Here is a 71,815-nt window from a genome sequence, read left to right as displayed (position 1 = left end):
TTCGTGTTGCCCGATCACTCATGGGTTCTCTCCCATGGGCAACCTGGACCTGGTCCTCGCCAGGCCATCCTGGTAGATCTCTGGCGGGTATGGGCACGTTGTCCTCGCCCTTGTGTCTAGTCGTTTGATTGTTTTCACGTACGTCGATCTTGTAGCCCACTCTTGGCCAGACCCCAGGCGTATGGCTATCCCATTAATGGTAGCCATGCTTGGATTCATCGCTAGGCTCTCAGCCATATGGGTTTTCCCCTTGTCTTTCCTTTCCACATCTTTTCTCATTAAATGGTCTTTTGACTTGTCGCCCTCTTGTTGGATGTCCAAAGCTTGCATGTCGCATTAGCTCATGTTTGCCTTCCTAGCAGGCTCTCTTTGGCTATAGGCTGGTTGTAAGTTAATCGGCTTCTGCACACCAGATTGCCATGAAGTGGATGCTTTATCCCCCACGTTGGTTTTGCCTCTGGCATCTTCAAGCCGTACTTGATCTCCTTTGGTATGTGGACCCTTTTTTCCATGAGTTTTGATGATGTCTGCATGACTCCCACTTGCACATCGGTTACTGTTGTCCGTCTTCCTCCTAGCTTCAGCTTCTGCCTTCTCACCATCCATCGAACTTTGCTTCATCTTGCTTCCACCGGGGTATGTCTTGGTTTTGGGTTGGCCCTGTGTTTGTCTATCGCCTGGACTCCCTGGAATTTCCTCCCACTTTGTGTTCTATTCATTCGGCCTGGTGTCCTTCGTTTTGTTTTACGTTGCACTGTGACCCATGGGCCAAACTCTGAGCAGTGTTCTTCCGTGGTGGCTTCCTTGGTAGCTTGCCTTTCTTCAATCTTGTCCCCATCTTCCATTCCTAGACCCGGGCCGTTGCTGTTGGCTGAGTTCGTACTATTTGTTGCATCACGGCATCGATCCGTCTTGTGACCAATCCTACCACAATGGTAGCATAAGGTCGGGATTCCTTCATAAACTACAGTTTGCTCAACCTCCTCTTCTTTAAGACCAAGGTATACCACCGTCTTCAGTCTTCAGGGGTTTAGAGAGGTCTACTTCGATGCATACTCGGGCAAACCTGCTCCGGGTGTGATCTCAGGTGGACTCATCCACCCGTAGAGGTTTCCCAAAGTACGCCGCAACCGGAACGAGCGCTTCAAGCTCCCAATACTCCTGTGGGAGATTATGGAGTTGGATCCATACCGGTACTGAGTTGAAGTCGAAAGTTGTTTTGCCACAGTGTCAGTTTTAGCACCTTTCTTAGGACTGTCCATGGGCCGTTCCATAGGGCGTATTCCATGTCCTCCTCATTGAAACGGAAGGCATAGAAACCTTCCTCCATGTCAGAAACGGAGAACCCGTCAATACCTTGCCATAGTCTGGCGAGTAAGTACTTCAGCCTTTCTAGGGGGATCCCTCTACCTAGGAACTTTCCAAATAAAGTCTTCTTCTATTTCTCTCTGCACCTTTGTAACACTTCAGCATCAATAATAACACAGTCAGTTGCTTGCTTCTTTAGCTTCTCTAGTATCTCCGTCTGAATCTTCCAACTTGCTTCCTTTGGCTTACTTCTGCCCGCTGCTACTGACGCCCATGACCTTGCTGGCTTCCCTTCTTCTCCTATTGCAGTCTTGGAAGCAGTGGCTCTTCTAAGAGTGACGTCCCCTCCCCCGGCTGGGGCGGGGGGTTCCTTCCCTTGTCGCTGGAGCTTTTTTTCTCCATTCAAATACTAGATAAGATGTCTCTTTAGTTGCTAAATCTGGAAATGGTCTATTCGCTTTTTAAGGAGGCTTAATTTGGTCAAATCCACCAGTAGGAAAACGAATCGTACCGGCAAATCCGACGCGTAGAAGACTGACATGTGTCCAATTGCTTCTCATACTTTCCTTTCCTTTCCTTCCATCCTCCTCATTCTACCTGACCCCCTTTCCTCTCTAATAAAACGTATTTCCTTCATATAGAAGTTATCTTTTTTATTTTATTCTTTTGCTTACCAAATAAGTATTCATATGTTGCAACTGATGTTTAAAATCCATATGTTTTAAGATACAGCATCGAAATTAATGCAAATAGAAGTCTTGGATATCTTCCATCTTTTTCTTCTTATTAAAGATTGGAAGAATTAAAGTGGATGTTAAGATGTTGTATGTGAGACTTGTGAGTTCATCCAGGGAAAAAATATTTTATATGTTCCATAAACCAAAATGTGAATCTTTTTATATTATATTTTATATATGTAGATGTAGTATTTCAGATACATAAAGCTAAATGGCTCTATAGCAATAATATCAGCTTTCAAGCAATAGATTGTTAAAAATAGGGTGTTTTAGCAAATCATACTTTATATTTTACTTATTTTGTGATTCATATTTTGTCTTTAACGATTTTGTAATCTAACTCCTTATTTTTTTCTATAATTCTCATTTAACATTCTAACATTATTTTAATTCATTGATGTCGATCAAATTACTAAAATATCATCACTACTATTTTTTCTCCTCTCTGTCTCTCCTTAAAGAAGGTATAGATAATTTAAGTATTATAAATTATTTTATATATTATAATAGAATATTTTTTTTGCCGGTGGTATGGTTTAATTTAATAGGGTGTTAAATGAGAATTATAAAAAAAAAGTAGGTATCAGCTTACAAAAATATAAAAGACGGAGTATAAATTACAAAATAGATAAAATGTAAGGTGTGTTTTATAAATTTTATTTTAAAAAAAAAAGAAAAGAAAAAGAGAATTTGTATGTATAACTTTTCTCCCGGCAAACAAGGAAGCATATATAATTGTAGTAAATAAAACACTACTAATTCATGGAAACCACATTAGACTAATTCCATACTAACAAGAGGAGAAGGATCGATAAAAAATAAAAATAAAAATAATAAAATAATAAATAATAAATAATAAAATTAAAAAAAGAGAAGAAGGATCGAGGAGGCCACGTCAACTTAATACGCGGATAGACGATGTCGACGGTCCCTTGCCATGTAAACCACTCACACGCTGATCTCCGTAACCGAAATAAAAAAGGAAAAGAGAAAGGAAACTTCCATTTGAACAATAAACCCCACCACCGTCCACATCACCAGGAAGAGATAGAGTAGATGCTCTCTCATTTGATGCATCTCACACGCTATTCCTCCGTGCACTGCAATTCCCAGCATACCGCGCCTTGTACTCAATCCCCACTTTCCTCCTCGTATCCCTCCGTTACGTTTCCCCCCAACCTAGTTTCCCCCACCAAAGCCTATTTATACCGTTGTGGAGATAGTTCGTCTTAACTACCATTCCACAAATGCATTCCATTCCTGCTCCTCCTTCTTCTTCTTCTTCTCCTCTTCTCTCCGCATTCCAGAGAACCAAATCCCCATGTCTCCACGTATCTCGGCGGAGGACACGGACGGTCGGGTGTGCGTCGAAGGGGGATGCGAACGGCTCAAATTACGGTGGAAGGATGGTGGATGAGAATATGGTCGTGCTCAGAAAACGAATCCATGAGACAAGGATGGCGGAGAGGAGCGTCGAACTGCCCTCCAATTGGATGGAGTGGGAGAAGGAGTACTACGACGGGAACTACGGGTCGGATGTCTGTGAGATTGTCGGCCTCCTGCAAGCCTTTCTGATGAACACAAGGCCTAGTATGGCCATTGGATTGGTGATGCTCCTTGTGATGAGTGTTCCTACTTCTGTGATCTTGATCTTGGTGCATTTGTTCATGAGATAGATTCATTTTTCTTTCTTGATGTAATTTTTTTTTTTTTCATTTATGTTTCATTTATCTATCTGGATTCATCCAACAGCTAGCCCTGCAATGTTCCTTAATCTTTTCTTTATTTGAAGGATGAAACAATAACAAGGTTGTGTATCACGACTGATTAAGTACAAGCGTCTCATCTTTTTGGAAAGTAGGAGTGTACTACTAATTCTCTTTATCACAACTGATTAAGTACAAGCGTCTCATCTTTTTGGAAAGGAGTGTACTACTAATTCTCTTTATCACAACTGATTAAGTACAAGTGTTTCATTATATTTTTTTCATTTAGACATCATGTGTACTTTACTTGTGTATTTTATGTTGGTCATTGCATTTAAAACAACAACAAAAATCAACTCTTAATTAGTTTAACCCAATATGGTACCAGAAATGATAGATAAGATGGTTGTGTGGGATATTTGGATTAATTAATGTAGACTGATGCAATTATTTTTTTGGAAAACATATTAGTATATTAATTACCCTCAAGATGGAGCAAGAGTAGGATAATTTTAATAAAGAAAAATAATTATGAACATAGATCAAAATTTCTTTTGATTTTGTCTTGTGCTAAAGCTTATGGTACTTATAATAATCTAGGAAGTGTAAATAATAAATGCAGAGATCATGGTTACAAGTTGTGATTAAGACTTGGAGGTGAGGAAGAAGGCATACACTTATGAAAGGAAGAAAAAAAAAAGCTTTCTTTTTGAGTTACACTATTAAATATCTTTTTATTCCTATGCTATTATATGATTTAAAAAGAAGTTTGCTTGTTTGTTTAATGCTGATTAATTTCAAGGTTGACATGCTTTTCATGTTAAAGGTGGTTTGACTGTAGGCAAGATTATTATTCTTTTATACTATTGGTCTTGTAGGCAAGCATTTGACCATATTGCAATTAAGCAACTTGTATGGGATTAAATTCACAAAGTAGAGGAATAAAAAAAAGGCAATTCTAAGAGCTTTTTTTTTAATATCTTTTCTGTACAAGAGTCAAAAAAGTTGAAAGTAATGTTAGTAATGACTGACCAAAAGAATATTGCCATTCTAAGTTTCATCTTTGTGTTTAGTTCATCCATTAAATATTACCAAGTCAAACTTTATGAATGAACCATTCAGGCTAACTATTAGCCATTTGATTGCATACTATTGAAAAAGTTCAGACTAACTTTAGATTAGAAAGCCTCCAGTATTATCTTATGCAATTTTTTGATTGAAAAGCTCTTGGAATTCTCAATGTATGAATGAACCATTCAAGCCAAAAGACTCTCTGTAGACTAGAGATAGAAGAAGATGGAAAAGAGGTCAGTTGGATTACTTATCTGCAAATAATTTTGCAAATTGATAATAAAGTAAATATCTACTGACCAAACCCTGTGATTGTTTATTGAGATCTTATATATGCTGGTATTCTTCGTTGATGATAAAGATGATTTAGGCTTAAAGAATACATTAGAAATATCTTATTTTTTACTAAATACCGATGCCGCTAGGATTCAAACTCAGAGTACCAACATACAACATGATTTCTATCCGATTAGAAACAAATACACTAGATTTGCATGGTTGAACAGATAATTTTGAATCTTTGATGACAAAATAGTTTCATTTTAAAGAGAAAGAGGTGCAACTACCACATCAACTAGATAAAAATATTATTTTATGTAAAATTAAAGATTTTATTTTGCTACTGATATATAAGATTATTAATTTTTATTACAATTTCCCTATCTATCATGACATCATGATTGGTGATCCATGTACATTGAAAGGGTCTCAAGATCTATAAACTCACCATGAGCTTTTGAAGGAGGATAGTGAAGAAAATGAGTATTTATTTATCTATATTTTTGGACTAAACCAAGCATAAAGTCAAGAAGAAACTCACTTCCTTCTTTTTCTATGAGTTTTTTTTTTCAATTTAAAACATTTTTGTCTATGCTTTCCACAACTTCCAACTTCCAACTTCCGATGGCAATTTCGCAATAAAATGGAGGAAGGAAGTGCTAATAATTGGGATCATATGTCCGCAACTCCCAAACTTGCTTGCGGACAGACATCTTCCATCCAAAAGCTCCGACACCTCCGGAGGCCATTCGGCATTCCTCTCTTCTTCTCCTTCTCCTCCTCTCTCGCTCCGCCCTTCTCTCTCTCTCTCTCTCTCTCTTAGGGTTTCGATCTCTAGGGTTTTCTATTCACCTCTCCTCCCACGTCCGATCGATCACTTCGTCGAAGAAGGAAAGGAAGGGGGATCCCGGCCTGGCGATCTATGGCGGGGATACGGTGGCCGCCCGAGGACTCCGACATGTATCCAGCGAGGCCTGTTGCTGCCGGAGATCTGATATCGGATGACGACCGGTCGGTGGCGGCGGACTCTTGGTCGATAAAGAGCGACTACGGGAGCACGCTCGACGATGACCAGCGCCACGTCGATGCCGCTGAGGTCCTCTCCGGGTGCCACTTCCCGGCCACATCCGATTACAGGTCCCTCTCTCCCTCCCTTTATTTCCTTTCTGATTTGGTTCCAGATTTGGGGCGGGATAGGTTTGTGATCTGATCATGAACTTTGTTAGATCGAAGGGATTGCAGAAATTTTGAAATTGGATGGGAATGGATTACAATGTGCGGTAAATTTTGATGTAATTTTTGTGTTCATTTATGCATATGGCTACATGCAATTGGTTTGTTTAACCGTCAGGAATTCAGGAAGTAACCAATTGTTTGGCTAGTCTCGTTGATTTTTCATTGTACTTCGTTTACGGGTAAAGCCAGATATGTTTCCTCAGCATCTGATAAAAGTTCTTCAGTGAAAGATTGACTCTTGAACTTTACAGTTTAATAGTAGTGTTACTTATTTTTGGTGGAGAATTTTGTAAAGTTTCTTCCCCATTCACATTTTTAAGGAAAAAAAACCATTTTATAACTTCCAGATAAATCTCTTTTTGATTTAAATTAGTTTATCATGGATCTAAACTTATTTGTTGCAGTTTGATGTACGTGGTGTCATTGTTTTTTTTTTCCCTTTAACAGTTCTTATTCTTGGTGTATACATGTTGTCATGAAGCAGTTCGGACAAGGATGCTCCAGATGCTAGTGAGGTGGAAACATCAATGTTGGGCTTACAAAACTACTGGGATGCTACTTATGCAGAGGATCTTGCAAATTTTCATGAACATGGCCGTGCAGGTGAAGTTTGGTGAGTTACTTTGAAATATTTGAAAAGCATTGGTTGTACCTTTTAATGCTTGTAAATTGTAACACTGTTTTTTTTACATTCTGTGTCCTTTCTGTTTTTGTGCTCATGTTTTTATTTTGTATCAATGTTGCCTATACATTTTGTCCACTTGATCATCTCTCTGTTCTTTTTCTATAAAAAGTGACCGACCATTCTTAATAATCAAATTGGACTTTTGTTGTAGGTTAAAGAAATTTGGCCATGAATCTTCTTATAGGTAACACATTCCAATTGAAATCGTGAAAGATAAACTTAATTGGTTGAGAATGTGAAACAGCAGAAACACAATGTTGTAAATTATTGCAGTCAAGTTTTGTTCAACCCATAATATAATCTATCCAAGCTTATACTAATGGACATACATATGACATGTGAATAATGATATCAGTATGCAAGATTCCAAAACCTATGATTTACATTTGATGTTTCGTTTTGCCTACACTATGTGGGTTTTCAGGAGAACTAAGATTTATGATAAGCAGATGTTGTGATTCCATGAATACATCATCTCTTCCTAACTTGAGATGCTAGTAGAAGCATTGGGTTCACTGTTCAAGGATACATCTTCATATTTTCTAAAATGAATTTATGATATTACTATGAGCAACTGCCTTGCTGTCAGTGGTATGTAAAGAACTACTGTTTTGCCTCATCTGCTGCTGTAAATGTTCTTTTAATTACACTTACTCACTCTCATTCGTAGGGCTTTTACAACTTAAAGCATTTAGAATAAGGCTTCTAAATATATTACTACTTACAAGGCATCACCAAATGGCTCAAAATGTGTTAAACATTTTCTAAAGTTAACACAAAAGAAAATCCGGAGAGATGTCCTCCCTCAAGACCTTTAAATTCCCATGATAGCAATGAGATGCATCCCGTTTGGCTAGTTGGAGAACCTGTTGATTCGCATACATTACTAGTGGTACAATAGAATGTGGGAAAAAATGTAAAGTGACGAAGTATGCTTACATTTTCCTTCCATAGATGCGTCACTTCCAAGTACCAATGTTTTGTCTGCTATTTGTGCCTAGGCTGTTTATCGCAATGCATCTGATTCTGAAAATCACTATTTCTCAGCAAAAAATTCTGTGGTAGTTACAGCCCTCCACCTGTATTGGGAGAAAACCTTATTGCTTATACTAATTTGTGAAAGAACAACTTAGGCTTTATTGTGTTCTCTCTAGGGAAATTATGTGAATTGGATTCTTCAGCATCCACCTTTTGAAACTTTAAATTTAGGTTTTCTTAGTCATTTTGTCTAGGCCAGCAAGTCAGAAGCTAGGTGCGTGAAGTAAATAGTATCTTCAAATTTACTTTGCATTTAGATGTATTCACTTGCTTAAAAGTTTATTAAGTTCAGTAAGTCATTCTTTCTTTATCTGAGTATGTAATCGCATCCTTTGTTTCATAAATATGTAAGCTTATTTCAGTATGCATATTGCAGGCAATTCAGTCTAGAACTTTGCCTTTTCTTAACCTTGTGACTTATTAAACTTTGCACATGCATTCATAAATGAGTTTTATCTAATTGCACATTTTTATGTTGTTATCTTGGCAACACAAAAATGCATATTTAAAAAATAAGTATTATTAGCTACTTTTTGATTCATACTTACTTGTTATTGTTATTGTTCTTTGATTGACAATATGATTAATCAAATTTCTTTTTTTTTTTCTTTTTTTCCTTTTTCTTGAAGGGTGAGGCTATGCTTCACTCACTCTTTCAATGTCTAAAATTCCTAGCCTTGTATATATGTGGTATAGTAGGATTCTCATTTCATTTAATTTTAAATGCTACTTGACACATAATTTTTCAACTTTGAGTCAACTGAAGAGACCTAAAACTCTTGTTCTGTATATATATATATATATATATATATATATATCCCACCACTACTATTATGAGCTTGTATAATTTTTGTTTGCTCCGTTAAGGGACATTTAGATGATTCTTATTGCAGTATATATTGCTTTGCTTGCTAAATTAAGTCATTGGTATTAGAATAAGAAGCTAAAAACCACTGTACTCTAAAAGATTAAGTTTTTAGTACAGTTAGTGACTTAACATGATGTCACAACAGAAGCCTTCAGTTTGAATTCTACTGGACTTATCTATCATTTAAAATATAAAATCTCTATCCATTTATATAAATTCCACTTCTTAAGCTCATCCAAATGTTTCAGCCTAGAAGTGGGAGTTTTTGAAATATAGAAAAATCAAAATTACCACTCTTTTATAGTTTAAACTTTTAGAGTAGTTAGTGAATTAACAATGAAATCTAAGATGCTTGATCTAATCTTAACAATGCTTGCAAAACTCATTTATGTGAGTAGCTATATTTATTCAAAAAATGTTGTTCAGTAATAAAATATGGTTTGAGTCAAACCATCCTCCTTGCAGGTTTGGTGTTGAAGTCATGGATGTTCTTGTGGGCTGGATTAAAAATCTGTGTACCAACATATGTGAAGGTCAGCATGTGACCAACACCGAAAGCCATACATCTGAATCGAGTTACATCCACAAAGACCTATCCAGCTGGAGTGTGCTTGATGTTGGCACTGGGAATGGTCTGCTGCTGCAGGAGCTTGCAAAGCAAGGGTAATTTCCTCAATATTTGCTCATGTTAGTTAGATCTTTTTAGTTCATTGGAGAATACATTAAAGCAGTATCTGGTTTGATATGTTCTGTCTTTATTTCTTAACCTCATATTTGGGTTTAGAAACTATCAAATGTCAATCAGGTACCTCTGTACTTAATCTTGTTTGTTGGTGGATCTGATGTTGAATAATAAGATGCGCCATAACATGCAGTACCATACTTTTCCTTTGGATAAGCTTGGATTCAATGTCTTTGATTAGCTTATTCTATGCTCCTTTTTGTTAGTTTAATTAAATACCACAGTTTCTTTTATAACACATATTGCCAATGGAATTATTTACAAATCAGTTTATCTTTAAATCTAGAGATAATCATGTGAATACTAATACTAATTATGTGCAATGTATGTGGCTTTACCATGAATAAGCATTGGGTTCCATTTGAAAAGATTTTCTTCAACAAATTAATTTCTGGCATAAGGCACTCTGGAAATCTAGAAATTGCCATCCCTTGTTATCTTCTCTCATTTCTAAAGCTTTTATCTATCATACCCCCCCATGTTGTTGGCATTCTACATTTGGTATTGGCACAATCGCATGCTAATCATTGTGCCATGTGGAGCCCTTTTTTTAAAATTTTTTTTCTATTTTTATCAATCATTTTGAAATCAACTAATCAATTGATTAGTTAGAAGGTTTAGATAAAATTAATGATAATTAGACTAAAGATGATAATGATGATGATGATACCAAGACCCAGTCTGGTGGCGTGATAATGAAGATGAGACATATGTCCCTATTACATAACTTTTCAGAGAGGTATTGTTTTTATAAAGGATTTGAGTCGTAGCAGAACATCAAAAAAGGTACACCCATAGGATGATATGAATTTATTATAATTAGCATCATATCAATTACATCCATCAGAACTAAAACATCTTTATTATACTCTATATCTACAATCTGCATATGTTTATGATGTGTCTGTGCCTATGTTGGTGCTGTTTATTCTTGTGCATGTTTAATATATATATCATAATCATAGGAGAATTATAAAGTTTCTATTTGTACGAAGACTATGTGAGATATTACAATGAGTAATACTATTAATGAATAAGTTTTAAAAAATATCGATAGTATTTGCAATATTCTCCTGTTATTTTTGTGTCGGCAAATGAAGTCTTTAATTATCCTCGTTATCTTACTTTAAATTAGATATTAATTAATTATTAAACTATTATCAATAAATATTATTTATTCAATTATATTATGGAATGTTCAATCATTAATATTAGGTTTAATAATTGTCTTTAATTATAGTATATGTTGAATAATATTTATATCTAACTGTTGTTTTATCTTTAATAAAATAGGTCATTTATAAAAATAATCTAAAGATAAAGCATTATAATGTAGGTTTTAAACTTTTAATACATATATTTAAACTAAAAATTAAATATTAATATATCGAAAACTCAAAAATATTTTTAGATATCCTAAAAAATTTATCAAAAAGATTATAAATGTATGCCAATAGCACATAAGGGTATGCTAAGGCGTGTTGCTCGGCACGCCCCGTGCCAACCAACATGTGTCATGGCACGGCCATCCTTACTACATTGTGCCAAATGGCATGAAGAGTTTTCACATAGCAAGCTTGATACCCTCCCTGCAAACCCTGTTCTTGCTGCACATCAATCTTTGTGTTATTATATATTTTTGCATGCATATAAAGTGATTTCATCAAATTCAGCAACTTTTGCTTCCCTTTGAGTACGGTATATACATTTATCTTTGGTAGCTTCTTTATTTTAAATAACTTACTAAATGTGTTCTGTATTAGTGTTAGACAAAGTTTAGTATAAGTGTACTGTTTTACTTTATTTTTCTTAGTGTTATTTGGCAATCAACTTTTGTGGTTATGCTTGCTGACTTGCTGAGAACTGTATTTATATTTCATTGTCCTTATCCTAAAAGGAGATAAATTGATTGTTATACATTGCTGGATCATATCAGTGTGAAATGTAAATTGCAGTTTGATGGCATAGAGCTCTCTTGTCTGAAGAGTTTAACCTTCTTAAAGGGCATTAAAATCTATCATGAGAACAAAGGAAATGGCAAAACATCATATATTGACCTTGCATACTGAGAACCTGATTACTGATGACATGGTCATATTCAGGACCAGAAATGATATATAGTTTCAGGACTGAAAAATCCTTATATAAATTGATTGTGAGGACTGTTTACATCATACTGGCTACCAAAACCCTTATAAAAAGATTCTAGTTCAGATAGCATGGTTCAAATAGAATAATTTGTCATCTTTTAAGTATAAACCTAATAAGATTCACGTCTATATAATAGTAATCTGAATTGGTGACCTTAATTGTTCTATGATTTTAGGTCTGTCCCCTTTTGAGTTATGTGGTACAATCATAAAGCCTTTCATGACCATCTCAAACTTGAAACTTGTACCTGGTCCTTCAATTCATGGAGAAAATTGTCGACCTAGATAGTTATATGTGATCTCAGCTTCAGTCACTAGTTATCCATGTGCTTCTGATCTCATTATTTACAACAACACATCACTGCTGACTTATTTTTAATCTTCAATAGTTGTACTTGTTGGATTGTTCCACTGTGATTGCTTATGTTCCTTGGGATATAACTGAGGAATCAACTTTCAGGTTTTCTGATCTGACTGGAACTGATTATAGTGAAGGAGCAATTGAGCTTGCTCAAAGCCTTGCTGTTCGTAATGGATTACCATTTATCAAATTTTTGGTATGTCATCTTCCTTGTGAGAACATGCTGCTTACTTGTAATTCTTTTGCCCTAAAAAATGCTCTTTATGTTGTGATGTATGTTTTAAGGGCATGTTACTCAATATTGCTGTATCATCTGGCTGAATGCATATTAATTTCCTTGTGGCTCTTATAAGCAGTATAATCTGCAGTAATTATGTCGTATAAAATTGGAGATCCTAAAATCTTAAGAACTCATTTGTTCCTGCTTATCTTGCTACTTTCATGTGATCATTTCCTACAACTACATGATCACATTTGAACTTACACCATACTTAATGCTACATGCTGATGAACTATTTCTGGATCTTTTGATCAACTTTAGTGCTGGTCTAGACTAGTAATTTTTCTATTAATGACATGGATTTGTGCAATGGAATATATGGTTTTTTTACAACACATACAATGTTGCCTTTATATCTCTGCATTGACTATGACCTTGCTTAACCATTTGTGACTTCTGTTTTAATGGTTTTGGTCTTTGGGTTTTCTTTTATTTCTGGAAAACATGCGAGTGGCTTCTCATGAACATATCTATCTGCACATCTTTCTTTTGTTGTAACCTATTAATGTCATCTTCCTTAGATTTTCAATATATTAGAAATCCTGGTCCTCGAGCTGGTATATAACTGAGGTAATATGAAGATCCTTGCTGATGCATTATTAAACACCGGCCAGGAGGATTTACAACTATATAAATTTCATTTTTATGAATTCTGATTCTCATTTATGGGAAAAACCAATTAGGAAGATGATGTTTTGTCCCAATCTTGGTTTGACAGGATCCACCTTAATGTTACTGTCTTTTCATCTTCACCTTTTTTTTTCTGCTCAGATGTCTTACCATTCAATAATCTTAATAATGCAACAGTTTACACGCTAATGCTTTCTTGTAAACTCTAAAAATGTTGAGCGGTGCTTTGACATCAATACATCAAGTCTTAAAAGTGCTATGTTTATCACTATTGCTTGTTATAATCTTTTGGCCTTGGCTTTCAATGTGATGCCACAATACGATGTTACTTATCTTGCAAGATTGAAGGAAAAATCTCCTCTTGGTTCTTTATCATCATTGTTTTTATTAATTTATATGTTTATCACTTCACTACAGATTCTGATTCTCATGAGATGCTGTCAAAATTCATAAAATTTACTAATCCTTTCATTTGATGCTTCTCGGCATTCCCGCATCCTCATTACCTGTCAGTCTGATGGCTCTTTTTTTGCTAGGTATTATATGTTAAACTCCATAAAATTTCTTCTTAGTTGTTTACATTGGTGGCAGGTTGATGATATTTTGGAGACAAAACTGGAAAGGCAGTTTCAACTTGTTAATGACAAAGGTACTGTCGATGCCATTGGGCTGCAACAGGATGGCACTATTAAAAGGTAACAGTACTTTGTTGCAGGCACTTAGCTACTGCGAGTTTGCTATAGTTTAACTCTCATTTTTCTTTCCACTTACCCTTTGGTGTGTCCTAAGATTCAACCGATTCCTTAAGTAGATTCATTCTGAATTGCTTCAATTAAAATGACCAAATATATAACCAGTTTCTTAATGAAGTAACCCACCCATCCATGAATGGTTCTTATGGATATTCTAGTGTAAGATATTCTTGGTATTAATTAACAATACAGTGCGTCTTGTCTCTTGAGTCTTTTGACTGGTCTCCCAGTGGCCAGAGAAACCCGGTTCCTAGTTCGGAAGCCAGAACTTTGGTTCCCCTCACTGATGGTTGATGTCATAAATTTGGATTCCATAAGTTCCTTCATCTCCTGAAATCTAATAGTTCAGGGCTTTAAAAAGTATAAAATTTTCCAATGTTAACGTTTGTATAGCTTATCTGATTAATTTTGCCCGTGTAAATCAGGATGATGTACTGGGAATCTATGGCTCACTTGGTCTCTCCAGGTGGCATACTGGTCAGTAATTCACATTACGTTGTGAATTTATTGTCTGAGCTAAATCTTCTCCTCCTTCCCTTCATCTTAATTGTAATGTCATACGACAGGTTATTACTGCATGCAACAGTACAAAGGATGAAATAGTGCAAGAAGTGGAGAACTTCTGTCAAAGAAGGCATGATTCTCAAGGATCAGATGGAGAGGCAAGCAGCGAGAATGCTGTCTTCCAGTATCTTGATCACGTCCAGACTTATCCTACCGTGATGTTCGGCGGGGCAGAAGGTTCCCGCGTGGCCACTGTTGCATTTATCCGTAAATGAGACACATTCATTTATTTTCGGCCCTTCCCTAATTTGTATATGGAATTAATTATACCAACAATGATTCCTTACTGCTTGGATTTCTTTTTCACTTATGTGAAAAAGGAAGTAGGTCAATAATTATGGCTCATTTCATATGGCTTTCTGGATGTCATCTTGTGCTTAAAAGGAATCTACTCTCAAGAAATTTTGGAATGCTTTCTTATCCATTCTTCTGTTCCATTTTAAAAGCATGGCAAATAATCCATCGTTTCAGGGGCATTTCGCTGCGAAAGAAAGAGAAGAAGATTAGAGATGAAAATTTGATATCATCCTATAGATGATATGATGGACCCTCCTTTGTTTCATGAGGATGACAACAATCCATCAAGTCCATTGATCAAAGTTAGAAGCAATAGCTTAAGATATATCTTTTCCATTGTTAAAAGGAAAAGAAGTAATCTCAACCTCTTGCTTTTTTAATGATACTTTACATGGGCTGTAGTTAATCCTATGTATTTGCTAGACTGATCTTGGTCGGATAGTATTTAAGCCATTTTATATGAAAAGGAAAAGGAGATCATAAGATAATAATTTGCCTATCATTTATACCTTATCAGTATTTAACATTTTTAAATGCATTACGAAAAATACCAAAAAATAAAAGACTCATTGGTGGTAATCAAGGAATACCGTAAAAGCCCCCTTAATTTCTCTCACCTTCTCTGGCTTAGTCGATGACGTACGTCAGAGATTTTAAACTATTGTATATTGTACTATCCAAAATCGGTACAATGAAATTGGATCCAATCCAGATCCGAACGGATCTTATAATCATCAAACCAAATCCTACCATGTAATAAATGGATCGGAGATTTTGTAATCGGATCCAAACTAAATGGCGGATCCGATTACACCCCTACATCATAACCAACCAATATCATCCCTCATTGGGTTAGTGACTTAATGTATACGTGGAGGGTTCATTCTAATGCTGTTTGCTTAGGAGCATGATATATCCCACTATACTCCTCTATAAATAGCCCAAAAGATCCAACTGTCCAAGCTATAAATAGCCCGTCTAAGGAGTACTTCTTTACACAGTTAAGAGGGATGGGAGGGAAAGGAGGTGGTGGTGGAGGAGGCAAAGGAGGGGGCGGTGGAGGAAAAGGTGGCGTCAGCGGAGGAGGAGGAAAAGGTGGTGGTGGTGGTGGAGGGAAAGGTGGCGGCGGTGTTGGCGGAGGGCACTCGGCTAAAGGCGGCGGAGGCGGTGGTGGAATAATGAAAGCTCCTGGGGGTGGTGGTGAACGTTTTATATCAAGAACTGGCTTTGAGAGCAACCCTCGAGAATATTTCCAGGGTTTGCACCAGGGTGAGGGTGGCAAGAGTGACCCTTGAAGTGGTCACTTAGCAGGTTATCTTTGATGTACAAAACATCAGAATTTTTTGTTTTTGTTTTTGTTTTCTTTTGGCTTCGAAGTAACTAGACTGGCTTATTAGTGTGTTTAGAGTTTAGAGTTTCTTTTTCTTACTTCCTTTTTATGTACTCCCTCCTCTCGCCGGCGGCGTGTAGGTGTTGTTCGCCGGGGCCGGAGAAGATGAGGGGTGTACGTACGTAACAACACGTGTATGGTGTACGTGTCTGGATCTTTTGGCTGTGTGTGCATGTCATATATATATATATATATATATATATAGCTGTTCCCTCTATTTGCCATGTGTATTACTAATATTTGAGCTCAAATTTCAAAAGGAACAAAAAAAAAATATGTTTGAGTTTATCCCTTCTACAGTACAGGCGGAAAATAAGAGAAAAAAAGAAAAAGAAAAGAAAACGAGGCGGCGTTAAGAAAATTTGCTATTATGGAAGTCACTATGAATCGTTAGGATGAGGGCAAAAATAGTATAGGAGAAATTATATTTTATCTTATATGATTTTTATGATTTAGGTCTAGATTTACTTTACATTCTTATTATTTATTTGTGTCACTTTACTCCTTAATTCCTATTTTAGAGTGTGATATAAGGACATTTATTATCTGACTTCTATTAAACACATTAATAAGTCTACAAGTAGTCTTCAACAAGAGAGAGAAGACCTCCGTAAGGTTTGCTCAGGTCTCATCCCATTTGCCCATGAATATATGAGTACTAGATATATTTAACACATAAAACATGTTTCCTCAAAAATCTTCGTTCAATGGGAACCACCACCTTCGGGTTGGTGGAAAATAAACATCGATAGCTCTTTTGAGAGTAATGAGGAAATTAGAGGTGTAGGCTTTGTGGTTCGACACTCTAACTGTGCTCCTCTTTTTACAGGTGCTCACGATTGATTATATCTACAGTAGCAATTAGGGAGGCACTTCTATTTCTAAGGGACAAAGGCTTTTAAAGAGTCATCATCGAATCAGACTCTCTCCTTCTGGTCAATATTTTGACTGATGCAACTAAGCCTACATGGTCAGTAGAGGCTGTCTGACAACAAATTCGTAACTTGCAATTATCAAAATTATAAAATTAATCACATTTTTAGAGAGGCTAATCGTCATGCTGATTGGCTTGCTAATTTTGGTTGAACTAATGGTTATGGTTGTATCTGGGATGAGAGTTTTCCTTTTAATCTTCTACAGTTGTTATCCTTTTAATCTTCTACGGTTGTTGGGCTCTGACTCTAACAAAGCTTTTTGTAAAAGTTAATAAAATCTTTCTTTTAAAAAAAATAAAAGTATTTGATATAATTTAATCCCTAGTTTAATTTATTAAATTATAATTATTAGAATCTAGAGGTCGGATAGCTAAATTATTGGATCGACTAGTGAGTCACTTGATGGACCTAATCCGGTTCTAATAACTGTGTTAAACAAACTACATACTAGCTCATGCTAACCCCATCTTTGAAATTTATCTCAAATTTAGGGCATTTTCTTTTCAAGCTTTGGATTAAACTCATTCTAATTACTACTATAAATCAAAATGCAAGTATATAGGGTTTGACATCGTCGGATTCACTTTAGGAATAATTTTTTTTTTAGAATATAACTATTTATTTCAGAACAACAGCGGAACACTATAATAACCTCATTATAGAATATAAATATTATTTATCAAAATTACATTATATCACACACTAATTTAATTATTAATTTACACTTAATATATATCCCATCAACCTAATTTATATCAAATCAAAAGGTATTGATAGTAATTTTATAAAAAATAAGAAATATTTTTTTTTCATATTTTCTTCCACTTTACATTACATCGAAAATAATTATTACACTTTTATTTCAAAATACAAGTAAACATAAGAATAACTATTTCGAAGATAAAGATCTTATTTTAAAATAGCAAACAGTAAACATCTATTCTCGAATTAATCATATTTCTAAAGTAAACGAGACTGTAAGTTAATCACTTCTCACTCGTCCCAGTAACCTTGGTAGGTAAGTGAAGCCATCAGAGCAGTTGAAAGGTCAGTTTTATACATTCATATGAAAATATTATCTTGTCAACAAGTCATTAACTTTGGACAGAATTTTAATTTAAACGGGTTTGGCCTCGGATTATTCAGCTTTCTTAATTTATTCATTTAGGCTGTGGTGATTGGTGAAAATCCTTTGGCTACATGAACAACGCTCTCTCCATCTTCTACAACTTTTGACCTTTAAAGAGGGGCAAGAACAAATTCTCTTCTCAGGGAGTCCAGGTCGAGAAGACATAAATGATGCTTGCACTACAATGAAGATATTCTATCCAAAGCATACTTTAACTTGATATCATGTCATGGGCCCATCGATTTGCATGATCTTGAATATAAATGCCAATTGTTCCCTAGCACACGGAATTGGCTGGTTGAATAAGATTGAAATAGATATTGGATACGGGCAAAATTAATGTGGATTCTGGATCATTCTCTCGCTGCAGCCAAAATGTTCTATATTATATTTGGATACGTCGCTACTAGTTGCTATCTATCTTTACTACTTATTGACCAATGCTACCAACTCGTCTAGGATTTCTGGGTTATCTTCTCTCCTCTAGTTACTAGAGGCCTAGCTACCAACTTGCTCTTCTAGGATTTCGGGGTTATCTTCTCCCCTCTAGTTGAGGGCCCTTTTGCCGTCGCTCGTCTCTCTCCTCTAGATGTTTTCCTATGAGTGCTTGTATTTATTATTATATTTTTTTATTGTTCAGTATATGTTCAATCAAGTTTAAGACTTATATTAAGAGTTGTCGCGTGTCTTCTCCTTCTTTCTTTGTGTATTAAGTTATAACCGTTTACCTAATCTAAAAAATAAGTATTGTCTTATAAATTTAGTGTTTACCTACATAAAATCTAATAAAAGCATTTAGACAATTTTTTTTGAGATATTATTTATTTTAATTAGAAGATTATAATTAAGAAGAGATGGGAGAGTGTACCAAAGAACGCAGCCATAGCTTCATTTAGCCATGCATATTATTCGAGGTGGAAAATTTGTAACCTAAAACATGACTTAATCAATAACCAAGATCTTTCTCCATTATATCACACTCTATTCACTACTACTTCTTATTGTCATATGTAGGGCTTCATGTGTAGTTTAATTTTGTGTCATCTTAAACAAGCTCAAGATATGCATTAATTCGAAAGACCTCCTGCTCTAACACCTTGAGAATTCACCCATAATTTAGAATTAAGATTTAAAGCTAATAAAGATCAGTATGGATCTAATCTATTACACCTTAGCATCTGCTATACGATAGAATTGTCCCTTATTCTTTTGATAGTAAGATTACATATAGATATAGTGGTTCACATAACCATTGATTTATTCTCTTACTCTATCATTCATGACTCTTCTTTTTCAAACTCTAGAGAATTCAAAAGTTAATTTGTCATACTTCTAATGCATAAGAAAAATGTGGAAAGTCACAAGAAATCTAAACTCGTGGTTGATATTCTACACTGTGATCAATTGATCAATTAATGGGCAGCTTAAAAAGTTTAAATTTTTTTACATACTCGCATTGAAATTTTTTAAAATATCATAATAGCAACTACGTCTTCAACTATTTTAAGAATATCATGCAATTAAATATAACTAATCAACATTAAACCATTGCATATATTTACAAGAAAAACAGATCTTCTTTTTTTTGGTAAGAAAAATTCAGTGATGAATATCTTTTAATATAATCTTTCAAGAGAGAACGGTATTTAGTAGCGTAAATATTTCTGTTAACTTTAACAACCATATGATAGGTACATTTTATGAAAATTTTATTAAAAAAAACTAACTATAGAGGCAATTATACATGAAAGAATCAAAAGATTTTAACGACAATTATGATACTTGAAAGAATGTAGCGATAATTATAATATTTTATAATTCTTCTCAAAATAAAAAATTATGATATTTTACAAGTTTACAGTGGCAATTATATATGTAAAAAAAAAATTAACCCACCAATTGCTTCTTCGCCAAAAAGAAAATAAAAAAATATACTTGTGGAAATAACGCGAGAAAGAAAACAACATTGTGTGATAATCTCGATCGAAATGTCTATCTTTAATTCTTCGCCAAATGATGGCATCAAAAGTCGGTTAAAATTTCATTCAAGCATATGTACTTTAAAAATAAAATTAAAAATCACCAAGAAAAAAGTAAAAAGAAAAAGAAAAAAGATATATATATATATATAGTGATCATCACAAACACTCATGGAACTTCCTCGATGGTATCCAACGCCGGCCTCCACGACCGCTGCCATGTCAGCCTCTCGGTCTGCTTCACAGGCACCGCATTAATCATCGGCTCCTCGTCGCACGTTGCTTCCGACGTCGGAAACAAGCAGGATTCTCCGAGCATCGGCAAGATCCTCACGGGACTCTTCGCCGGAGCGCGCCTTCTCCTCTTCGCCGCTCCCGACGCCCTGTGCGCGAGGATCGCCATCTCCTCGTCGGTGAGCACCGAGTAGAGCATGTCCATCGGAAGGAGGAAGTAGAGGTGGTGTCTCTGGAGCTCCTCGTTGGCTGTCAGGCCGGGGACGCGGCAGCCCACGTTGAGGTGGTTGGCGTCGCAGACGAATTGGCCGGGGTTTCCAACCATGAGCTCCGCGGCGCGCACCGGGTCGGCGCCGTAGTCTTCCTCTACGCCATCGTTGGTGATGACTTTGATCGATCCAGTGGACGATGATCCCGTGTTTCCCATGACAGAGAAAGTGGGAGACAGAGACAGAGAGAGAGAAGGATGGAGATATGCTTTGGTTTGGAAGAAGATTAGGAAGGTTTTAAGGCATTTTAAGGTCATATGCATTAAAAAAACAAACAGAAGTACTTATAAAAAGAGAGAGAGAGAGATAGAGAAAATTAAACAATAGTAGCGAGAGAGAGAGAGAGAGATATATATATATATATATATATATATATATATATATATATATATATATATAAAAGAAGAAGAGTATTAAACTCCTTAATTTCTTTTGTTGGGCTGTCACCAAAACACTCTTCAATTTGCTTGTTTGATATATGGAAATTAATCAAGATTAGAAGCCAGAAAACAAAAGTTGGCAACGCTTGTCGTCTCTCCATGTAGAATATATGACCCATCAACAAACTTGACCCATACGGCAGCCGGATGACCTGCAACCTCGGCGCATCAACTTCCTACAAACGCAGCACTTGGCGGAATTTCACTGGAAAGAAAGATGTTTCACGTCTAATACACTTTTCAAATACTCACTCTAAAAAATGTATCAAATGTGAGAAAAAATAATATATATAAAATTCTTTTTCTAAATTTCGATACTCATGACTTATATCTGAAACCATTTCCGAGCACACATAATTTCAAATTTAAGTTTGAAGTGAATTAAACGTGTAAAAAAAAGAAAAATTAAGAACAAATTTAAAATAGCTAGTCATAAACCCTGGGTGCCCCCACCCTCCTTTTCCCAATAGGATGATGCTATTGCGTTATTAAATGCAGTTGGTTGGTACTTCTTGTTGCATATGTTCTTTTATATATATATATATATATATATAAATATATGTTAGTGGATGAGCAATTTTATAGTAGCTCTTGATCACTTTGCCAAGGAAGAGGAGGGGCTTTATTTGGCCAGTGATGTATGTGCAGAGGCCAGCTTGCTTTCACCTTATCATCTGGCTTTGGCCCCCCAACCACAACTGCTGTCTGACATGAATTGCTCACTGGTGGACATATACAAATCTTGCAAGCTGTTGATGGGACCCAGATCAATGGATCAATTTGCTACTTTACACACACAAAAGAAGAAGAAGAAGAAGAAGAAGAAGAATTCTCAATTTGAAGTCAATTAAGAAAGATCTTATTCAGAATGTTTTGCTAGACTGAATAATTCTGTTAACAGTAGTTGATCAGCATTAGATGCATCTCTGTTAAGAAAGATTTTCTTTTTCTTTTATTTTTTTGGGTTTGAAAATGATTTTGAAAGTTATTTATAGATCTCTTGCTTCTTGGATTAGAAAATAGCAGTAATAGAGGTTGCTAATGATTGTGAAGGACAAACATAGTGCAAGAAATCTATCTATTAAGCTTGACCAAACGCTTATTCACATCACTAAGTACTTGTATAACTAAATGCCAATTCATTTTATAATAATGCACAGAATTGTGTGGATTGTGATGTTGTTGTAGCTTTGAATTAAATCTTTGAGCCATTCATTATTATTGGAGGTTGTGAGGTATAAGTGAAGTGACCTCACTCAATCATTTAGGAGATTTTAAATGGGAACTTACTTAATTAGCTACTTATTAATTCAATCCAATGATTTGGATTAGTAGGGTTGGAAATTGGGCAGCAGAGCTTATGATTACAGAAGAGATATTAAATTGTTCAAGCGTCCTATTCCCTACCTAAAGATTGATGAGAAAGATTTCCTGAGGAGATAACGGTTGGTGAATAATAGATATCAGAACAGAGGAACAAGAATATGTGTCTCGGAAACAACCAAACTCACCGACTAGAACAATAAAGACGAATGCTGTGATTAAATTATAGTTTCTTTATATTAATTTGTTCTCTTTTTAGAGGATTTATTGAGATCTTGGCTCTGTCTTGCTTAATTTTCAACAAAATTCTTGTTAATGTTTGTATCCAATAGTTCTTTTTTTCCCTAGTTTTAGAGTTTATATTGCAACTCTTTTATATCTTCTTTGTTACTTTTCATCTCTTTTTAAATTTGATAGATGTTGAGACATGTGAGAGTAGTGTGAAATGGTTGACATAAATTATGGGGCACACACTTATTAATAGCTTAATCTTTTGTGTTGAAGAAGAGTTTTAGTAGTTGAATCATACCATTCTTTTCCCATTAATTAAGGTATTTGCTGTGACAAATTTGATAATGCAAGTGTACATGCAAGCTCTTTAGTTGCATTTGGATAGTAAGAGTTATACTAGTTTATTATCCAAATAGCAATTTAGTTTAACACTACCTACTTCTTTTAATCCAATAATTTATATTAACCAATGAAATTTACTTACTATTTTGCATTTAACAAGACACATCACTTCAATCAACTATTATTCAAGCTATTGTTTCAATCATTCTCTCTCTTTATCATCCAAAAGTGTAATTGAGTCGTTTATTAGAATATCTTCTAAATTTATTATTTTTTTATATCACATCAACCATAATTATTATTATATCATTATATTCGTTTACATCCAAATACTATATTGGTTTAAGCTGGTTTTAAGCAGCTTATTTAAGTTTAAGAAATTATCATAGCTAAACTAACTTGGGACTTTTTCCAACGTCCAAACGTCACCTTAAGATGTAGGCAATACATGGTTGTAATACAATTAAGTTAGTGTAGTACAATGACAGCACACAATACCTAATCTGCAAGATGACTTCTGGGAAACTCTATCTGGGAGTAAATTTCATCACTTATAATTCTCGAACGACGAGGATAACAAAAGTCCCCTGCTATCCATATCCTTTGATATAATTAAATAGAACCCTCATAGTTCTGGAGGCAGAGAAACTAGTCCGTTATCAAATAGTTGATATAATGGAAGTTCCAAATTTATTGTCTAGAGAGCAATTGAACCAAGCAAATGTTGATCCAACCAATTACTGTAAACAGGCTTAGAAAATTTATTTCCAGGATCTCTCAATGTAACAATAGCATGTACAAGGTTTCACTATTTCTTCAAGATCATGATAAAAAAAAAAGGGAATTTGCAACTGAAACAATACGAGAAGATTCAATTCTATACATTTTGCCTATTTTGTGATTCACACTCTGTCTTTGGAGGATTTATAACGCTACCTCTCATTTTTTTTTCTAGAATATTCATTTAACACCATAAGGTTACTTTAACTAATTGGCATTAATCATGTTATATAGTTTATGTGACTCTAGTTCAAAAATTACTAAAATATCCTTAAAAGTTTCTGACCTAATTTAAATCCCCACAAAATCGTTCTTCCCCAAACTAAATCCTAACCCCATAAAATCTAAATCATCTTATCTATATCTAAACCCTACCTCAGAAACTAAACTCTAATCCCACAAAATTTAAATCCTCTTATCTATAACTAAACTCTGCCTCACAAACTAAACCCTAACCCCCACAAAATCTAAATCCTCTTAGAGCATCTCTAACGTTAGCTCCACATTTGAAGTCCAAAGGCTTCAAATATAGAGCCAAAAATGGAGCAAGAGCCCGGTGCACTCTAACGCACCGGACTCCATATATATTAAAATAATAATATAATATGTATTATTATATTATTTAAATTATTTAATAGGTCATCATAGCGTTATTATTTTTTAATAAAAATATATGGTTAGAAAACTTTCATCAAGATCTTTAAAATAAGACTAATATTCAATAGTTTCAGAAGTAATTTTAAATTACTAATTTTTTAATTAAACGCATCTAATTATATTACACGAAATAAGTATTGCATGTCATTAACTAAAAATATCAAAATTACATTACATAAAATAAGCAGAAATTAACCAAACATAATAAAAGCAATAGATGTTTAATATTCGGTAAGCCATCTCCGTAGCCACCTTCTTTCTTGACCAAATTATCTAATGTATTTTAATTTTTAATATTTACATTGGGAATAATTTTGAGTAATTATATTTTAGGACCCATAATTTATTACACTCATTTTTATAAATAATAAAAAATTTAAAATTTAAATTAACTCAAAAATAATTTAATATTAGACTCATTTTAAAGGTCTCGATGAGACCTTTCCAATGATATTATTTTTGTAAATACCGATTAGTGAAACTAATTATATATTCAGTTTAACTAACTAAATTATTTAATAAAGGATACAAATAGAATTAAAATTATTAAATATAATAATTATCGGCCAATTTTGGTATTTTTAAAAGGTTGAAATGACAAATGGAGCCGGGCTCCATTTTCATGGTGGGGCTCCAAATTTGGAGCCCCACTATTTCTAACTCCAAATTGGAGTTAGTTTTAGAGTCCTATTGGAGTTCAACCGGGCTTCAAATTTGAAATTTGGAGCCCGATTGGAGTTGCTCTAATATAACTAAACCCTACCTCATAAAATTATAGCAAAACCCACAAGAATCTCCGAAAATCATTTTCACGTACAAGCCTTAGAAGCTTCCCCCAACTTTACCTATTTTTCTCTATCTCTCTAGCTCAAACATTTATTTTCTCCTTCTTTCCTAAATTTTCTTCATCTCCCTCCCCATCTTTGAGGTTGCAAGCAACAAAATGGGCTTAGTGTTTGGGGAGCTCTAAGATCTCCATGGCTTTGAAGTTTAGAAGCCCTAAGATTGGCTTGGCATTTAAGTGACTTCTTTATGGTTTGAAAAAAAAAACAATAAGTATGGATGTTTAAGTTATAAATAAAATTAGAGATAAGTACAAGAACAATTTAAAAATATTATAAATTGCATAGTTGATTATAACAATATTCTCTTTCTAGTATCATTTAATTTGATTACGATTAAGTTAAGTTAATTCAGAGTGTTAAATGAACGTTATAGAGAAAATGAGGAATTGCATTATAAAATTTTAAAAAATGTAGTGCGAATCATAAAATACGCAATATATAGGATGTGATTTATAAAAATCCCAAAATAAAGAAAAGAAAAGAAAAAAAAGATAGATTGTTACATTCGTGAGAACTATCAATATATGCTGTCAGGCAGGCAGATATTGCAGAGAATCCTCTTATCCTCAATGCCGCATTTGTGCTGCAGCAGGCTTTCCAATTACAACTCAAGAATAACAAAGGAAAAAAAGTTTGGAATGTAATTGTCATAATCTAGTGCTAATTGGACAAATGGATTAATGGCAACAGGCGTAGATATTGGACCTCCTCTTTTCATCCGAAAAGGAGAATGTCTTCTGTGAGATGAGACTGGAAGTGGAGATTGAGAAAAGCACACACCAAGGAAGAAGAAAATGAAGAGCTTTGCAGGAGACTAACATAGGGTTTATGGCATAAAAGATACAAATACAAATGCATGAAGGTAAAATCAATGCTCAGAATGTTTATTCCATTAAAAACGTCCTGCAAAGCAGGTGGTGCTTCCTCTTCCGTCGGAATCTACAGAAATAAACACTAAAGGAGTTACATCAAACTTCCGGACCTCAAAAAATTTGTCGTGATGATGCAGGGATGAAACACTGCATATTTTACATTCTTCTAAATGAATCAAACACTAGCTCAGGAAGCAGATTCCTTAGCAATCTTCTCAGCCTTCGCAATGACTTCCTCGATTCCTCCAACCATGTAGAAGGACTGCTCAGAAAGATCATCATACTTTCCATCCAGAACTCCCTGTCAATAGAAATGGAGGTATCAGGGACAATGACACATTATAGAACTGCTAGGCAATGCCTATAATTTGCATACCCAGAAATCAAAATGTAATTAAGAAAAGGGAAAGCAAGAGCAATAATAGCACAATCTATTATATGGAGTTAAAATAAATAATACTGCTCAATGTGGAATTTGTTATAAGACCAGAGCATCAATCATATGATAATTTAGTAGTGTCAATTTCTACTAAATTTAGTTCTCCAAATTAATACATTGCAAATCCTAGATCTCCAGATTCGTTATTGTGATAAACTAATCATTAAAATCAATGTACTGAATCAAGACACAAACTTCTATAGAATTTTCGCAAATGTACTAATGTAGGAGTTTTTAATCCCTCGCCTCTTCACAGAGCATTTATTAGAATAGGCACGGGTCAGAACTACTAAGAGAATAAGCTTGTGCCATTACACAGGGATAGGTGTGCATAGATTGTATTTGTGTTGTATACAGTGAAATCTTCAGCAATTCCATTCGAAATGCTTAACAATTCAGTATTTTCCAAAAAACATAAACTGATAAGTGAACCGCTAAGGGTGCACTCTGCCTGTCAGATGTTACCATGGAAAAGCTTAAAATTGAACGGAGACACTGAAAATTTAAGCCTCTTCTGAAAGCCTTCTCAACCATCATCTGCATACATGTTATCTAATCTGGTAACTATTTTCAGGTAGTTCAACCTATGAATTGTTGCATCTTAATTTCGTTGAGATATGGAAAGAATTAATGTATGTCACAAAGACCAGTACTATTTATTTAACCTTAGAAGCTCAGCATTCTGCCATACTCACATTTTATGATCAACTTGTTTTCCTATAGAGCGTTTCAGGTATAAAAGAAGGAAATGATTACACACAAAACAGCTACTATATAAACAATACAAATAAAACTTGATTCATTAGAAGAAATTCTATAGGAAAAGTAAACAAATTAGTTTACTTCTTTCAAAAGATTTCTCACCTGGAAGCTGTTGACACTTTCTTTCAATTCAACATACTTTCCAGGTGCACCAGTGAATACTTCAGCAACATGGAATGGCTGGCTCAAAAACCGTTGAATCTTACGAGCACGGGCAACAGTCAACTTGTCATCTTCACTAAGTTCATCCATCCCCAAAATAGCAATAATATCTTGAAGATTCTTATAGTTCTGAAGAACCTTCTGGACACCACGAGCCGTGTTGTAGTGATCTTCTCCCAATACATGAGGAGAAAGCATTCTAGATGTTGAATCAAGAGGGTCGACAGCAGGATATATACCAAGTTCAGATATCTAGCCAACAATAAACAAATTCTATAAAGTCAGCTTTACAAAAAATTAAAACACACAATACAAAAGGTTGTTTACAGGATCATTCAAGGTTAGATAGAAGAACCTGTCGTGACAGCACCGTCGTCGCATCAAGGTGAGCAAAAGTAGTTGCAGGTGCTGGATCAGTTAAGTCATCAGCAGGCACGTATATAGCTTGCACAGAAGTAATAGAACCCTTCTTTGTCGTTGTAATACGCTCTTGAAGCCCTCCAAGGTCAGTGGCTAATGTTGGCTGGTAACCAACAGCAGATGGGATACGACCAAGCAATGCAGACACTTCCGAGTTTGCCTTAGAAATGCATCACAAGTGAGAAAATAATCGTCATAACATGCCTAAGAAGGTTCAAACTCCCAAAATGCTCACTTGAGTGAAACGGAAAATGTTGTCAATGAAAAGGAGCACATCTTGCCCCTCAGCATCTCGAAAGTGCTCTGCCACAGTCAAGCCAGTCAATCCAACACGAGCACGAGCACCTGGCGGCTCATTCATTTGCCCATAGACAAGAGCACACTTACTGTCGCTCTGCAATAAAGTACAACAAAGTTACAAAACTCAGGGGTTAAACAAAAGACACTTACTGACATGTTAAACAAATAAAAGGAAAATGTAATATTTGAACCTGCTTATCCCCAAGCTTAATAACACCACTTTCAATCATTTCCCTGTACAAGTCATTGCCTTCACGAGTCCGCTCTCCAACACCAGCAAAGACAGAGAAACCACCTACAAGATAGGGGAAATATGGATTGGTGGAGAATTAAAAAAAAAAGAAAAATTATAAGAAAATAAAAAAGAAGATAAGGATCATCTCTATTACTAACCATGGGCTTTGGCGACATTGTTGATCAGTTCCATTATAAGAACAGTTTTACCCACACCAGCACCACCGAACAGACCAATTTTTCCACCTCTTTGGTAAGGTGCCAAAAGATCAACAACCTGCAGAAGACAACTGTAAATTATAACTGAAGTGTGTGACAAAATGGTTTGAACTTTGAAGTACATGGCAATAATAAAATATTAAGATTCACAGCAGAACTACAAAGGAAAAAATATTGTACCTTGATCCCAGTTACGAGAATCTGTTGTTCCGTTGCCTGCTCAACAAAAGCAGGGGCTTCACGATGAATAGGAAGGAAGTGATTCGTCTCTGTTGCAGAAGGCAAAGAAATTTAAACATCAACTAATGATCCAATTATGCTACATTACTTACATACTTAAATATCTGTTATAGTAACCTCAACTAAAATATCAAACATCTTAGTTAGAGTTTTTCCACAGGAAACCTACTTATTTCACCCTTCTCATCAATGGGCTCTCCAATGACATTCATAATGCGCCCAAGGGTAGCCCTTCCGACAGGCACCTAGTAGTAGTCAAAGAATCAACAAATTCTCAAAAAAGAGTTTTAATCTAAATAAAGTAAAGGAAATTTATAAAGTTCCCACGATAGAAAATGAAAAGCGGCCCATCATATTTTTGTTTTTGCATTACATGCCGTAGATACAAAACACATTCTATACAATTGTACAAACTTAGAATTATTGCACATAATCAATACAAAAAATATTAGGAGATTGGGGCCAAAAAAATAAGCTAGAGACTTAGAAATATAAGACTCGGCATTTCTCAAGCCCCTGTTTGTTTTGAGTTTAGGGGAAGTCCCTAAACTCGTTCAGAGAACCCTAATCTGATTCAGTAACCAAACAACAAATTATATTTTTTTTCCTAATCTAGTTTAGTACTCATTCCCTAAATAAATATTAATATATAAATTTTTATATCATTTTAAATTGATTTTAATTTTATCTTTAATTATTATAAACACCGTATATGCCAGCAAATATATACTTAAGCCCACAACTATTATAAATATTATATAAGCCAGCAAATATGCACTTAAACCTACAAACGAGCACTTAAGCTTGCGACTATTATAGACACTATATAAATCAACAAATATGCACTTAAGTACACAAATGACTATTATAGACACTATATAAACAAACAAATATGTATTTAAGCTTACAAATATATATTATAATATTATTATATATAAATATTATAATATTATAATATTTATATAATATATATTATAATATTTATATATTATAATATAGTAATATTACATTTTAATATAATAATATACAAATATTATAATACTATATTATCATAATATAAAAAATTATAAATTATTAAACACTATATAATATTTGTATATTATAATAATGACCACCATAATGACAAAAGGATATTTTCGTCCATCAAATTTACATATCATTTATTTTCCTCCAAAACTAATACTTTTTTTTAATTTTTTCACATCATATCACAAATAATAAATATATTATTAGCCTAGTTTAGAATCAAACACTAAATTACTTTAGTCTATTTCAAAGTACCTAAATCAAAACTAAAAAATAAAACTAAATTAATCTAGTTTAGAGCTTAGTCTCAAACCAAACAAGGCCAAATAGTTTTGAAGACTAAACTCGAACATACTATCAATATTCAAATGCTGATATGGAGCGTTCAAACGACTTGTGCACTTGATCAAAAGGGTTGCAAAATCCCTAAGACTGTGACCGCTATTTAGAGAGTGTTCGATGAGCATCTTGCCTGGATGGCATTCAATGGTGTTTGAACACCGGAATGCAAACCCTAATATTTTTGTTTGAATGTCGACATTGCACAAAGATGGTAATGAAGAGGCTGATTGCATATCTCTGCCATCTATCTCACTTGATCTCATATAACTATAAAAGGCCACATCTGGAGACTTTGTTCCAATATTTCTCTCATATCAAAGAAACCCTAAGAGCCAAAGGGAATTGGGGAGATCACTCATTACATATCAAGGTCACCTCAAATTGGAGTTTTGTAGCAAAAGGTCTTGTGGAGTTCAACTGTGTTCATGCCACCACACCTCACCACCAACCTTGCAAAGCTTCAATCTGTAGCTAGGGTGAGAACCAAATGCGGAGGCAATCTATTGGCAAGGATAAGTTAACCGAGAAAGACCTCGTGCAAACGCAGGAGGGGGACTACAATCACTGTGTACAATTGGTATACCATGTGATATTCATGAAGGTTGTAAGTATTTGTACCCGATTTATATAGCAATAGATTGATTCAGTTGAACAGATCCATGATTTTTTCCTTTCTTAATTGAGAAAGGTTTTCCACGTAAAAATTGTGTGAATGTGATGGTTTTGTGAGCATTATCTTAGTTCGTTTAAATGCTTATCTTTTAAACATGACTATAGTATGCTAGCTCTCTAGTTTATTGCTTTCCAAGTAATTGATAACATTCAGCCTAGAAATCTAGTGTAGGCAAATAGTTTAGCATATTTGCAGTTGGAGCTAGAATTTTTCACATCAGACTTCTAAAACAACCTTACAATTCCATTAGCCTCTCCACTCACTAATTTAAATCAGAATAAGATGAAACAATGCAGAAACTGTACAATCATGTCATCTAAATGGATAAACCAACAGAGTTGAAAAAACAAAAAAAAGTAATAAATATGAAGGCAATGAACTCAACAAAAAGCATGAGAGAACATAAGATTTCAAGAAAGAGACACAAATGTAAGAACCAGGATCAAATAATAAACAAGGGCCATGATCGCATAATGCATTTACATATGATCAGTTCCATACTTCCACAACAAGAGAATACGAAACAGATTACAAACTAATAGACATTAAAATCATAAAACATGAGCCACTGACCTAGATATATCTACAAACCTAATATTAACATCGAATTTAAATCTACCCTCTGTAAGCTTAAAAAAAAATCACTAATAGATCATCTAAATCCGTAATGGATCATCTCAAAAATAAATTTACTGCACTATCAGGGAGAACTGAGGAAGTAAACCTACAGTGATCGGAGATCCAGTGTTCAAGACCCTCTGCCCACGGACAAGCCCCTCTGTCCCATCCATGGCGATGGTCCTGACCATATTCTCGCCAAGATGCTGCGCCACCTCCAACACCAGCCGGATCGAGTTGTCCAACACCTCCAGCGCCGTCAGAATCGGCGGCAGACCCTCGTCGAACCTCACGTCCACCACGGCACCGATCACCTGGCACACCTTCCCGATCGCCCCGGCGCCGGTGAACTCGTCGGTGATCTTGCCGCTGGGACCTTCGCCGGGGGATGGCCTCGCCGGAGGAGGCGGAGACGGCGCCGGAGCGGCTGCCGCGGTAGCATACTCTGCGACGCGGGAGAGGAGGAAGCCAGCGGGGGAGGGACGGCACGACCGGATCGTGGACTGCGGGGCTATGGCCGCGCGGCTTGCCGCCGGCGAGCGGCGGGCGGAGGAGCGGAGGAGGGAGGACAGTACGCGGCGCGTCGCCATGAGTGGGCGCGGACCAGACTGATGGGATTTGATACTGAGGGGGGAGGATGCTTCAGGAGAAAGGCCTACACATTGGCATCTCGGAACTCGGAAGCGTAGGAATAAAAAAAGTTATTATAATACAATGGATGGTTAAGGAGGGAAATGGACGGTTGGATGAGGGGGTTATAGCATATCTATTATTTTGTTTGGTGTGACGGCGGACGTCAAACGGTGGCTTTGAGTTGGAGTTGGAGAATTTTGAGTCCGAATCATGCGGGGTCGAACACTACAAAATCCAGCAAATCTTTTTTTTTATATTTTACCTCGTTCTTTATTCTGTTATTTCTAGTTCACCTCTTTTTTTTTCGACTTTTCCAATTAGACCAAAAATAAAATAAAATTTGGTTATATTTAACATAATGCAAGGAATATCTAATAAAAATTATCAACCACGATAACTCCAATAATACTACAAAGGTATAGTGAGCATAATTTATTTAGCTAAGATACTATAGTTAGTCTTTGTAAAATAAATACAAGGGTATTGCAAGGGGTTATTTACATCCAAAACCTACTTGGTTTTTGATTTGGCAGGCTAAAATCATTTTAGGTTTCTCTTATACTTAAGGTTTTTTTTCTTATTTTTCTTTCAACTTTGTATTTTCTGTTATTTAGTGTCTCATTAAATATTAACGGGACACTATAAAAGAGAGAAATGACTCATACTCATTTTCTTTTTTATTTTCTTCATCTTCTACTTCATATATTGCTGATAATTATTATTATTCCTCTTCTTCTCCATCATCTTCTTCTTCTACTACTTTTTTTTATATAAGTCTTTAATCGCTCTCTAATCTCTAATCTTTTTCTTATACAAGTATCTAATCGATCTTTCTATTTTACCATTGAAGTTATTAAAAGACAACAAAATATATATATATAAAAAAATAAAAGTTGTTAAAATACAACAAAATATAAATTCACACCACTATCTCTAATTAATCTCTTATTTTATTAATTAAAGAGTGATTATAGAGACTTGTATGAAAAAAAGATAACGATTAATAAAGACTTGTATAGAAAGCATATAAAAAAAACAACGAAAGTTGTTATTATGTTTGCGAAAGTTGTTATTACATATACAAAAGTTGTTGATATGTTTCTTTTTCTTATTATTATTTTCTATTGTTGCTCCTTCTTAATCTACTGCAAGACAACGAAATATGTATAAAAAAATAAAAGTTGTTAAAAGATAATGAAATATAAATTCTCACCACTATCGCTAATTAATCTCTTACTTTATTAATTAAAAAGTGATTATAGAGACTTATATAGAAAGAAAAGAATGATTAATAAAGATTTGTATAGAAAAAACAACGAAAGTTTATATTTGTGAAAGTTGTTATTATATTTATGAAAGTTGTTAATATTTAGTTTTCTTCTTATACTTATTTTTTTTTTTCTACTATTGCTTATTTTTATTCTTCTTTCTTTTTTCTTTTTTTCTTTTTTTTCTTCTTTTTCTTCTTCTTCTATGCCTTGATTATTTTTTTTTTTCTATACAAGTCTCTTTAGTTGCTGTTTAATTAATAAAGTAAGAGATTAATTAGAGATAGTGGTAAAAATTTATATTTGTTGTATTTTAACAACTTTCTTTTCTTTTTTCTTCTACACATTTCGTTGTCTCTTAACAACTTTGATGAAATAACTTAAGAAAAAAATAACAATAGAAAATAATAAGAATAAGAAAATATTAACAACTTTCGTAAATATAATAACAACTTTTGTAAATATAATAATAACTTTCGTTGTTTTTTCTATACAAATCTCTATTAATCATTTTTTTTTATACAATTCTCTATAATTGTTATTTAATTAATAAAGTAAGAGATTAAGTAGCGATAGTGGTGAGAATTTATATTTCATTATCTTTTAACAACTTTTTTTTTCTATACATATTTCGTTGTCTATTAACAACTTCAATGATGAAATAGATTAAAAATAAAGAGCAACAATAGAAAATAAGAAGAAAAAGAAATATATTAACAACTTTTATAAATGTAATAATAACTTTCACAAATATAATAACAACTTTTGTTATTTTTTCTATACACTTTCTATACAAGTCTTCTTCTTTTTCTTTTTCTTCTCCTTTTTTTATGCCTTAATTATTCTTTATATTTTCTATACAAGTCTCTATAATCGCTCTTTAATTAATAAAATAAAAGATTAATCAGAGATAATAGTGAAAATTTACATTTCGTTGTCTTTTAACAACTTTCATTTTTTTTTCTTATATACACATTTCATCGTCTTTTAACAACTTTAGTGGTAAAGTAAATTAAAAATAAGAAGCAACAATAGAAAATAACCTTATTGCAAGGGGTGTGGCAACTTTATCACATTCTCTTAGAAAATTATTCATAATTATTGATACATGTACATCTACACATTTCACATATATATCTATGTATTTTATTTTAAAGTATGTATATGCATTTATATAGTTTAATAGCTGAAGTAAGTAGTGTATTTATAGAGTTTATTATATTTTTAATTATGCATTTTTTTTAAGGGTGAGGATGATAGCGGCATGAAGGAGAAAGTCCTAATTAGTGGAATTGAAAGTGAGTTTTTTACTTTGAAGCTAAAAGATCATGCTTTGATTTTTTGTTATATAATGTTAGGTTTTATTTTTATGTATGTAACTGACAAATTATATTTAAAAACATAATTTTTATTTATGTAATATGTCCAAATTTTATGTATGAGCATGTACATAAATTATGGCAATTTATGAAATGTTTGATGAAAAATATTAAAGTAAAAAATTGATTTTAAAGTCATAGTATTTGAAATGATTTTATAGTAATTATTGAATTGCTTAAATAGTGTCACGACGGTTTAAGTAGTATGAAAAACTATTCAAAGGCATCGAAACGATCACTTTACATCTAATTGTACATTTTGTCAATCAAATACACCATGAAAAGCGTTTGAAAATATAGAGAAATATTTTTAGCTATTTAAACACATCCTAACAATCGTTCAAAGCTATTTGAAGATACAGTCTTAAGTCAAACCATTTGAACGAGGTAAACTTGCGTTCAAACAGAATCATAGAATCTTTATTAAATCTTTTCGTGAAATCTGTTTGAAAATATTTTTATGTTATCTTTAAAAGATATTTATTTTATCTTTAAAAGATATTTAACTCTAAGAGGTATTTATCTTATTTCTTAAATATGTTTATCTTATCTTCAAGATATATTTATCTTTATCTTTTAGAAATCGTAGGTGAGTTCAGTTCGCCGTTCAAATGCTTGAATACTGGAACATTGTATTAGTTACTTTAAATTTTTCTATTGCAATGCTCGAACACTAGAACACTGTATCAATTACTTCAAAATTTTCTATTGTTACACTTAAAATTGGAACACTGTATCAATTATTTTAAAATTTTTTATTATATCATACTCTTTACAAAAATCTATCAACACAAGTAGAATAGGGTTTTGTTCACTTAATTGCAATAAAAACAAACTTTATAGCTTTGGAATAAAAGTTCTATTTCTTCTTACATTTAATTCCATGTCTAATTTGTTAATTTTTTGTATCATCCTTGGTAGCAATTCTCTTCCACGCTGGCATAATAGTGTGAATCAAATCATTCAGAATAGACATAATGTGTATTATTGCCCTAAAATTACACCATTAGCTGTGATCTAACTACTAATTAAGTCTCATAAAAAATTATATTTAATAATACTTACCATATAATTTGTAAACCTAAAAACCTTCTCCCCATATTACTATATGTTCAAGCTATTTTAATTAGAGCTCTTTGACCACAATAGCATGACGACCTTAATAGATTATTTATAAATAATGGTTGGTAAGAGGCCATAGATAGAAAAGAAAGTAAAGAAAGAAAGAAAATGGGTAAAATGATAAATAATAGACTTATATAAAAGGGAATGACATTTTTTTTTAAAAAAAAAACTAGAAATGGAAGGAAATAATCTAACTAGTCAGTTTTATTAGTTATTTGTGTGTGCCCTTTTAAGTTAGATATAATATTTAACGATATCACTTTAGTCGTCAGTGTAGAGACTAGTTTAAGACTTTTTGAAGTATAAGATGTAAAATTATTTTAGGCATAAATACATGGGGACAGAATATATTATCTAAAAATATATAAGTTATAAATATATATTTATAACTGTAATTAATCAATATAATTACACCTACCTAATGATCATATTAGTGAGTATACACCAGTGTATTAAAAGGCTATGTTTTATTAAAAGTGTAATTGAAAGTATTTTCTTAAGAAGCCAATTGATTTCATGCATTTTCATATCCAACATTTATAGTGTTAAATGAGAAATAAATATAAACAAAAAATCTATATGTGCAATTGATTTTATGCATAATTGATTTATATAAATATAAATATAATGTCAACATTTATATGCGTTTCTATATGTAACATTTATATTTTTTTTTCTAATAAATATTGAGATATAAACTTATTTTGACATTCGCTTTATTAAAGTGGGGCATTAAGATTATCGTATATAAGTTATACTTAGCGATATAAAAAGATATTTTATAATATTCATAAATAAAAATAATAATTTTTTATTAAATTAAGATAATTATACTTACTTTTCTGAACTATAACAATTTTCCACATATATTCTGTGAATTTTATTATATATATATATATATATAATATTAGAACTAAGAAAAAATATCCACGTAGACCTCTCATAAAATAAAACTTATATAAATTCTCCGTATTAAAAATTTTCTTAGGTAAGAATGTCTACGCGATTAAAAAAAGAGTTAGAGAGTATATGTAAAAAAAAAAAAATAATAGTTAAAAGGGGCTAAATTTAATTAAGGCTAGATGCAGTTATTTTAAATACATAGCGATAGTTCTCAGATACCAAAATTTCTCCGTTACGGTGCACTGAAACACCACACGATTATTTTATCCGTTGCCGCGCTCGAAATACCAAAATTCTCGACCACAGCACTGCGCTCAAGCACTAACAAAGCCCACCCAAAAATGGCTCCTTTCTTCTCCATTTCCTCACCACCCTCCCCTTCTCCTCCTCAACCTCTTGTCCTCCAGAACCGCTCCCGTCTCCTCTTCAGACTCCCGACCTTACCTCCTCCCAGAACCCTAACCCCTCGTCTCCACCAATCTACCCGAGCCACCGCAGCACCAGAAGCAGGGGCCCTTGAGAAGGAGAAGGAATCGGTCGGTGTAATCCAAGAATCCACTTCCTTTCCTCCTTCAATCCTTCGGATTAAGATCGTTTCTTGATCTGGGTTTCTTCGCTTGGTGTTTGGTGGTCATCGTAGGGCGTAGCGGAGAGCGTCGGGGTGCTAAAGGCCGCGGCGAAGACGAGGAAGGTCCCGGCGGCGGAGGTGCTCTCCGCATTGGCCGTGATCAAGAAATACAGGGTGGATCCTTCGTCCTTCTTCGAAACTCTTGGCGGCTCGGAGTCTCCGGGGAGGACATGGATGCTTATCTTTACAGCTAAGGTGAGCTCATCTCTCTGTGTCTGCCTCTTTTGCGTCTGGTCCCTTGTTGGATTTGGGTCTTTACAATCCTTTTGGTGGTTGTGGTGTTAGGGTCGACTGGAGAAGGGGCAGTATTTCCCGGTTACCGCGGTGCAGCGATTTGATGCTGCGGTGAGCTTCTTAATTTGTGTTCCTCTATTTTCTTTTATTAAAATTGCCACCTTTTCTGTGATCTTTTGATGACTATATTGACATTCAATTGGATTTTCTTGATTCTTTGATCGGATAATACTGTAAGAGCACAAGCATTACATGCAAAACTTCTCTCTTCCCTCACTAATGCGGGGGAATATTTGTGGTAGAATTGTTACTCCCTGTACAATGATCACTTATTACGTTTACACTCTGGAGTTTCTTGCATCCATTTTTACACATTAACTTTTGTCTATTGACTCTTGTAGGCTTATAAGTCATATGAAATCTAGTCTAGTTAGATGATTTTACTTATTGCTTTTAAATTTGAACTAAAGCAGATAATCTGTTATGTAAGCTAAGTACAGCGAATTGAATAACCTATTACTTCTATAAAGTGAACATGGGTTATTTTGAGGTGTCCGGAATGAATATTGAGTTTAGTTATTTTATTATTTTATATTTGAGCTATTAGATTGTCTTTATTTTTTTAGGAGTAGATCTTAATCGTAGAATCCTTCTAAGCTTCCAAACTCTAGCTAGCATCTTCCTCCACGAGTCATCCACTCTTACGGTTGACATCCATCATCCCACGGCTATCCGCCACTCTTCGACTACCGTCGCATTGTTGGATAATCTATTTCAGCCCGTTTCTGATATTCTCTCACCCTTTTGGCCAACTTTTTGCTCTGAATTCTAAATCCACTTGAACAAAAGAACCTAACTCGTGAGCCTATCATCTATTAAATTTTCATAATTTTTTTCTACTAGTGGATCGTCCAGATCTGGTCCACAATAGTGGTATCATAGCTATTGTTCTTTGGCCAATTGTTAACACGAGATTGAGGAAGACGAACGAGAAAGGAACACCCTTGAAGGACTAGGAACTCATCTCCGTCTTTGTGGAAATTTCTCCGGTGCTACCACCACCAACTGCCGACGATGAGCCACGAGTGTCAACGAAACGATATTTAAAGGATTTTTAATCGAATTGAAGGAGATACAAATCTCCCTCAAGGGCTCGATCTAGGTCTTGCCAGAGGCTCTACTAGACACCCACCATCGCCCTTGGTCACCAACACCGCCGGCCATGGTGGAACCGGCCTAGCCACGATAAGAAAATTCCACTCGTGAGGGAGATGGAGGGGAGCCCCAAACTGCGGCAACCATCCCTCCAGCTGCGATGGAGCTTCTTCCACCTTTGCAGATTTAGACTATTGTTGCAGTGATGTCGAAGTAACTGCCAACGACATTGCCTAGCCGTCTTCCTCAACCACGATGGAAAATAAAGGCCAAATCTTAATTTTCCACCGACGGCGATCCAGGCCCTCTCAGTCCAAGTCACCACCGCCAACACTTTCCTTGGCTTCCTACACCAAATCCATGGTTGTTGTTTGTGCCATTGTCAGCCAGAAGGCCGCCGTCAATAGCTCTCCACATTGTAGTGAAACTATGGCTTGTGGTCGTAGGTTTGACCCTTTCGTAGTAATCATGGTCATGACTGGCCTGTCCAATTTGACTACCATCTAGTGGTGGCCACCACAGACGTCGGCAATCATTGCGTGGCCAAACCCATCCATTGAGTTGGCTTCTGTCGGCCTTTCTGCCGTGGCGCCTCCACTGTAGTGGAACCTTGGGCCCTATTTGTAGACACCAAGGCCTAGTGGACCTATCGGCGATGTCTTATGGCCACAGCTATAATAGTCGAGCTTGAGCTCGATTTTCGGCTTCCACCGTCGAATGTCAACATACCACCGTTGCGGGGACTTGTTGGAGGTCGACTGTTGGTGGCCCACAACCTAAACCCAGTCGTCGTCAGCGCCCATGCAACCCACGGCGATGTCCCTAGGTTGAAAAATATTTTCAGCCCTAAGGTTAGGGTTTAGGCTATTAGGTAGAAGGGATGAAATGCACGTATCTCGAAGTCGGATGAATTTTTGCGAACTAGCTCGACCAACTCGTGTGAACCAAATAAAAACCCATGAGCATGACTTAGGGCCCGAGTATAAGCCCGATGACAACTGGTGAGGATTCGGTAGGCTTATGTCAGCTGATTGAGCTAGACCTATATGAAGCTTGAGCACGATGCGAGCCAAGCCGATGTGTGGATTATTACTAGTCACTTTGAGGATAAGGTGTCGAAAGTGTGGTAGAGTTACAAACTAGATCTAGAACGATTTGCTTGTAAATAAATTATAAAAATTTAATGGATGATAGCTTCATAAATTAGAGTTCTTTTGGCTTTCTTTTGAGTGAATTTAGAGTTCGGAGCAAGAAGTCATGGCCAAAAGAGTGACGGAAGGTTAGAAACGGGTTGAGATGGATTATGTGATGTTGCGTCTATCGTCGAAAAGTGGCATACAGTTGTGGGATAGTGGAGGTCGGCCATAAGGTTGATGGCTCGTGGAGGAATATGGTGGCAAAGATTTGAAACTTGGAAGGATTTTAAGGTTAAAATATACTCTTAGGGATATAAAATTGATCTAACAACTTAAATAAAAGATAAATGTGAAATAATAAAATAATAAACTCATTATGCATTCCTTACACCTCAAAATAAACTCAATAGCGGGACGGATTTAATGTGCCCTACTTTACTTACATAACAGATTATTTGCTTTAATTTAAAATTAAAAATAATAAGTAAAATTAACTAACTAGATTTGACTTGACTGAGTCGACCGTGTGTTCGGATAATAACAATAAATCTTCTATAAACTGATCAGCAGCTAGGCCACCTTTTCTTTTCCTATTTTCTACTAAGTTTACATCTAAATGGGGTTTCTTCATTTTCCTTCCCGAAATTAAGACATCTTGGGAGCACTGTACTTTTACATACAGCTGATGCTTCCACTCTATACCTGTCAATCATGGAGAAACTGATCGGAATTGACCTGCTGCTGAAATCTCCGTATCAAGTTATTTATTATTAAGTATGTTATCATTTACTATAAATTTGTGATTAAAAATGTGTACTTTCTTTTCTTTCTCTTCATTCAGTGTTCTTGTCATGGATTGTCAGGCAAATAGGATTGAAAATGGCATTTACCTAGGGCCAATTGGCTGCCTAACCTTTGAGGGGAGGCTTTCGTGGAAGAACAGAATACTGGCATTCATCTTCGAGTGCATTCGCATAAAAGTTGGGCCATTTGGTCCTTTGCAGATTGGTTTGAAAGCAGAGGACCGGGAACCTAGCAACAAAGATCCTTTCTTTGTCTGGTTTTATGTAGATGAGGAATTAGCTGTTGCTCAAGGCAGAGGTGGAGGCATTGCATTCTGGTGTCGATGTCGCCGTGCTACATAGTTCGAATTAAGGACGCAGTCAAAGACCAGACATGAACTAGCTATTTTATTGCCTCTATTATGAAAAGGGTGATCATTTGGACATAGAATAATACATGATGTTCCACCATGTAGATGTGATTTTAGGAATTGTAAATGTGTGATTATTTCATCAGATGAGTCTTTCACAGCTTACCTTCATAAGAAATCTGTTCATCATCTCATGTATATCTTTTCTGCATAAGGTAATAAATTTTGTCAATACTATGTAAACTTTGACAATTTCATTTTGCCTTTTAACATTGTTTCATTTCATGTTATTTAGTATGTATTAGTCTGTATTTCATTTTACAAAAAAAGGAAAAAGAATATGTTGATATGTATCAAAATTCTTGATACCCATTGCAACATCTTCATTCATGTGCATACAAATCGTTAACTATTTGCTTTGAGTTTAGGAAGCTCTTCTGAACTAGTTCAAAAACTCCTAAATTGATTCAATAACTAAATATTTTTTTATTTTTTATATTTAACTAATTTTTTTTAAAAAAAAATTAAGATTAAGAAATGAGACTAATTAGTTGAGCTTAAGATCTAGTTTCAAACCAAATAAGGCTTACAATAGATTTGGACGTCTATTTTGTGCCCCAATGTATGGATTTGGCTGCAGATTATAAAGTTAGGCATCTACATGGTTTATGATCATCGTAGACAATAAGGATTCCAATCTATGCATCAAATTCCGATACATTATGTAAGAAAGAAGAAAGATTTCCAAGCATATCAAACTATCTAGACACCAATTAGAAGTCATCTTGAGAGGCCTTTCATCACTCACCTGGTTCAAACTTGGTTTTCCGGTCACAAGAACTTGCAAAATTAAAACATAAGATATGTTGAACAATCGCATTTTCGATTGCATAAAATTCTTGGTTTCTTCAAAATCCGAGATCTTTCACCACTGTTCTTGTTAAAGTCTCTAACTTGCATACCCATGCATAAACACCTTGATCCTTTTTTTTTTTTTAAGGAGAAAGCATGTAGGCAGATCTTTCATTCAACATAGACAATTAAATTTACTTTTGATACAATATAACGAGGAGGAAGTAGGAAAGAAATAGCAATCCAACAAATGAAGGCTGCAATAAATGTACAAGCATACCCAAACAAAGACATTCTCAAGAGTAGTAAAAACTTATAGCCTAAGCTGAATCCAAATCGCCTCGAAGAGTAGGACAAAAGGATGATGCTTGGAAGAGCAGGAGAAGAAACCCCAAACTTACCAACGACTATGCCATCCCTCTCAACAAAGGAGAGAAGAGAGGCTAGGGCTCTCCACCAAAAAATTAGTAGCAAAGATGAAAAATAAAAAGAAAAGGAGAAGAAAAATGCATACATTGAATACATTCTGACGGGATGTTGGAGAATTTTTTTTTATTTAAATCTATTCCTTTGGTAGAATTTTTTTACATCCTCTTGGTTTCCACTTAGACAAAGGTCAGCAAGAGGTTCTAATTTTAAGATCCCAAACTAAGAATGGAAGAGGGACTATTGAACTTAAAATTCAACATTCTTCAGCTATTTAGCCACACCAAGAAAATATGCAGATAGCCAAAATTTTCCCCTCATCCATTGGAGCATTTGGTACAACATATCTCAGAGCAATTCTCTCCTATGCTCTTTTATCATAGTATAGATAACTTGAAGATGAGAAATAAAAGACAAAGTTATTCTCTAAAAGCATGGTAACTATGCTGTATATGATGCCCCAGTAAGGGTGGACAATGATCGAAGTAATAGCCGTTTTTATGGTATAATAGACCCTGACAATCATCATTGTATTAATCTAGGTTACTTAAGATTGAAAAAAGGAAAAGAAGCATGATACAAATAATTTCAAATGCACATAAATTCAACAATTTTGAGACAATTTACAAGAAATCTCTCTAAGATTTACAATAATATATGAAGACAATGCCTTTAATGCAAGCTGTGATAAGATTTCTGAACTCTATCAGGCTGGACATCATTCATCAAAGCATAGCTTCAGAGCTGGCACCAGATTTCTGAACTCGATCTTGGGCCATCCTGGTCTGAAGATGAAGCATATAACAAAGATAAGAAGGTCTAAATGTATCAGTATACAGGCTAAGCATTTGATAGAAAACACAGGTCTTATTATACACCAATAGTAATGTCAGTAACTATTAATAGCATTTTTCTTCACATGACGAGCTTATTTTCTTATCTTTGACAAAGATATATTCAAATGCTACAATCATAGACAATAATTATGTGCAAAAGAATTTATTATCGGAAAATTTTCAGTTCCTTGGGCTTTTCTTCCTGAGAGCACTTACAATATTAATGAAAGATAAAAAACAACAATAGACTTGTGCAGTTCATACTGCTTAATGACAGCAATCATTGTAGTAATTGGTTAGGATAATTATGTTGTATGGATTACTCTTTGATGACTATAAAATAGCTTAATAGAAGCATGCTTTTCCCTTGTAAAATATTATTCAATTGTGGGCTCACATGCAAATTACTTACTTCCTGATCCCAATTTGTGCGAAAGATCATTGTGACAAGAATCAATACTTGGACTATCATTGCACATATAATACCCATCCAGAGGCCCTGGTAAAATACTAATGAAGTTAAATAAAGAAAGCTAATGAAGAACACCAACATTGGTTATAAACTAAACAACAAAAAGTAAGCACTACCTCACCACCAGCATGCAAGACGAAAGCAAAAAGAATAGCAGCAGGAATACCAACGACATAATAGGCACCAAGGTTGATAAGTGAACATTTCTGTTGCCAACCACACCCTCTTGCAGCACCTAGAGTTTTGACCTTCATTGTTAAAGGCACTAAAACAATTGTGTGAACAATAAATAACATAAATTGAACAAGTATGGCAATGGGAAAATGGTGAACAGTTCCTATGTTTTCAGGCTACTACTAGCGTGAGACTGATCAGAGGATAGATGAGTTATTTTATCACAACAGAGTTGCACAACAGTTCAACATTACCTTTTGTATTAGTTATTAGACAAATTAACTAAATATATTAAATGCAAGGTTCCATGGTGTATGTCATTAGTTGATGATATCATTTAAAATGATGAATCTAAGATAGGATTCAATTTATAGATAATAAATTTAGATTATTAGAAGTTAGAATATAAATAGATATAAGACCGAGTATATGGAGTATAATATTAGCAAAACTAAGCCATAAAAATGGAGAAGGAATCATTCTTGATGACAAGAAATACCAACAGAGGAGTATTTTCATTACCTTGGATTTATAATTCAACAAGAATCAGAGATTGATGACAACATTGCATATAGGATTAGAGCAGGATATGAGAAGTGATTCTAATGTGGTTTGATTGGCATAAACCATTTAAGTTTAAAGAAAAGTTTATAAGAGGCTAAGACTAGAAATTCTTTATCGATTAGTAGATTGGGCAACTAGAAAGAAACATTCATATATGGACTGTCGGAGATGCGGATGATGACATAACAAGAAAAGATAGTGCACAAATTTTTTTCTCTGGGGAACTCTCCAGCTTTCTCCCTTAGAGATTTTGCTTCCCCTACCCTCTCTTCTATCTCCCTCCCTCCCTGTTACTAGGGCTACTCTCTTGCTATATACCTCCAGGTGGTGCTCCCCTCTCTACCCGGCCTCACCCTCTTGGTGGGTCTCTTGACTATGGCCTCTTTTGACGAAGAACTCCTCCGTAAGTTCTCAGAGCTTCTCTCTAAGAAGAAGATGGAGGAGGACATCCCCTTAGTGGAAGGATGCACTACTCCTAAGGTAAGCCAAACCTCTGCCTCATCGGAAAGCTTCTAACGGGTAGGAACTTTCACTATGTCGAACTACGAAATGCCCTCACCAAAGCATGGAACTTGGAAAGAGAGCTTGAATTTGTGGATGCTAGCAAGGGCATATACCTCACGACATTCGAGTTGGGAGGATCAGTGGAAAGTCTAGTTTGGTTCCCCCTAGTAATAGAGATCTTTTCTCTCTAGCACCCTTCCAACCAAACCTCCCTAATGAGCTTTGGAGCTTCACTTACAACAAATTTTGGGCACAATTTTATGGGTTGTCACTGGTAGGGGTGTCAAGCTTGTCGAGCAGCTCGGGCTCGGCTCGGGCTCGACTCGACTGTAGCTCGAGTTCGGCTCGGCTCGGCCAGAGCTGAGTTGAGCCCGAGCTGCTGAAATAGGCTCGAAATCACTATCGAGCCGAGCCTGAGCTGAAGCCGGCTCGCTCAGGCTCGGCTCGATCGGCTCGGTATAAAAGTAAATAATAAAACCCTAATCCCCAAATCTCACCTTCCTTCTCCAAAACTCCTATCGGCTGCCGCATCGTTCTCCTCCCGCGAAGCTCCGCCTCACCTTCCTTCTCCAAGCCGTCGCCGCCGCGTCGTAGCCTCACCATTTCTTCTCTAAGCCGTCGCCTCACCTCCCTTCTCCAAGCCATCGTAGCCTCACCTCACCATTTCTTCGCCAAGCCGTCACCGTCGCGTCGTCGCCTCACCTCCCTTCTCCAAGCCGTCGCCGTCGCGTCGTCGCCTCACCTCCCTTCTCCAAGCCATCGCTGCTCGTAGCCTTACCATTCCTTCTCTAAGCCGCCGCGTCATCCTCCTCCATCGACCGGCAAGAGGTATGATTTCTCTACTTGTACTCGTTTGTAGTATTATACTTTCTATATCATTTTGATGTTAAGGGCAGTTTAATCTTTCTATATTATGGTATTTTAGTCTTTTTCCTCTTTATTCACCTAGATAAAGGTTTGTGATGTTCTTATTTGAGGAATAAGAACTCAAAGCTAATTAAAGATCAACACTAGCTTCATACATGGGAATTTTAGTATTAAAAAAGATGGCGTCCTCGAGACTGTAAACTTATGTATGCGGTATGCCATAGCTTGGAAGAAGCTATGTAGGATCTCTAAATAGCAGGCTTCTTTACCCAAGCATGTCAAAATTCTCTAAATAGCTTATTCAATGTGAGTTATGTATACATTCTTGCTGGATGGATCTTAGATGCTTTGTGAAAATTTTTAATGTTTTATTTTGTTATTCAAAAGTGCTACTTGCCATTTGGATCATCTTTTTAGCTGCTCCTAAAGACCTAAATGGGTATATTTTACAATAGTTGAAGACTAACTAAGCGAATCATATATATGTTTGCATATAGTGCTTGATTTCTATTGGAGCATATCAGAATATATGTTTGCATATAGTTCTTTATCATGCTCTTGGAAAGACTATTCCTTCCTTATGAGGGGGGTTGAAAACCTTATACCATCTTTAATCACATTTTTCCACTCTATTCACATTCCAAGTGATCTTCTCTGTACATCAAATAGCATCTTTCAGTAGCTTTCATGTACTATGTTTTAACCAAGCAAACCATTAACTAGTAGATAGACTTAAGGGTGATAGTATTCCTTAAGGGTGATAGACCAAGGTGCATGTGGAACAATTGATTTGGTAAATGCCCAATGCATTGCGCCCATCTCAATTTTCTAGGGATTTGCACTGCCTCATTAAACCATGTACCAAAAGAGTTCTTTTTCTTTTCTTTCTTGTGGTACTAAAGAATAGGAAATGGCACTTCTATCATGGAACAAGTCCTCTTGGATGTTTAGATGCAGATATATATTTCAATGACTCTTTCCCTTCAGATAGTCCTTTTGTTTCAGCTAGCAATAATTTTATGTTTATATTTGAGAATGATAAAGTAGATAAAAAGTTAGTATAACTAAATTTAATTAAATATCAATATTTTGATGTCATCTTTTGGACAAAGAGTATGTCCTTGTAGATGATTTGATATGCTATTTCTCTTGGCGATTAACTGTATCCGTCACATCTATTTTTGTTTTTACTAATTAAGTATTATAAAAATTTAAGCAGTATTTCTGTTTTTGTTTTTTGTTTTTTTATGTAGATGTCAGAGTCAGTAACTAAGAATCTTTCTGATGCTGTTAGTGAAAATGAACCTATTGAAATTGATATTGGTGAAGAGGATAATGAAACTAACAAGGAAGAAGAAAGTAATAGTCAAAAGAAAGGGAGAAGAAGAACTTCTGATGTATGGTTGTATGTCAAGCGGGTTAAGGTGAAAGAAAATGGAGAAGAGGTAGAAAAGTATCGATGTAATAATTGCCCGTCATTATTTAGTGTTCCTAAGCAAGGCACAACTTCACAAATAAAAAGACATGTGAAATTTTGCACTGGTTTGGTAGGCAAAGGACAAAAAAAAATTCCTTTTGCTTCTGCATCTAGTGTTACTGGGACTTCAGCTATAGAAGAAAATTATCTCAAAACTATTTCATCAGGATACAACCAAAATGTGGTGAGAAAAATAATGGCAAAAATGATGATGGTACATGAGTATCCTTTTAATATGGTTGAGCATATATGGTTCAATATTCTTCTGAAGGTTCTTAATCCACGTTATGAACGGATTTCTAGAAACACAATGAGAAGTGATGTTATGAAAGTATATGAATCTGCAAAAGAAGAAGTGAAATTGCTTTTGAAAGGAACTAATAGAATTAGTTTGACTTCAGATTTGTGGACCTCAAATCAAAATATTGGGTATATGTCTTTGACTGCTCATTTTGTTGATTCTGATTGGACTTTACAAAAACGCATTATCAACTTTTGTCAATTGGAACCTCCACACACTGGAGTTGTTATTTCAGATGCTATTATTGATTGTTTAATTGCTTGGGGAATAGAGGATAAAGTATCAACTATTACCTTAGACAATGCCTCCGCCAATGATGTTGCTGCTAAGACTATTATGAATAACTTTCAAGTTAGAGATAAATTGTACTTCAAGGGGCTTATTTTTCATGTTAGATGTTGTGCTCACATTTTAAATCTAGTTGTTCAAGATGGGATCCATGTCATTCAAGATGCCATTGAAAATATCAGATGCAATGTTACTTACTTAAAAAAGAGTCTTTCGCGTATGTACAAATTTGGTGAAATTGCAAGACAACTCTCTGTTCCTACTTCTAAGGGTTTAGCTTTGGATGTTGCAACTCGTTGGAATTTTACATATGTTATGTTAGAGCATGTTTTTGTGTACCAAAAAGTTTTTGAACAATATGCAACGAGAGATGCAAATTACAAATGGCTACCTTCAGAAGATGATTGGTTTAAAACTGCAAAAGCCTGTGAATATTTGAAAAAATTTTATGATGTTACTCAAATTATATCGGGAAGTTCATATCCTACTGCAAATCTATTTTTGATTGATTTATGGAAAGTGAAAGAAGCTTTAAATAAAGGATGTGAAAGTGAATTCTACTTTTTGAAGGATATGGCTATAGAAATGAGAAAGAAATTTGATAAGTATTGGGAAGAATGTGATATGTTATTGGCAGTGGCAGCAGTATTAGATCCCCGATACAAAATGAAGCTTATTAATTTTTGTTTTCCAAAAATATATTGCTTTGCAGAAGCTCAAATAAACATGCAAAGGGTCCACAGAGTGTTGTATACTATTTTTGAATCATATAAACTTGAGAATTCATCAGGTGAAAATAATAGAATGAATGATAGATCTCAACTTGATAAGAGTGATGACTTGATTGATGCTAAAGGATCAGAAGGTCAAGCAGAGTTTAAAATTTTTTTGGAATCAACAAATGCAGTTGAACCTCTGAAATCTGAATTAGAAATATACTTAGAGGAGCAGACTACAAGTTTGATTGACAAGTTTGATGCTCTAGAATGGTGGAGACTAAACATGTAGAAATTTCCTATTCTTTCCAAAATGGCTCGAGATATCCTTTCGGTTCCTATTACCACTGTTGCATCTAAATCTATGTTAATATTTTGCAATTGGTATGATAATTTGCTTGGCTTTAGTAAGGTTTTGTATAATTTAAGTTAAGTTCATTTGGTTGGCTTTTATTATATTTACCTGTAAAATGGGTGTGGTTGCTAATCAGAGATTAATTTTAAATTTTATAGTCAATTTGGTTGGCTTTTATTTTATTTACAGATAAAATTTGTTATTCAATTTCAGCTTTTTTTCACTTTAAATATGTTGTGGCTCGGCTTGGGCTCGGTCCAGCTCGAGCCAGCTCGGCTCGAAATGAGGCTTGATAATAGGCTTGTTTCAGACTCGGGCTCGATCAGGCTCGGCTCAAGCTCGGCTCGAGCTGAGGTGAGCCGAGCCTGAGCCCAATAAAGAAGCTCGAAATTAATTTCGAGCCGAGCCTGAGCAGCAGCCGGCTCGCTCTGGCTCGGCTCGTTTACACCCCTAGTCACTGGAATACAAGTTGACCAGGATGGCTTCAACCCTAGTTGAGTGAGTTAAGACCCCAGTCACATCGGATTCGATGGACTACCACAAATGAACTCGTTTCATCAGACTGAAGATCTCAGTGGATATCACCAAGCCCCTCATTCCCTCCATTTCAGCCACCTTACTCAACGATTCCACTGTTGAAGTAACAGTGCGATAAGAACAATTACCTCGCCATTGTTTCTATGGCAGGATAGACTATGAGCTAATGGAATGCATGCATAAAAGATCTCTAGAGGAGAAGGCGAGAGTGGAGTACCTGCCCCACATGCGTTTTCAACTCCTAGGTCTTCTCAGGCCAAGATTTAATAGTCTCAGCACGGTGTCTACAGTGTTAAAATCCCAGCTAAGAGGGGGTGTAGGTAACAAGCCTCCCCTCCGGCAATTCCTTAAAGGATCCAACTCTGACGAGTGGATAGAGAGGAGAGAGTCCCAACTCCTACAGTTTATAGAGATCGGGTATAATAAGTCCTACTCGAACTAGCCCTAAAGGCTTATACGACTCGAACTAGGATTTGCCTTAGACTAACTCTAAAGGCTTACACGACTCGAACTAGAATTTGCCTTAGAAGCTTACATGATTTAATTGAATTTATCTTAGTGGCTTACATGATTTAACTAGACTTGTCTTAAGTGCTTAGATAAGAAATAAATATGACTTAGAGATAAATATAGCTTAGCTAAATCAATCTTCCTTATCCTTCTCAGATTGATTCTTCGTTCTGTCACAAATAGAGTCTAAATCTGAAGAAACCTTGAATACAGAAGTTATAGATCAGGACGTCTTCGATCTTCTCTAAGTGGTTTCATAATATTTGGCCGTCTTTGTAATATCCTTCGAATATTTTTCTAAAACTGCATAGAGCTGAATTAGTTAACTAACAAATTCTTACCTAATAAGACTAATTAAAGCAAATAAGAAGATAAGATAACTAGACTCAATCCATGGAGCCAAATCTCCCCTTGATTTGATCCGATCTGACCCGGTTTGCATCAGCCATGCCCTCCAAATAGAATGAGGTTAGCTGGACTTTCTGGTGGTCGAGCGTGCCATGGTACGTGAAAAACTGCTCCGTTAAATAGGTCTAATCTAGTGGGTCTCCTCCAGAGAATTTTAGAAAGTTAGGCTTGATGGTTTGAGCTTGGACCTCAAAATGTGGTCTGTCATCGTGGGCAAAGTGACCTCGTGGTCGAGGCTAGTCACATGGGTCACAGGCTCATGAGTTCGACTCATGTTGCACCCGGGTTCGGATCAGTCTGATGACGTGGGACCACCGGGTCATTCCACCATACATCCTCGGGCTCATACTCCGGGTCATGTTCATGAGTTCCAAACTAGTTCACACAAGGTGGTCAAACTGGTTTGCACAATTTTGGCCTGTCTCGAAAATCGTGCACTTCATCACCTCCTTGCAAATAACCTAGCCTTAACCCTAGGGCTGAATTTGGAACTCGGCCTAGGGGCGCCGCCAAAGGTTGCATGGGGGTGGCGGTGGTTGGGTTCGATCGTGGGTCATCGGTAGTCGACCCCTGGCTGGTCCTCGTGGCGGCAAGCGACGGTGGAAGCCAATTATTGAGCCTGGGCTCAAGTGGCTGCAACGGCGGCTGCGTAAGGATCCTGTGGCCCCATTGCAAGGGAGCAACAACGTAGTGGCAGTCTCCCGCAGTTGTGGCTATCGGGTTCAGCCACCCGATGATCACCAGCAGCTGTGGCGGCCACCACCGGCCGACAGTTGGCCCGAGGAAACCAGCCGTGGTTGCCGGTGGTCGTGGGAGCGTTGGACCCGCAACTACCAACCGTGGGTTTACTATAGCGATAACCGCTATCGTCGGCAGTCTTCCGGCGATTGTTGGTGCGAAAAGAGGCCACGTCCCAAGTGCAATTGGTCCGGGGAAATGAGTGGACGTGGCGGTTGAGGCCGGTGGAGGCTAAATCTTCGCCGATGGGAAGATAGGTTTTCAGCCCTAGCTCCCACCATAGGTGGGGAAGATGACCTTGTGACCACTATTGCGGGTTGTGCCAGCGTGGCAGCGATGTCTGGGAGGCTCTGCGACGGTAGGGGGGTTTCCACCGAGGCCAGAGGAGTTGTGGTTGCCACGGTCTAGGGCTCCTCTCCATCACCCTACGGCTTGAAGTTGATGGTTGTGGTTGAGTTATTTCCACCGTGGCCGACGGCGTTGGTAGCACTGGCGGCATGGGGTGGTTGCTCTGGGCTAGGAGAACGACCGTCAAGGCTTGGATCATCTTCTCGATCCTTTTGGAACTCTTCTTCGATTCGACCAAAAATTCTTTAAAAAATGCCTTTGCCCATACCGGCGGCTCATCGTTGATAGTTGCTCGTGGTGGAGGAGACGCCGGAGATACTCCCATAATAACATAGATGAGTTCCTAACCCTCCATGGTTGCTCCTTTCTTATTTGTCTTGGATCACGTGTTAACCATCATTTTAGAAACGTTGACTTTGATCCCAATGTTATGAACCAGATCTGGAACGATCTGTTCGTAGGATGATCTTGAGATTTTGAGAGTCAGAAGTCTTGGATCTAATGGCTTTGAAATAAAGTCAATCGGAGATTCGGATGGAAAGTTATGATTAAAATAGTGGAGCAAGATCAAATAGAGCAAAATGGTAAATAACTGACGTTGCAGCGATCGTCAGAGGGTGGCGAACGACCAAAGGTGGTGGTGAACAGCCGTAAGATAGGATGGCTGCTAGTAGAGGAAGATGGCTAAGGTTTAGAAGGTTATAATGCTTCTACGGCTATGATCTATTCCTAGAAAAATAAAGACAATCTAGTGACTACGATAAAAGATAAGGACGAAAATAATAACTTGGCTAAACTCAAATTCATTCAACACTTTTTTATTAATATGTCCACTCCTATTTATAGGAGTAAAAATCTCTAGCGAATTGGATTCACATGCGAATTATCCGATTTATTTAAAATTTAAAATATTAAGATAAAACTAAATAACTAATTTGACTCGACTTAACTTGATTCAACTTAATCTATGTAGTCGGATCATAACACATACCTACTGCCTATCAAGTCACTTCAGTGAAGAACATTCCTTGTCTCGATCCACTGCCCCAACAGCTCCATACAAACACAAAGCACGTAGCTACATCCACCTCTTTGGTTCCCTTTGAGAAAGCCCCAAACTCGCCCATCAAGCAAAAAGCCTCGCAACCGCTTTTCCTGTCAACCAAAAGATCCCTCTCTCCCTACATTCCTTGTGGTCTCCATGGGGATAGTAGTGGCTGGGCAGCGGGCACTCAGCAGGATCTCACAGGAAAGATTATTTTAGCCAAGAATTGTCGGGGAAGCGGAGGAGCTTACAACTCTATCATTACTGTCATTCATGATTCCACCCAGGAAGATGATTGGATCTTTTGCAGTCTATGGAAGCCCATACTATGATTTGGATGCGGAGCTCTAGGAAGCAATCAGCTCCTTTGCCGCCGACAATCAACTGTTTTGTTGCATTAGGGACTTTAACAATATTTCTACCTCTCAGGAGAAGCTAGGGGGCTCCCCGACCTCCTTGGCCAGGTTGAATGACTTTAACAGCAGAATTAATAGAGCGGAGCTGCTAGATCTAGGCTTCTGGGGTCCGGCCTATACTTGGCTGAATCGTAGATCTGATTTATACTTAATCCGTAAGCGTCTAGACCGGGATATGGCCTCTATGAACTAGTATAATAGATTATCCTCAGCCTGCATATACCACCTTCCGGCAGTGTCATCTAATCATAACCCTTTTCTCCTTGACACTTCCCTCTCAACGACAAGGAGGCCGAGGCTGTTCTGAGTAGAAAACTAGTGGTTGGGGATCAAACTCATCATAACCACTGTAAGGATGAATAGCCCAGGATCTACTCGCATCAGAAGCCACTATCCGCAAGCTTGAGATCCCTCTCCTATTCTATCTGAACCTAGGCCAAGCACCACATTGGGAACCTAGCCAAGGACATCAGAAGGGTTGAAAAGGTTCTCCTTAAGGTCCAATCAGAGGACAATCTTGCTCAGGACTGGCTGAAAGAGAGAACCCTATGATGAAGGCTCGAGTACCTCTATTCTCAAGCAAGAAGTTTATTGGAGGCAACATTCTCGAATGGATTGGCTAAAACGCGGCGATCGCAACACCGAGTATTTTCACTCTTTTGCCTTGTGGAGGTGAAGGAGAAACCTTATCCCCTCCCTAGTCTTGGACTTGTGTGAAAGAACCTATGACAATGAGGTCATCCGAAAAATCTTCCTAATGCACTTTTAGAAGCTGTTCACCACCACCAAGCCACCTTTCTTATTTGACTACTATTTGGAGGAGCTTGAATCACTTCCAATGTTTCGGAGAATGCGGTCATTGATCTTAACACTTTGCCCATTGACGAAGAGATAGAAAAATTTCTCAAGAGCCTCCGTCGGACAAGGCTCTTAAACTAGATGAAGATTATTCCACTCATTCTGGTCCACCTTCAAGGAAAGTATCTACTCGACCGTTAGAACCTTCTTTAGCTCGAGAAAGATGGACACGGATCTAAATGAAACACGCATAGTGTTGGTCCCGAAGAAGGAGATCTCGGAGTTGGTAGGTGACTTTAGGCCTATTAGTCTCTGCAATACAATCTATAAGCTCATTTCTAAAATCTTAGCCTAAAGGATGAAGCCTTTCCTCAATAAGCTGATCTCGAAGGCACGAAATGTTTTTGTTCCTAGCCGGCAAAACAAGTATTGAATTATCTTAAGAACGCTAGAAGCAAGACTGGTAGTTTTGTGGTGAAGGCAAACTTATCTAAGGCTTTTGATTGTTTGGAATGGCCCTTTATTAACATTGCCTAAGGCTCTATGGCTTTTCTGACTTCTCTGTGGATCAAGTGCTGGCCTGTCTCTCTTCTTCCTCCCTAGCGGTTTTGGTTAATGGAGATCAGAGCAATTTCTTCAGTCTGGGCTGAGGGCTTCATCAAGGCTGTCCATTTTCACCTTACCTCTTTATCCTTGGCTCAAGTATCCTCTCTACTCTCCTGGACCAAGAAGCCAAACTTGGCAGAGTTAGAGGTATCAGGCTAGCGAGGAACGCTCTAGAAATTAATCACCTCATGTTTGCGGACGATATCCTCCTCTTTGGTGCTGCCTCCCTTAGTGGTGTCTCCAAATAGAAAGCTATAGTGAAGCTTTATGGCAAGATTTCAAGTCGAGCTTTGAGCTTAGAGAAGTCGACGATCTACTTTAGTAAGCATGCCAACTACCAGACTAGATCGCATATCAAATCCATCCTCCAAGTTAGGCTCCTTAGGCTAGAGGAGAGGTACTTGGGCAACCCTTTTCTCTCATCTTGCAGGAGGTCAGACAACTGCAATTTTATTGTGGCTAAACTCCAAGTAAAGTTGCCTGGGTGCAAGCCAAAACTCTTTCTCACCTGGGCATTTGATCCTTATAAGATCCATTCTCAGTTCTGTGCCAATCTTCTTTATGGCTGCAGTTTTACTTCCAAAGACAACTTTAGATAAAATCAAGGGTATCTTGAGAGGCTTCTAGTGGGGCTTCAAGGATAGAGCTCAGCATATTTACTAGCGGAGCTAAAAGCTCCTTTGCCAGCTAACCGACAGAGAGGGTCTGGGCATTCGTTTTCCTCAGCTTGTTAATGAAAGTCTAGCAGCCAAATTAGTCTAGAGGGTCATCTCTTCACCAGATAGCGACTGGGCTAGGCTGCTCAAGTGCAAATAACTAACTGCTCGTTGGGGGAGGCCAAGCTTAAAGGTCAAGTTTCATGGATGTGGGTATCCATATTGAAGATTAAAAAAAAACTTAAAGGCAATGTGGCATGGGTGGTAGGTGATGGACGCTCAATCTCTATCACGTAGGACCCCTGGTTGCCCATCCCTAATATTGGCCCGAACTCTCTTCAACCGGGCATCATGGTGGTTAAGTATCTCATGAGAGGGGATGATTGGAATTCTAAATTGGAGAATAGGTGCTTTCGAGAGGAAATTGCTCAGTGTATTCTGAGCCTTCGCATTGTGCCGGATTCGCACAAGATCTTCCTGATCGTTTGATCTGCAAGCCCTCTCCAAGGGGAAACTTCTCGGCCAAATTCGCCTATAGCACTCTCTCTAATGGCGACTTGTTTAGTTCCTCCTCCCCACACTTGAGGAAATTATGGAGATTGGTCTAGAGGCAGAAAGCAATTTTGCCAAGGATTAAAACTTTTTTGTGGTGCTGCTTGGTTGTTGCCTTGCCAGTGAAAGCGTCCCTTTATCGGTGTGTCCACGTTCTTTTCAACTGTTAATTTGCTCAACTCACATGGTTCCATAGCAGGCTTGGGTTAAGACTAGAAAAACCGGTTGTGCAGTTGGATGAGTGGATCTTGGAGATGCAGTCAATTCTACTATTGGAGCTCCTGGACTACACTCTCGTCCTTATGTGGGGCTTGTGGAAACACAGGAACGAGCTAGTCTTCAAGAATATAGAAGGCTCTCTTGTGGAGATTGTTCGAAGGGTATACCTCCTTTGGATCGAGTCTCATCTCCAAATGGATAGCCTTACTCCCCTTGAAGTTCTAGTTGGCAGGTCGCTCAAAATAGACATTCATGATAGCCCTAACAGTATTCCAATATTGGGGGATTATGTTGCATAGGTGGATACAGCATGGCGAGGTTCATATTTTACTGGGGTTAGCATATTGGTAGCTTGCTATCCTAATGAGTCTATTTTGGGGAAGGCACAATTTCTAGAGCAGTGCTCTAATGCCCTCAATAGGGAGGCGCTCTCTATCTTAGCTAGGTTGACGCTCCTCCTCTCAAAGTTCTCGGATAGGGCTTATTGGATCTTCAGTGATTCGGCTATAGTGGTTAAAGCTATTAATGGCAAACCTGGTGAGATTTATTGGTCTATTAGGCCAATCATTTCAGAATGAGACTAGGTGGGTTTCCTCTCATCCTTCTTGTAGGGTGTGTTAATCGAGTAGGTCTAACAACTCCAAGGCCCATACTCTGGCGAGTCTAGCAATTCGAGATTGTATTAGTAGGGAATGGACTGATCCACTTTTTGGTTTGGATTCTAACCCCAATGATGAATGAATGAAAAGCAATTGCTGTAGTAAGAAAAAAGATATTACAAGAAAAGATATAATAATGAATGATAGTACATAAAAGGTAAAGGGTAGCAGAAATAGAGAATAAATTACGTGAGAATAGATACCAATGGTTCAAACATGCTCAAAGACGACCACATAGTGCACCACTACATAGGAAAGAGTGGGAGACTAAGTAAGAAAAGATAATGATAGCACTTGATTTGGTGCAAAAATATACTAAATGGAGAGAAGAGAAAATGGACCCATTTATTGAACCTTAAATAATTGGGAATAAAGGCTTAGTTATTGTTACCGTTGTTGTATTTTTGCAATTTATAAAGACAATTTGTGGAACATGGAGATCCCTACAGTTTTCTAATTCTAAAAGTTACACCCTTCGTTTTTGCTTTCATCATATAGTGTATATATAACGTATTGCACGGCGGCCGTGAGTGGTGGTGAGTCACCTCACCGCGTAGCATCAAGCAGAATGAGGGCACCAAAGCACACTATAATTTTTAATATATAAAAAATAAGGAATAATTACATATGATATATAATATATACTAATATACCATATTATATGTATATAAAAATTTTAATAGTGCAATTTATAAACAAACAATAAAATACTACAATTCATATATGTATTTTATTAAATGCATCTAAAATAGGTAGGGAGAAAAGTAAATAGGTAATTCTACCTATTTACTATGACAACTAGGGAGAAAAGCAAACCTTGATATTAAACTAACATGTATTATAGTTGTCTTTATAGCTAGTAGCTAAGGAGAAAAGGAAAAGTAAGTAGTGTAAAAAAATAAATAAATAGTGTCAGGGACACATGGCAGCCGGTGAGAGGGAAATAAACGAAAAGAGGGTTTCCTACATTAGAGCATCTCGAGGGAGGGCTTTATATTAGAGCCAAGAGCTCGGTGCATTGGGGGCTCTATGTTTATTTTTAATTAATATAGTATATATTTATATATTGCATTTTAAATTACTTAATAGGTCATCTTAATGTTATTATTTTTAAATAAAAGATATATCATTAGAAAACTCTCATTGACATCTTTAAAAAAAGATTAACATTTAATAGTTTAAGAAGTAATTTTAAATTACTATTGTTTTAATTAAATGCATAGAAATTACATTATATGATTTAAATATAAAAATAAGCATTACACGTCATTCTAATAGCATCAAAGTTACATTACACAAAATAAGCAGAGATTAACATTTAATAATAGAAACAATAAGTATTTAATAGTCTGGTAAGTCAATCTCCATAACTATATTGATCTTTCGATAAACATTCGACTTTAAAATGATTATTGCTTTTTCTAGTGATTTCATGTCTTTTGAAAGAAAGCACGTTCATCCGGATCTTCAATTTATTTAAATCAATTGACAAGATTTCTCTATCCTCGCAATCATTGTCAATATTCATTTGCACAGCTCGTTGCTCTAACATTTTCTTATTATTTTTTAATTTAGTCATGTTTGATGTATTTTATTGTTTGGTATTTAAATTGGAAAATAATTTTGAGTTACTATCCGAATAATTTTAGGACATTCTGATTTTAAATAATAAACAAGAAAAAAAAATTTATTATATAATTTAAAAAATAAAAAATTAAAAAAAATTTAATATTACTCTATTTAAAGGTCTCGACGAGAGCTTTCCAACGGTACTATTTTTGTTAAAAATCGATTAGTAAAACTAATTACATACTTAATTTAATTAACTAGACTATTTAACAAATGATACATGAAATTAAGCTTTTATAGGGAAAAATTAGAATTTCAAAAAGTTGAATAGTAATTTGGAGCCAGGCTCTAAATTCCTGAATGGGGCTCCGAATTTGAAGTTTGGTTAGAGCTCCATCGAGCTCCAAATTTAGTGTTTTGTAGCCCTATTAGAGTTGCTTTTAGAGATAAGAAGAAGAAAAGAACAAAAATAAGAACAAGAAGAATGATGAGAAAGAGCACATGGTTGCTATTGCTTGTCACCCTTTAGCCACCGCTTACCGCTTGGCCCAACCGCCATATCACTGCTGCCTAACTCCTTTGGGGGGCGAGCGGTGCTCCGCCCTTCCAAGGCGGCCGTCTTGGCCACTTACATCCATATGGTTTATAACTTCTTACAACTACTTTGTAATTTTTAGTTAAATGAAATAACATTTTATAACAAAGTTCCACAAAATTGGAGCAATTTTAAAAGGTGGCAAATCATCATTACGTCTATGATATTGCAATCCTTGAGGATCTTGACAATAAAAATTGTTAAATAACTAGTCGACTAAAAAGCTTAAATTATTAGGTAACGAACTAACAATATATATCTTATCATTAATATATCCTCTCGTATGCAATCTCTATATACCACAAGTGGATAAATAAAGGTTGCGATCCTCTATATCACAGAAGAATATAAAATAGTATCCCTTCTCGGTTCGAATGAAGAAGGGTCAATCAAACAAGCATCTATGTTGATTTCCAAGACTTAAATAAGCATGTCCTAAGGATTATTTTCCTCTTCCCATAACAGAGATGATGGTTGACTACACAACTCTGCATCTCATTTATGGACTGGTCATTTGGTAAGGATCAAAGAAGATGTTACATGAGGAGGCAGCCTTCAGAATTCCAAAGAGGATCTATTGCTACAAAATTATGTCATTCAGGCTAAAAAATGCGGGAACCATATACCAATGAGCTACAACTATCATATTTGATGATCTCTCCACATAGTGGTCGAGTGCTATGTAATAATGGTAGGTAGCAAGAGTCCCCTTTTTTTATCCATTTCTTTATTACCCCATAGAGGCTCAGCTGTTGAAGGTGACATTTTTGGATTAAGAACCCTATGGGGTAAATATCAGGAACAAGGATTAAGAACCCTACATAAAGGATTTGAAGCTTATTCATATTTCAAACCTGATAGGCTGCATTGTATTCCATCCATGAAGTCTGAAGCTGCAAGAATTGGCATCATTGCTGAGACATACCTCACAACTTCTTCCTCATTGCTATACAAGTAACCCCAGACATTGCGCAAAAAAATGGTGATTAAGGCTACAATCAGCCCTTCAGATACACATATTAGTACCACTGCACAAACTGATAACTGTGCAGCTTGTGCATTCCCAGCACCTAATTCATTTGAGACTCTAATACTGCAAGAAGACGAGAAACTTGAAAGCTATAATTGTCTAACAAGGTCAGGTAAAGTGCCTAATTTTACAGTTCCACCAACCTTACGGCACTGCTGAGTCCAGTGGGAATCGTATAGACTATCCACATTGTGTTGAGGCTGAAAACAAATAATGGTTAATTAGATCTTATAAAAAGGATATGTACAATAAGAGCAAAAAAACTTTCAAGTTGCATGATTGCATGTCATAAGTGACCAAAGATTATTGTCAAACTGTTCTAATGAAACTTTCTTTTATTGGACGAATACAGTTGAGTTAAAATAAGGAAAACCAATCAAGTGATAGTATTCCTTCAAGCCAGGAATATGAAAAGCCTAAAGAACAAATGGAAGAGCTTAGAATTTTAGTAGCTAAAACTTATTGGGTAATGCAAAAGTTGGACATACAAGGCACAAGTCTCATAAAGGATGGTGCAATCTGGAGCACTTAAATCAGCAGATTAATGATTGGATGAAAAAAATATTGTGACGAGATGTCCTAAAAACTTCAGAGTTAGGACTAGTATGTCTTCTTATTGGAGTTCTAGTCATGTTCAAACTAGTAAATTTATGGACTTACAGAATCATCTGTGGCTAAAAACTAGTACAATTGTCTGGAGAGTCAAATTTCGCATAAGGCTGCTTAAATTTTAGGAGCTCAAGTTATATTTGGTTAGGGAAATATTATTTAATTACGGCAGTCCTATTATTGTAGTGATCCAATTATGAACAGCTTGGATGTTCTAGGATTTCTTGTGGGCTCCTCTCATTGATTTTTGAGCAAACTTGGGAATTTTGTAGGGAATAGCTGATAAAAGGAAATTTTAATAGTCATTTACTAACCTGATTGATAAAACTGATGTCTCTAGCTTTGGATTGGGAAGAAAACCAGATAGCAGAACCACCATCTCAAATGCCCAATACTCCAAGCTGTATCATCACATGTTAATAGTCCATAGCTACATGGAATATATATTGCAAATGTGAAAGGGAAGTACATTTTGTCTTTTACATTACAAAGCACAATTCTAATAGATTAGCCAACAAACAGTTAGCAAGTATGGGTAACGTGAAACTAGCCAGGAAAATCAGACAGTGCTTGCAAGCTACACGAAATGAATTATCAAGAAGACATGATGAGAATAACATTATGGCCTCTGATACCACTGATAGAGCATCCAAATTGTTTAAATTCCATGTATCAGATAAATATCGCAAGGGATAATAAGTTATGTACCTTACAATTGTGATACTATTTAGAAGGGAGTAGAGTGCCTTCTATCTTATGTTAATGGCATCACTGCATACAGACTGCCAATGCACAAAAAAAGGAGACAGTTTGTTCTCTTGTACCGCAAAACATTCTTTTTCATAGCAAACAGTAAACAACTCGCAAGGGTAACCCAAAACTAGCCAGTGAGAACAGATACTGATTGCATGCTACTGAGCTAAGTGATCAGCAACATAGAGAACAACTCATTGAAAACTATATTATGTACATCGATACCAGAGGTACAACATTACCAGTGGTTTAATTCCATGTCATCAGATCAAGTTTGTAAATGTTATTAAGCTATGTTCCTTACCATGGTGATCCTAATTAGAAGGATCAGATTGCATTCTATCATCTTCATATCCATGAAAAGAATTTTCATTAAGACACTTCTATCACAAAAAATTGGTACTTCTACATAATGTACAATATATTTCATCATCCCAAGTCACCCTAAACCCTATCCTCTTCATATCGATGAAAAGAATTTAAATTAAGACACTTGTATCACAAAAACTTGGTACTTCTACATAATACAATTTATTTCATCATTCCAGGTCGCTCCATGCAGCTGTAACAAAATATTTACAATTTCTAGATACTTAGTTTTGTTATTCCTAACTTACAACTTTCAGATACCTCGTTTTCTTATTCATAAATACTTACAATTTCTAGATACTTTTGTTATTGGCAGATACTTACAATTTCCAAATACTTACTGACGTAGACGGTAAGGTGGCATTTGGTTTGAGGTCGGGGCTAGTTTCTGTACTCAATTAGGGACCCTTAGTCATGTTCAGTAATCAAATATTACTTTTCTCCCTAACAAATTCAAGGATGAGAGAGGAGAGAAAAAAAAACAAATAAGTCTAGTTTAAATTTTTCTCAAATTATAATTTTTATCCATGAAATGACTTGTATTTATATTTTACATAAATAATATGTTAGTATTATTTGCATGACACATACTCAATTTTTCTAAAAAATAATTTTTTTATTATTTTTTTCATATCACATTAAAGTAATAATGACACTCCTATTTCAAATCAACTCCCATATATTCTTAATCTCCTTTTAAAATAAATTTCTCTTAAATTTTTTTTTAAAGTTACTAAGTTGGCAATAACTTATAAGGTGGTAGCAGGCTTGTGAGCTTCTGAGCCTGCAAGCGGTTGTAAGCCCACAATAATTTACCTTTCTTTCTTAATAAAGTTTGCAATACTAAGGACTTTTTAGAAAAAATTAATGTAACCTTACATGTGGGGTTATAAGCATGGATTCAAGTATTAGTCGATCCTGATTCGTATCGCCGATACGGCCAATTTAGTTGATTCCCGCTCCGAATTGTTCAAAACGGAAGACTGATACATCCGATACGGTCAATACATCGTTTTCTCAAGCACCCGATCTTTATTTCGAAATTGATACTTGGAACCTTGGTTATAAGCTTGGAATATCAAAGGAAAAAAGTAGTAATATCACATTATAGTATAGTTGCGGGCTTGTACGCCAGCAATAGACTTACAAGCCTACAACCTTAATTAGAAAAAAAAATCTTACCTTATAATATGGTTGTGAGTCTGTAAGCCAAGAATGGACTTACATGCCCGCAACCTTAGTAGGAGAAAAGAAAACAATAAGCAATTCTTTATAAATCCGCAATAAAAGGTTTTTAACTTTCTTTTTGCAAAAAAAACAAATTTTTTGATATATATTTAAATTTAACTAATTAATTTTATTTAATAATAATATTTTCGTTCTAATATCATCAAAATTAAAGAGCATATTGGTCCATCTATTTTTCTTCAAAACTAACACATTTTTACTTTTTCATATCACATCAAAGATAATAATTACACTCTTAGCCTAGTTGACAACCAAATACCACATTTTCTTAACCTAATTTAAGCTATCTAAACTATGGCGAAGAAATAGAATCAGCTAACCACGTTCAGGACTTAGACTCAAACCAAACAGAGCCTAAGGGATTGTTGAACGATTCTCTTTAAGACTTAAGAGAGATAAGATAAATGATGGCATCTCACAAATCCAAAAGTTTAACATCTCACTAAAACCTACAATTAGAATCAATCCAAGCTAAATCATCTCACCTCAAATCCCATATAATATGTGAAAGAAAAAACTTTACTAAAGAAGAATAGCATAGCCCCTAACACAAGACTATAAATCTCTAATACATATTTATATGCTCTCTCCAACGTGCTAAGAGTTAAGAGATAAAATCAAGCTCCTATTTTAAAACAAACTCTAAAAAATAAACATACTAAGATATAAATTGTGGCAGACATTCGAACAGCTGGGAGTCAATTCGAATGGACTCAACCCATAGTTACAAAAAGACGATATGCAGTATTTGGAAGGACTTAATTCCAGATTTCTAGAGATTAGCCATTCAAAAATCGTCTGAAATTCGTACCACCGACAGCTTGTGAATTTCCGTTCGAACGAAAGGGTGTTGCATCACTTGGTTATTAGTCCCAAAGTTCTAAGAATATTCACATACATAAGCAAGACATAAAAGGGTGGAATATAAGATTTGCTTAATGTAGAACTAGTAGAACATGGATGCTAGAGATGAACATACTTGTTATCAAGGCACCATAATAAGATAAGATCATGTGGTATATGAACAATTCTCTTAATTTATGCAGTATAGATATCCATTGTGCAGAAAGTAGTCCATGTTTAGTTAAAATAAGGAACTACAAAAAATTTACCTCTAATGTACACACTACACGACATTATATCTTCACACAAGTAAACTAATTCTTACCTTGGAATGCATGAATTACTCAGTTGACCTAGCTAAAAATTATAAAGTTATGAAGATATATATATATGCACCAGGTTTGGTTTGGTTATAGAATCGGAAAAGGAATTGATCAATTTAAAATTGACTAATCCGACGGTTCAACTGGCGAACTGTGCAGCTTGGACGGGTTTCTACAAATTGATTGAGGTGCTTCTTATTCAAAAACTATCTAGTTGTCAATGTTCAATTATTTTATTTTTTACCCTAAGTATAATTTAGTCCTAAAGTTAAAGTTATCATATCCTTAAAAATTAAAATTGTCATGAAGATATGTTTTATATAAGTCATATGATTTGATGTATTAAATGTAAAGATTAGTTAAAAATGGCTAAATTATAGAAGAAATACAATTACATTGCTTTTGTAGATATTGTTTTAGTTTTTAGAATTATTTAGAACTACAAATATATTATTTAAAATATATCTAGATAAACCAGCAATCCAACCAAGTGACCCACTAGTTGAACCAATAATTCAATGACCCGACCTCTAATCAAGTTAATGTTCAATCCAGTTCTGATGTATATATATAGCTCACTTTCTACATATAGCATATCAATTTAACTTCCATATAACATGTTTCATCTAAACCAGGTTCATAGAAATAAGAATGTGATTTGTACATCTAGGAAAGCACATTATACTAGTAGCTCCCTACAATTCTCCAAACATCTTACAAAAACTTCCTTTATCACCAACATGCTATCACATTCATTGACACCATGGTTCATACCATTGCATCAGTGGGTATATTATCAAGAACTAGTGTGGCTATTACAAAGAGAAAGAATTGTTCAAAACCTGCTCAGAAGGAAACTTACCAAATCATCAATGCCGAGGGAACAGCAAGTCTTAGAAAGTTAAGGACATCGTGCAGTGCCTCCTTTGAAAATCCGGTCCAAGTCCTTACACAAGCTCGAGAGCACTTGATGTATATTGCTAACAGAAGCACATTTATCCAGTATGAAGTAGCAGTTGCCAAGGCCGCACCCTTGTTGCCAAGGCCAGAGTTGTACACTAGAACCCAACACAAAAGAATGTGAAGTAATGCAGTTACTGCAGAGCATATCACCATAGGAAAGACAATGTTTTGGTTTTGTAGAAACCTAACATGGCACTGAAGCAAACCATAGGCAAAAAGGCTTGGGATCAGCCAATGTGCATACAGTCCAGCTTCCTGTGATATCTCTGGATTTTGACCAAGGGCAATGAGAATTTGGCTGGTGCTGGCCCAGACAAAAGCCAGTGGAAAACATACAAGGAAAAGAACAACCATTGCCCTTTGCATATGTATACCAAGCATACGATATTGTTTTGCCCCATAGGCCTGCCCGCAAAGGGTATCTAATGCAGTACCCATTCCCAGCTTGTTATAAAGAAGAAAGAGGCAGAATAATTCATTACATTTTACTGGTGAAAAAGAAATTATAAGATAATAATGATGAATTCTTATGAGAGATTAAATTATTAACAAGAAGAAACTGATAATTGATGTACAAGAATTTAATTTCCAGAGTACAGGAAAGGAAACTAAGCTTTGTAAAAGAAACAAGTAATTAATTGAAAAAGATAAAGTTGTCATTCATGGAAGAAATCAGATGGCCTAAGACGTAAGGTTGACTTTGACAACATAGAATGCCAGATATCCCAAACAGTCCCTTTTTGATTTAAAGTTCCATAGAGAAAAATTGTCAAGCATTCTATTAAAGGCTCAGTATGGTGTTATGACTTGTCGCATCATCCAGTAGTTGTCTCAGCAGAGTTGCAAGTTCATTAGACGGAATGAAGATAAAATCCACATAGATTTATCATTTTGATATTCTTCTTCAAAAAATATATTCTCACTTTCAAGGCAAGTGAAGTTAGTCTTGCTATTGTGCCTTCTACTTAGTAAACAAAAGGTGATCTGAAGTTCCTTATACAATCCACAAAACCTGTTGAACTTTAGTCATTTGTGGAAATAATAGAATGAAAGAAAAGACAAAAAACACCTAAGTGACCAAACAGGTTGGCATTCTGATACTGCTGTGACATGTTACAGTACCTCGTGAGGTTAAGGGGAAGATGACATGGAACATCGAAATTCTTCCACACTACAAATGCACAGTATCAGAAAAATCATTTACTTAAGAAAAAGAATCTTCTCTGCACACGTATAAGATCTTTGGACAGATCTGGACAGGCTACACTCTCTGAAGCAGAATGATATCTTTGGACAAGAGTTGTTTAGAAGTTTAGAACCTGAAAGGCCACCTTCTATATAGGAATTTCAGAGACCAAAGCAAATTAGCTATAAAAGATGTAACCATTTGAAAATCTTATAATCTTAACAAAACAGAAATTAAAAAACTCCCAGTCTCCTGGACAAACTTCATAAAAACATCGAATTTCTCAGTTTTTCTTTTTACAAAAGCTCCTCATTTCACTTAATGGATGAGCCACCAATATTATGCAATCATACCTCTGCATCATTGTAGGTCTCCAAGATAAAGGCGAACAACTTTTCTAATAGTCCACTAGACTATTTATACCTCCGGCCAAATTGTCACCTAGACATGAATTGTAGTAATCAACGTATCAATTTAAAGTCACTTCAATATGCAGTATCATGATCAAGGATTGTCGTCCCATCTTGTTTTGGTCGGTATGGGCGATGCATACCATAACGATGAGATATCATTATAAAGCTTCCCCTATTTGAACTCAAAATCACTATGATGGAGGGGTAGAACTTGTAAACATGGCATCCAAGTTGAGACTTAGAAAGGTTTAGTTTTGAGGCCCAAAACAAAAAAATTCCAAGTAAACGGAGGAAAGTTTCACAAACCAGTTATCAATGATAATGCAGATAGGGTTCAATATATCATAGTGAAAATCTTTCCAAATTGTAAATCTAAATTTGGATAAATCCCAATTCTACACTCATAACTTGAAAAAACCCATAAAATTAAATAAGTTTGAGAAGTGGTGATCGATTGAAGATACAATGAGTAATATCTACTCTTAATTAATTTATCCCGAATGAAGTTCCCAATATTTGTTTCCAACTTACGCTAATCAAGGAGAAAGTTGGATTTCTATAATTTTTCATCTAGACAAGAAGAGTCTGAAGAATTAGGCGAAATCTATAGGTTGATAATTAATTAACGGGAAGATCATTCAGAACTATTCGTTGATGGTTCATCTCAAACTAAGCTTTGAATTTCACAACTCAAATTTAAAATCAGGACAACTGATTTGCCTAATTGTCTGAAGTAAGTTCTAATGAATCTTGAGAAAACTGGGGACTCAGTTATCTTTGAAGGCAATACCACAATTGATGATCCAGCTTAAGGTATTACAAAATATTAAACTGACTGAAAGAAGAAAACAAGCTAAAATAATTTAACAAAGTAAGAGTGCCAACTCATGCCAGTGGAACTAGTAATACATTGGCAGCATAGTTAGTCGTTCCGAGTCTCAGCAAAAAGTTTGCCACTGCAAGCCTGCAAGTACCGTGTTGGCCACTTGTTGGCAGTAATTTCTTGATCCTAACAGATGGTAATTTCAAAATGTGGTTGGTACTAGCTGCCGCAATTGCATGATAGCCCTTAATCTTGGTAATGGTAGAGTAAGAAAAATGAAACAGCTAAATAAAGAGAAGATGAGGTCACCAAATTAGATCCAAACATAACGAGACAGAAACATTGCCAAGATTCGAACTGCAGCAGGACTACATATTATGCCAGGTTTATCAAGAACGAAGAGGAATAGCTATCCAGATTCTAGCACAAGGTTCATAACTCCATATATATAAAGCACGAACAATTTGGTACACATACAAGAATGAGAAATCTATAAACACATCATTAACGTGAATGGCTTGAGAATATATTATGTAACCTAACAAAAGAAGTACTTAGGTTTGTCGAAAATTATGTTCGTTTTCAATCCACGAGCCCTAACATAATCAAGCAAGAACAGAATATACATCATTAAGTCATTCAACATTCGACCCCATCAAATAAATAAAAAAATCCCATATTTCATGAATGAAACAACCAACTATCGATTAGCTACCCAAAGATGATGAAAACAAACAAATTCTAAGAGACCAACATACCAAGACGCTGAAGCCAGTAACATTGGCGAAGGAAGTGGCGACGGAGGCACCGGAGAGGGCGAGCTCTCCGAGGTGGCCGACGAACATGAGAGAGATCACCTGAAGGCAGTACTGGAGAAGGCTGACGGCAACCAAGGGGCCAGCCAACCACAGCTGTCTCTTGACCTCTTCGAAAATTCCGGAATCATTCCAAGAGAAGAGAGAGCACAAGTGAGGCTTCTCCACTGCTGCGGCGTGACGCCGAGATAACTTCTCGAGGGTAGGAGTTGGAAGAAGAGGGGAATCGAGAGAGTGGCTTCCCGCTTCCCCTACCATTGATATTGGTAGTGGAGGAATTCGAGTAAGGTCAACTACCGGAGAGAGTGGGGGTGAGGGATGAATATTGGTCAACTAGAAGATTCGTAGTTGACTTTTACATAATCTCTCTCAAAATAAGACAATTTACTGCGTCTAGCATTAGATTCTTTTATCAAGCTCCATGTTCATCAACTCTTACAACGATTGGTCGCCAGAAAGGTACAAATATTTCACCAATTCTATAAAAGCAACGATTGATCGCCAGAAAGTTGCCATTGTAAAGCTCGTGCAATTTGCTGGCATAGAGCTTGTGGAATGTTTATATTTTTGAAAGGTTATAAATTTTGAAAGGTTGTGACTTTCGTAAGACCTCTTCGTCATGTCATAACTCTTGAATATATGCAAATAAAAAGGTAATAAGAATATAAAATTTTTTACCTTAACTAAATCATCCCACATTTTTGGAGAAGCTTTAACTTTCTTTGTTACGTCATTCCAAGTAAATCCACTTTTCTTTCTTTCTAGTGCTTCAAGTGCATATTTTTTTCTGCCATTCTTCAAAGTCTTCACTCAATTTGTGATTTTTACTCTATTTGTATCAAATTTCAAACTCTTTGTTTAGTGCCTTAGCTGCAACCTTACATGTTCGGATGATCCTTCGTTCCTTTGCTGTTCATTTGGAGAGTTTCATGCAAACAAAATGACCATTATATATTGAAATATATAAAATTTATTTTTTTTCTTTTCTTTTCTTAATGCAGGACACTACTCTTGCAGACCGATCTTAATGACCATTCTTGTAACAAAAAAAAAAAAAAAAAATTAGGCATGCACGAGCGCTCCTTTCCTTTTTTTTCCTTCCCTTTTTCTTTTCTTTCTTCTCTTCTTTCCTTCTTTCTTTTTTCTTTCTTGCTTCTTCTCCCCGCCAGCTCACTTGCCCCCATCTCGAGATTGACCTGCCTAAGTCAGTAGTGAATGTCCATAAGATTATTTAACTAATTAGTGGTAGAAATATTTTGCTCATGTTTTTATTTATTTTTTTTATTGAGGCAGACTTCGTACCCTATGAAGATCTCGTGGCATAGTTGCAGCTAATGTCAGAAAAGTGGTTCAAGCAAGTGAAAACTTCTATAATCTAGAGTAATTTAGAGAATAAAATATCGTACTTTATAAAATCATCATATTCATATTATGCATATGTATATATATATTTCTTACTGTCATTATTGCGCATCATGCATGGTTATCATATTTTGTGGTTCGGTAAAATTTCACATATTATGATGTCTTCGCATACTTATTGGGCATGATTATGTATTTAGCATACAAAACATGATAATGATGGGTGTTACATTAGGCTTGCTGTGTTGGATAGTATTATAACACTTGCACACGTGCACGACCATAAAGGAGGTGACTACTACGTCTCGATAATACCCGACACCTCCCCAGCTAAGGTTAGGGATGAGAGATATTCTTATACTTATATATATTATGGTCCACACCTGAGATCTTAGTCTGTTGATCTCAGACAATCAGGTAGTCATTTCGTCGGGCAATGGGCGATTTACTGTCAATCAATGAGAGCCATACTCTTTAGGGTATTTAAGATAGATAGAGAGAGAGAATAATAGGATGACGTAGACCTAGCGGTACTTGATAACGCAAGATGAGAACGTTCGTGAGCGACAGCTCATGATTTCCACACGGTAGTGTGATGATATGGAGCCGAAGTCTTGGATGGTAGTATCGATATGCGATACAAACCTTTGTGATGGGCTTATGACTGAGATCCTTAGTTTGCGATGACAGACAATCGGTCATGATGTTTGCCGAGTGATAGGTTGGCGGTTCTACCGCTAGGGTCTACCCTCCCTTGAGATATGTGTGGTCGGGTGTGAGAATTGATGTGGCCTTCGGGCGTAGCTTTATATGAGCCTTTGTTGCAGACTTGGTAGTCTAAGATGATGCATATTATGTGGTGTGGTGTTGACATGACCTACGGGCGGAGCTCAGTGTGAGCTTGAGTTTGAGGACTTAATAGTTCAGATTAATTGCATGGTAGGTTATTGATTGCTGAAATATTGATTTAATTATGATGCATATATTCATATTTACTTATTGTTACATCAAATTTACTGGGCTTTATGCTCACCACCTTTTGGTGGAAATATTTTCAAATTAGTAGATGAGCTAGAGTTCGTGGCAAATCGAGCAAAGACTAATTTGAGTCTTTTTTTTCTAATTCTTATTTTTATTCTTAGTTTATTCATGTAAATTAAGCTAAATGGTTTGTAGCTCCTGCGTGGGCTTTATCATATTTTTAGTTATGGATATAAATTTTAGACTTGTTGTGGCCTTAGTGTTATGGGCTTCTTGTTTATCTTATTTGTGAAAATATGGGCTTTTTGCTTGTTTATTGTGTTGAAACATTGACCAGCAGTTCACGTGGTAATCACGTGGGTTTTACCCACATGAGGGGCATGTGCTTGACAACGGATGTTACAATTCTCTTCTAAAAAACGCATGTTATAAAGCTTTTGTCTACTTTTAGACTTGAATATTTGTTATCAATGTGCTTAATTTGGGATATCAAGACTTCTATTATAAGTGTTTATTTTAACTTTTTCTTTTCTTTTAACCAAATTTGTTATTGTCCAAACATTTTTATTTCTTATATCAAATATTTATGGTGATTAGAATATTTTATCATTGATTATGAAGGTTATCTTATTGATTGAGATGCACGTTTATTTTTCATATGGTAACTCATAGCATTATGGGAGCTAAGTTATATATAGTGAATTTGGTCCCTAAGCTCATTCATTCAATTAAGAATATTTTCTCATTGATTAGATGAAGGTTATCTCATTGATTGAGATGTACATTTATTTTTCATATGGTAACTGATAGTCATAAAACTTGTTGGGAGCTAAGTTATACATAGTAAATTTGGTCCCTAAGCTCACTTATATAATTCAGAAAAGCCACATCATTAGTTTAGAGTATTTGATAGTTTAGAAGAGTTAAAGATAACGTGAGAGAAATTATTAAATATGTGGTGTAAACTTGAACACTAGGAGATATGATAATTTTTCAGGCCTTTAGCTTTTGATAATTTATAGAATTTAATTTCATATTTTAAATCATATTCTTTTATTCTCGTTGTTTGTATCAATGAAGTTTAGTACAATATGGATACTTGTCTTTAATGTTTAGCTGCAGTTGATGAGAGATATGATGGTTTGTGATTAATTAGTTATTTATGAGAAAACTGCAAATGATGTATCATAATATATATTGATTGTTTTGTTCCTTACCTTGTTGTGATAGTTTCAAAGTGGCCCAATATTTTTTAGTTTTGGTGCCAAGTAAGTGATGTAAAAGGTTTTTTTTGTGTCAATTATTCTTATCATAATTTGTTACGATCGTATTACTTTTTACTACAAATAAAGTTGTCACAAAATCAAATTATTTGTTAGTACAAATAATATACCACAATTTTGTTGTAGTATATTTAAGTTGATTGTATC

At 35.7% G+C, this 71,815-nt stretch overlaps 7 protein-coding genes across 7 annotated transcripts; 4 read left to right on the top strand and 3 right to left on the bottom strand.

The window, feature by feature from the left end:
• The first annotated feature begins 3,188 nt into the window (after nt 1–3,188).
• LOC140778950 (uncharacterized) lies at nt 3,189–3,902 on the top strand. Its single transcript, XM_073123861.1, has one exon. The coding sequence runs from the start codon at nt 3,293–3,295 to the stop codon at nt 3,719–3,721; it is 429 nt and encodes a 142-aa protein (XP_072979962.1). The 5' UTR covers nt 3,189–3,292; the 3' UTR covers nt 3,722–3,902.
• A 1,880-nt stretch (nt 3,903–5,782) lies between these two features.
• On the top strand, nt 5,783–14,698 carry LOC140779731 (uncharacterized). Its single transcript, XM_073124969.1, has 7 exons — nt 5,783–6,238; nt 6,822–6,950; nt 9,394–9,591; nt 12,281–12,377; nt 13,683–13,786; nt 14,269–14,320; nt 14,410–14,698. The coding sequence occupies exons 1-7, from the start codon at nt 6,024–6,026 to the stop codon at nt 14,620–14,622; spliced, it is 1,008 nt and encodes a 335-aa protein (XP_072981070.1). The 5' UTR covers nt 5,783–6,023; the 3' UTR covers nt 14,623–14,698.
• A 5,608-nt stretch (nt 14,699–20,306) lies between these two features.
• LOC140776992 (uncharacterized) lies at nt 20,307–20,798 on the bottom strand. The gene has a single exon (XM_073120892.1). The coding sequence runs from the start codon at nt 20,796–20,798 to the stop codon at nt 20,307–20,309; it is 492 nt and encodes a 163-aa protein (XP_072976993.1).
• A 5,332-nt stretch (nt 20,799–26,130) lies between these two features.
• Nucleotides 26,131–32,257, bottom strand: LOC140779272 (ATP synthase subunit beta, mitochondrial-like). The gene is made up of 9 exons (XM_073124286.1): nt 31,676–32,257; nt 29,076–29,151; nt 28,847–28,935; nt 28,607–28,724; nt 28,405–28,508; nt 28,149–28,307; nt 27,849–28,073; nt 27,434–27,745; nt 26,131–26,431 (listed from the first exon to the last, which is right to left on the bottom strand). Exons 1-9 carry the CDS (start codon nt 32,153–32,155, stop codon nt 26,318–26,320), a joined length of 1,677 nt encoding a protein of 558 aa, XP_072980387.1. The 5' UTR covers nt 32,156–32,257; the 3' UTR covers nt 26,131–26,317.
• Nucleotides 32,258–37,114: 4,857 nt separating this feature from the next.
• LOC140779376 (uncharacterized) lies at nt 37,115–41,422 on the top strand. The gene is made up of 4 exons (XM_073124404.1): nt 37,115–37,409; nt 37,514–37,696; nt 37,787–37,846; nt 40,890–41,422. The coding sequence occupies exons 1-4, from the start codon at nt 37,215–37,217 to the stop codon at nt 41,169–41,171; spliced, it is 720 nt and encodes a 239-aa protein (XP_072980505.1). The 5' UTR covers nt 37,115–37,214; the 3' UTR covers nt 41,172–41,422.
• Nucleotides 41,423–42,885: 1,463 nt separating this feature from the next.
• LOC140779554 (protein DETOXIFICATION 16-like) lies at nt 42,886–68,384 on the bottom strand. Its single transcript, XM_073124670.1, has 8 exons — nt 67,986–68,384; nt 64,705–65,249; nt 60,621–60,707; nt 59,841–59,897; nt 59,522–59,760; nt 43,882–44,000; nt 43,706–43,792; nt 42,886–43,242 (listed from the first exon to the last, which is right to left on the bottom strand). The coding sequence occupies exons 1-8, from the start codon at nt 68,298–68,300 to the stop codon at nt 43,183–43,185; spliced, it is 1,509 nt and encodes a 502-aa protein (XP_072980771.1). The 5' UTR covers nt 68,301–68,384; the 3' UTR covers nt 42,886–43,182.
• Nucleotides 44,007–49,226, top strand: LOC140779553 (zinc finger BED domain-containing protein RICESLEEPER 2-like). The gene has a single exon (XM_073124669.1). It carries the CDS (start codon nt 47,128–47,130, stop codon nt 48,946–48,948), a length of 1,821 nt encoding a protein of 606 aa, XP_072980770.1. The 5' UTR covers nt 44,007–47,127; the 3' UTR covers nt 48,949–49,226.
• Nucleotides 68,385–71,815: the final 3,431 nt, after the last annotated feature.

This window comes from Typha angustifolia, chromosome 15, assembly GCF_048772165.1.
Source record: "Typha angustifolia cultivar Huaian chromosome 15, ASM4877216v1, whole genome shotgun sequence".
Lineage (NCBI taxonomy): Eukaryota > Viridiplantae > Streptophyta > Magnoliopsida > Poales > Typhaceae > Typha > Typha angustifolia.
This window is presented reverse-complemented; position numbering and strand designations above follow the sequence as displayed.

Excerpts from the sequence above, each read along its gene's own strand:
- LOC140778950 (XM_073123861.1), top strand. The coding sequence starts at position 3,293 with ATGCATTCCATTCCTGCTCCTCCTTCTTCTTCTTCTTCTCCTCTTCTC.
- LOC140779731 (XM_073124969.1), top strand. The coding sequence starts at position 6,024 with ATGGCGGGGATACGGTGGCCGCCCGAGGACTCCGACATGTATCCAGCG. Across the intron at positions 6,239-6,821 it reads CCGGCCACATCCGATTACAG|TTCGGACAAGGATGCTCCAG; the intron begins GTCCCTCTCTCC and ends GTCATGAAGCAG. Across the intron at positions 13,787-14,268 it reads CAGGATGGCACTATTAAAAG|GATGATGTACTGGGAATCTA; the intron begins GTAACAGTACTT and ends CGTGTAAATCAG.
- LOC140776992 (XM_073120892.1), bottom strand. The coding sequence starts at position 20,798 with ATGGGAAACACGGGATCATCGTCCACTGGATCGATCAAAGTCATCACC.
- LOC140779272 (XM_073124286.1), bottom strand. The coding sequence starts at position 32,155 with ATGGCGACGCGCCGCGTACTGTCCTCCCTCCTCCGCTCCTCCGCCCGC. Across the intron at positions 29,152-31,675 it reads ACACTGGATCTCCGATCACT|GTGCCTGTCGGAAGGGCTAC; the intron begins GTAGGTTTACTT and ends GACTACTACTAG. Across the intron at positions 28,308-28,404 it reads TTAAGCTTGGGGATAAGCAG|AGCGACAGTAAGTGTGCTCT; the intron begins GTTCAAATATTA and ends ACTTTATTGCAG.
- LOC140779376 (XM_073124404.1), top strand. The coding sequence starts at position 37,215 with ATGGCTCCTTTCTTCTCCATTTCCTCACCACCCTCCCCTTCTCCTCCT. Across the intron at positions 37,697-37,786 it reads TGCTTATCTTTACAGCTAAG|GGTCGACTGGAGAAGGGGCA; the intron begins GTGAGCTCATCT and ends TTGTGGTGTTAG. Across the intron at positions 37,847-40,889 it reads TGCAGCGATTTGATGCTGCG|GCAAATAGGATTGAAAATGG; the intron begins GTGAGCTTCTTA and ends ATGGATTGTCAG.
- LOC140779553 (XM_073124669.1), top strand. The coding sequence starts at position 47,128 with ATGTCAGAGTCAGTAACTAAGAATCTTTCTGATGCTGTTAGTGAAAAT.
- LOC140779554 (XM_073124670.1), bottom strand. The coding sequence starts at position 68,300 with ATGGTAGGGGAAGCGGGAAGCCACTCTCTCGATTCCCCTCTTCTTCCA. Across the intron at positions 65,250-67,985 it reads TTACTGGCTTCAGCGTCTTG|CTGGGAATGGGTACTGCATT; the intron begins GTATGTTGGTCT and ends CTTTATAACAAG. Across the intron at positions 59,761-59,840 it reads GGACTCAGCAGTGCCGTAAG|TATTAGAGTCTCAAATGAAT; the intron begins GTTGGTGGAACT and ends GTCTTCTTGCAG.